This window comes from Malania oleifera, chromosome 2 (genome assembly GCF_029873635.1).
Source record: "Malania oleifera isolate guangnan ecotype guangnan chromosome 2, ASM2987363v1, whole genome shotgun sequence".
NCBI classification, from domain to species: domain Eukaryota; kingdom Viridiplantae; phylum Streptophyta; class Magnoliopsida; order Santalales; family Ximeniaceae; genus Malania; species Malania oleifera.
The window spans coordinates 117,927,759-117,999,847 of record NC_080418.1 but is presented as its reverse complement, the minus strand read 5'-3'; the positions used below and the strand labels follow the sequence as shown (position 1 = coordinate 117,999,847).

Sequence of the window (72,089 nt, the reverse complement as noted above, 5' to 3'; positions counted from 1 at the left end):
AGCTAATGATCCAAATAATCCTTGGAATGTCAAAGAATTATAAGAAATACAAGATAAGATCTGCGTACAAATATACTCTTTCAAAGAGCAAGTTAGTACAATTTCAGCACTATATACTTTGAATGTAAAATATCAATATGAAATACAATGAAGCTCAAGTGTAGAATTCACCAATATCCTTCTTAGAAGAGGATTAATAGTAGGAATTCAGAGGAGGAAGGATTAACACTTCAGAATATCTCAGCAAAAGAATTTTTCAATGAGTGACCAAGAGAACTTAGGAAGAACAAGAGTACTTTCAGCTTTTCAAAACAGATTTTTCAATTCTTGGATGTATTTTGATTTGCAAAACCATGTATTTATAGGCTTTTAAACTTTTTTCCATGTTGCAAAAGTTTTCTTTGAGAGTTTACCAAAATTTTAGAAAGTTTAGAGCTCAAACGGCTATATTTTAAAATATTAGAATTTAAAAAAATTTGCCCGTTGAACAGTGTTCAGACGTCTGAAGTCGCGAGTTCAGACGTCTGAACTGCTATTACCTTCTTTATATTTTTTCTAGAAAATATTCAGAAGTTTGAACTTAATCTTCAGACATCTGAGGTCGTTTGTTCAGTCATCTGAAGTCCCTCCTGTGAACAGTGTTCAGATGTCTGATAGTAGTGACCCCATTTTAGTGTTTTGACCATAACTTTTTATGTATAACTCCAAATTAGGTGTTCTTAGTGTAAAAATAAATATAAGATAAAATCCTACAACTTTCATGTTGAACACATTTTAAAATAATGAGATCTTGATAAAGAAATATTCACCTCAATGCGGCTGTATAAAAACTGACAGCATTTGGAAGAACTCTTTTTTCTTTTTTTGCTTTTCATTCCAAAAATGATTCTAACCCTTTTAAAATAATTTTTGACCTTATAAAAATATTTTCCAAGTATTTTAAAAGGTATCTAGGTCCAAGAAGTTAACCTAAGAGTTTCAAAATATTTCAAACGATATTTTAAACATTAAAGTACTTACAAGAAAACTTCTAAGACTTTAACATTTTAGATTCTTGAGTCTTCATGCTTTGTCCTTGAATTGAGTTCATATTTTCTTCAAGCTTTCATATTCTTTGAGCTTCCTCACTTTGCTTTTCTTTGGCTCTTTTGACTTTTACATTCCTTGGCTTTCAACAAATCATTCATGTCCTCATATTCTTCAAGTTTTAATATATCATCTTTAAATCCATGCTTTGACTCTTTTAAGCTTCATTTGATCCTTGTGAGCACTTTGACCTTGCTTTCATCATATTTGATCCTTGTGGGCACTTTAATCTTGCTTTCTCATATATGAGCCCTGAAACAACATTACTCACACAAATATGTTAAATTCCACTTGTTAAGCCTTGTAAGGCCAACATTATATATGTTCTTCTGGGCATATTTCAATATGTAAGAGAGAAAGAGAGGGTGAGAGAAGAAGAGAAGATCATTGTATTGTGAGACTTTGATTTTCATAGTGAATCTCTTGTCAGTTACTTCCGTGGATGTAGGCTTTGCCGAACCACATAATTCCTGGTGTCGTTGCACTTATCTTTACTTTCTTTATATTGTTATGGTTGTGGAATGTTTCTGTTTATCACCATTTTTTTTTTTGCAAGTATATATGAGTGATCCTTTATATAATGTTCATTCTGCAGCGCATTGTTAGGAGAGGCCGCCCTTATTTTTCACGACAATTATATGTACGAAAAAATTATCTAATTTAATTAAATGTATACAGATGGCAAAATCAAATTACAGTGTATACACTCGATGTATCTAATAATTTCTCAAGTCATATATATCTTATCTCTAGCTTTATTTCCATGTACAACATCATATCATATATACATGGGGATCGATGGTTCGTAAATCTTGCAAAACTAACAACTTTGAATTACATACTTGTCCTTTGGAAAAGGGCAAATGAAGCTGACGAAAGATGCATTTGTTGATTTAAGTGATGCATCTGCTATGTGTGTCAATTTCTCCATGCTTCTAGTTCTACATTAGGCTTGCATCTTGATTACGCACTTAAATTGCATAATTAGGTGTTTTAATTCATGCATTACGAATTATATTTTTAATTAAATGCCAAATTAATATCAACAAATTAACATTGTGTCCTATTTATAACATTTGGATTTTATTGAATAATTTATGAATTTTTAGTGTTTTTTTATCGCAGGGCAATTATTGGAAGCAAAAATCCAGACTACTTTGTATTCTAGGCGTAACATTCTCGTTTGTACTCCGATCAAGATGATTCAAAATTTTGGGGAAAGCTAAGAAAATTATCTACGACTTTTGTGTTTTAAGTTTTGAGAGATATGAGCTTTAATATGGTCGAAATCGGGCTTGTTTGCTGGGGAGACAGAAACTTAAAATGAAGCAAACAAAACAAGAAATTGAAGAAATAAAAAGATGTGGGCCGGGTCCATTGATGTGACCCGGCCATGCAACTTAAGGGCACATTGGGTGCATAAGGCAAGGGGCAGAGGGCTGGAAAGGAAAAAGAAAAGGGAGAAAAGTAAAAAAGGGAGGGCTAGTTAGTAGGGTTTTTTAGCTAGGGTTCTTAAAAAAATAGAAAAGGGGTTTTCTCTTGGGTTTGTGCGGCGGCAAGGAGTAGAACACAGCAGCTAGCTGCTATGTGGGGAGCTCACAACCTCTCTCTCTCTCTCTCTCTTCTTGTTTATATAAATAGTATTGTTGAGTTATTATTTATTTTTCTTTGTCATCTTCCATTGAATATTTATTGCATTGAATATTTATCTTCCAATGAGTGTTGGGTTTCTTTCTCTCCCTTATTTTAGCTCTTTACTTTAATATTATTTAAATCCATTGTTTGGGTAGTTAATGTTGGGCTTAAATATCAATTTTTACTTTATTATTTAAGTGGTCTATTTGATTAATTAATTTCTTGTCTTTAGGTTTGTTATGTTGAATGCTTCAAGGTTACTTTAACTTGTTGTTTAACTTAGTATACATTTAGTCTAATGTTTGGAATGATTATAGGGTGGATTGATTAGTTTTCTTTTAGTTTTAGTAGACATCTAATTTATTGTTCTTTTGAGTTCTTGTCTTTTATTTTATTATTGCAAAGATTTATTGTGGAAGTAATTTGACCCGAAAATTTTGGATTGCAAGCATGTGGGGCTAAGTTTCATAACTTGGGTTGTGGGTTAATGTCAGTTATTTTCCATGATTTAAAAATTTCCCTTTGGGATCTATTGTTAGGTTTATTTTAATTTATTTAGTTGAGCCTTATTTATTGTCTAGCTTAGTCTATGTTCATTTAGTTGAGTCATAGTATCGTTTGGTTTATGTCTAGATATCATAGGATCTATCTATCTTGTCTAAGTCACTATTGTGTAGAGTCAATTCATTATCTTTAAGTCATTGTTGTAGTTTGATTTTAGATATCCTTGTTTTGTTATTTAAATGTTTAATTGGTGAGTCGTTGGTTGGTTTTATGCATGTTAGGTTCATCGTTTAAGTCTTTCGTCATTTTAATTCCATCACAAATTCTCTAAAAAAAACCCAAGATTTCGAATCTAAACTATGTTCAGTGCATTGTTTCTTATTTTCTTTTCCTTTTTCGCACTAGTTTAGAACAAATCTACATTCCCCGTGAAGACGATCTGACCTATTTGGGCAAATTATTACATGACGTAACTCCTATACTTAAGATAGCCCAAGTGCTACTCATTTTTAGAAGTGAGCCAAGTTTTTGGCGTCCTTGCCGGGGAGTGCCAGAATTAGTTTCAATCTAGTGTTTCTCCATTTATTTTGATTTTTCTCATAATTTAAAAACAAAAAAAAAATATATATATATATATATATATATATATATAATATTTTCAAAAAAAACAAAAAATAAAAAAAACAAGGAAAAAATTTGTGATCATACTTCTCTGCTATTATGTTGGTGACTGTCTGCTGTTTGGGTTGATGTTTAATGTCTTGGGTTAAAGACATTTCACATAGGTTATACAAACTGTCACCTAATACAGGTAGTAGGTTCCTGTTTCTATTGTAAGTGAGGACATTGAAATTGATTTTTGTGATCTTTTTGAAGATAATTTTGAGGAAACTATGGTTAAACATCCACCTGAACCTCCACCTGTACCACGCACTTTGAAAGACTTTTTGCAGCCTACACGCACCACTACACCATCCTGTATTGCTTTGCCAAATAATGTACTGCATTTCACCAATAAGCATGGTATGTTGTCAGTAATACCTTAGTTCCACGGGATGGATTCTGAGAGTCCTTATCAGCATCTGACCAATTTTGAATTGGCATGTACTACCTTCATTACTAAAGCAGGAACTAATGAATATATTAAGCTTCGTTTATTTCCTTTTTCCTTGAAGGATAAAGTGAAGATCTGGTTTAATTCTCTAATACCTAACTCTATTTCTGATTGGAATGACATGCAACATGAGTTCTTACGTAATTTTTTTCCTTTTTAGAGAACCCAGTTCCTACAGGAGCAAATCAGTCAGTTTATGTAGAGAGGCGATGAGACTTTCCAGGCTTGTTGGGAAAGGTTCAAAGAGCTAATAAATATATGTCTGCATCAAAGTCTTGGAGGTTGGTAAATTATTTCTACACTGCCCTCACTCCTAATTGTAAGCAGTTTGTTTAGACTATGTGTAATGGAGAGTTCTTCAACAAGGAACCAAATGAGGCACTAGCATTCTTTGATTACTTAGCTGAAAGTGCACAACAATGGAATACACGATCTAATAGGGCACCAATGCCAGTGCAACCTCTCAGGACAATTGGTGGTGGAGGTAAATATGAGGTAAAGGAGGAAACTGATATCTGGGTTCGTATTGCTGCATTAGCTAGGAGGGTAGAGGTTATGGAGTTAGAGAAGGTGAAAGCGGAAAAATCAGTTGAGGTGTGCTCTCTACGCACCGACTCTAGCCATAAGGCCTAGGATTGTCCGATCATGACAAGTAGTATAGAAGAGTAGGTCTGATCAGATTCAGTCAGCAAATTGGGTTAACAGAGCTTCCAATCAGCCCTTCTCAAACACTTACAATCTGAGATGGAGGAATCACCCAAATTTTTCATGGAGGAATGAAAATGCTAGTCAATCTTCTTCACAGTTTCAGCAGCCTCCCCAGTCTTTTGCACCACAGTTTCAGCACTCGTATCAACCACATCTGATTTCTCAGCACTACTCACCTCCAAGGTTTCCATTTAATGTTGTACCCGTTCCATAGAAAACATCTCTTAAGGATACTCTTTAGAAGTTCATGCAAATGCAAGCCACAACTAACAATAAACTGTGAGGCACCATTAATAAGATCAGTACACAGTTGAGTACCTTAGAGAAAGGGAAATTTATAGCGCAACCTCAGCCTAATCCTCAGGTATATCGACAGCAACGGCAACCAGTGCATAATGTCTTAGGGGATTCTATTAAAACGGCAAAGGCCGTCATTACTCTGAGAAGTGGGAAAGAAGTTACCAACCTGAGATTTCTAATGAGAGACAAACAGTTGCCCCGACACCTGAAGTTGCAGTTGAGGCAAATGAGGCCCAAGAAAAATTAGAGGAAGTAAGCCTACAATTGAAGAAGTCAGTCGACGTGGAGGCCAAGACTAGTGAGGAGTACTGACCTGTGGTACCCTATCCTCAGAGGTTGAAAACTGGTCAGAAGAACAAATACCATACTGAGATTCAAGAGATCTTCAAGCAGGTGAAGATCAATATCACGCTTCTGGATACCATTCAGCAGGTTCCTTCGTATACAAAATTTTTAAAGGACTTATGTGTTGACCCTATAGGTCATATCCCTATTTTGATTATGACAAATACTCAGGTATTTAATGTTTGTCGAGTTGATGTGCAGGTTTATCTTGACGGTATCATATGATGGCACTCGGAAACTGTTGGAGGAAAATGAAGACCTTGAAGACCCTATACATGTTGTACTCTATTTCATTATCATCTAAAGGGTCTGTAATACTAAATAGGGTTTTGATTGTAATAATTGCATGCATCACCTGCATGGCTTAATACGTAAGCTCAAAATGAAAATAACCTTAGACAGACCTTAGGGAACACCCTTCGGTTGACCGACACCGGATTTTTTCGGTGTCTTCAAAAGGACCCATAAATGACCCTAGGACACTCACCATTGCACCTATGAATGTTAGGCACTTGATTAGGGTTTGTATGACTCAAAACAGGACCGAAATGCACACATTGTGCACTTTCGATCAATCGACCTTGGCAGTTCATTCTACCCTAGTCGACCGAAATAGGCCTGGGTCAATAGTTGACCAAGGCCCTGGTCGACCGAACTAGGAAGTTCAAAAAGCCCCGGTCGACCAAAACCTCCCTGAGTCAACTATTTGACCATCTGGTCGATCGAGCCATTTTTGTACTCCAACTACCTGGTCGACCGAGGGTCCTCGGGAAAAATCTTAACGGTCTGGTCGACCAAACCAGCAAGTTCAAAATGGCCCGGTCGACCGAACCTCGGAGAAATGGGAAATCGCCCACTTTCGATCGACTGAGCCTTCAGTTCAAAAACCTCCTGGTCAACCGAACCATATAAGATCTGGTCAACCGAAACTGTTCTAATCGACCGGACCTCTCGGGTTGCCCTAATTTTTACCGCGGTTAAACATTTTTAAACAGGGTTAATTAGGGTTAAAATGATCTTAAACAATATTAATAATACCCTACATATCCTAACGGCTATAATTCTTCCAATGTCCATATATAGCCCATCATTTGCTCAGATTAGCAAGAGATTAGCATATTTGATTAGGGAGAATTCTTTGAAAATCCAAAAGCCTATAATACTCAGTTTTGAGCCTCCTACACTCATACTTACCTTCTCATACTGATTAAACCCTTTGTAAGTTGGATTTGAGTGTTTGTCTTAATAGGTTTGCTCTCCTATCTTTGGATTGATTTATTTATTTTTATTGAGAGCTAAACCTTAAGGATTCTTAGGGGACTTTGTTAATAAGTCTATCCTAAGAAGACTTTGATAGATCTTCTAAGATTGCACCTTCATTGCAACATCTTGAGAAGATTGTTTTCTTTTTTGGTTGCAAAATATTTTCAAAATACTTTCAAATATTTAGTGTGCATTGTCTTGATAAATCTTTAAAGAGATATTTGTTTGTGTGAGAAAAATCTTTGTTGCAATATTCATTGATTTATATCTCTAGTTGAATACAAAGATTAAACTCATTTAGCAAACCAAACTTATACATTGCTAGGGCTTCATATACATACATACATACATACATACATACATACATATATATATATATATATATATATATATTGTTTGGTAAATATCTTTGTTTGAGCACTTAGATTGAAAACATCTTGTGATACAAAGATTGTTGTGATTGCACTCTCACGCACCAAATACACCGATAGTAAATCTATTTGAGAGTATACATTTTAATACCACATTGAGCTTACATATTAATTCATATTGGGGTGTATGTAATTGCGTGTATTTGGGTACATATCTGCTTTACACAAAAGCATAATCACTGTACCAATTGATTGTAATACGCATCTGTTGTATTTTCCAGGCACGGGCCTGAAGAGGGAGATTAGCCCTGGAATAGTTCCGGATTGGCTTAGACCCGGTTAGGAAAGTTTGGTGCGTCATCCTGTTAAGGCATGTAGGTTGAGGTCAGCCCCGCTAATTGACCTAGTTAAGGTTGAGGTAAGCCCTGTGCTAATTGACCTAGTTGTAATCAGTGCCACTCCACCCATAAGTAAGCTATTAGTGGAATCCTCTGGCATGTGAGCTAGAGGCGGGGACGTAGGCACAGTTGGCCGAACCCCGATAACATATCATGTGCCTTGTTTATATTTCCGAACTTTATATTTATCGCACATGTATGTTATGGTGTGAATGATGCGTTTGATTTAATTTCCATATCATTTTTATCTACGCATTCGGAAATTGCACAAACAAACCCTAGGTCGTGTATATATCACCATTGGATAGATTTACCTAGGCGAAAGAGTTTAAATTTCCAATTCACCCTCCCTCTTGGGAATAAACCAATTCTAACAATTGGTATTAGAGCCTCGTGGCATTGACTTAAACGTTTTTGCTAAAAGATCGAGATGACTCAATTTGGTGCATTCCCATTCAATGAGGGATAGTCACCTTCCAGTCCTCCGTTATTTTGCGGTGTTGATTACACCACTTGGAAAATTAGAATGAGTGTTTTCATAAAATCAATGAATTGGATGGCCTGGCGGGTGATTGTTAATGGAATTTGTATGCTAGTAGAAAATGATATTAATTTTATGCATGCAAATTCATATGCCATGGATCTACTGTACTGTGCTTTAAATACTAATATTCTTCATGAGATTATGGCTTGTGGTAGTGCACAAGAGATCTGGGTTGAGCTGGAAAACAAATATGGAGAATCCCAGGAGGTGGAGATTGTAACTCCTTCGAATGCTCCAAGCTCAAATGATCAGGAGGAGGTAAATCATGAGTTAGAAATGAACGAGGAGGTATATGATTCTCACTCTAGCTCGTTTGATAATTTTTATGATGAATGTTGTGATATTTCAAATGCTAAATCATCTATTGGATTTTATGATAATTCTGTAAATAATTCATATGATGATTCTTATACTGAAGCTTTTGAAATATCATGTGTTGAATCATTTATTGAATATTGTGATAATCTTGTTATTGATGCACGTGATGATTCTTGTGAAAAATATTGCAGTATATTGTATGATGAATCATCTGGTATTCCTTGTAAAAATACTGTTGTTGTTGCATGCAATGATTCATGTGAAAATTATTGTGTTAATTCTTTTGATGAATCATGTGCTGAATTGATAAATGAAAGCATGCCTTCGTGTGAAAAACTGGAAAATGCTTTATTGAAAATGGATAAGTTTCTAGTTTGGGTGAACAAGAAGAAGGTATCTTTCAAAAATGAAAATGAAAGGATAGCTCAACAATTAGATAAATTGAAGGAATATCATACTATCCTTGAGAAGAAAAAGATTAAAAAGGTCTTGAAAATCATCTGCTTAGAAAGAAAAATTGACAATCATTCTAAAATGATTTTCAAATCTAAGAAGTACAATTCAAATAAACCCTTAGGAGCTGAAAGAAATAAATCTTTTGAAAAGAGTTCATATTATAAATCCCACAATCATGATTCTTTGTGCAAACATAAAATCAGAAAGCATACTCTATCACGCACATACGTAACTCGCTTACACTGCAAAAGAAATGGGCACACTAAACATAATTATTCATTTGGAGATGTCGGTGGCTTGGATAAGAAAATTATATGGTTTATCATGAAAGCAAACCCTGTAGGACTTGAGGAAAAATGTAGTCATTTTTTTCCTTAGTAAGTTTAGGGGGTCGTGATGACTGCAGGCTTAGGAAGTGGTTGTTGCTTAAAATGAAAATCTTAGTATACACACTCACTAAACACTATCCTATTATGCTAAGAACCTTTATCCACTTCCAAATGGACATGGCATGATTGTCTGGTAATTAATCCCAAAAGCTTAACCCATGCTTAAATATAATACTTTAAGTTGAGCCACTGTTGTCCATTGCACAAGATTGAGTGTTAGGGATCCATCTATATCATATATCACTATACCCTAAACTCACTTTTGAATATGAAATGCCTAAATCAAAATCAAGTCATCACTGTAGGCTTAAAGCACCATTCATCACAAATGACTAATATATATTAAGTGCTTCTCATAGCTATAACCAAATTAGAGGCATCCACTAGGGGATTGGTCCCTTTGAGTTTAAATTGAAAATCCTCTAATTTTGGTTCACCGTCCCATCCATAGGAAATCCTTATCAAACCACATTCATATTCGGTAAGGTCCCTTCTACTCACTAGCTGTATCCTTGCTTCATAATTATAATTATATCTAAAGGATACATACCACTATTCAAAGAGCTGTTTTCAAAATTCATACTCTCCTAGATGCTCTTTGCGCATACTTGGACATCATTACTAAGGACGAAAACATTTTTGAAAATGTCCACTCATATTAAATACTACTCTAAACTAAATGATAATTTGATCGTCAAGAGTATTTACTCATTTTCACTTCACAAGCTCTCAAATTATTAGGTCATATCCTTTAGAGCTTTATATACTTAGAGATGAGTTGAATGGCTATGTTGGTTGCAGCAGGTCTCAATCTAGATGAGTGCACAAAATTCATGTAAACCTATGCACATGCAGTTTGAATTGAAAAGCCATTTGAACTTGTGCCTCTCACACATATATCGAAATTCATATCAATAGAGGCAATACTGGCTTAGCTCACTTAAAGAAATATCTATTATGACTGTTTGGTCCTTTAAGCCTATTCATCCAAAGCCAAGCATATATCATCAAAAATCTTAAAACACTTGGCTAAAGAACTAGAAAATGAAAAAGGCATAAATTGAATAAGTGCATAACTCAGGGGGAGCATTACTCTTCATGAATATATATATACGTTAAATGCTCTCATGAATTTTTTTCCTTCATGCCCATATGCCTTCATATGAAAAGCACTGAATTCCTACTATTCATTATGCGTTAAATGAGTATATCTTATAATGGATAGTTTATCTTTTGTATCATCTGTTGATTATACTACTAGATTGCATGCCTGTGTTGAAAGCCTTTTGCATGGCGGATGTAGTTGATGAGAATTGCATGCTGGTAGTGGATTATAGGTTCTCGCATGCTCAAAATACTATTTTGAATTAATTGCTTGAATCTATCAAGTTTTGGTGCATGAAAATTTGGGAAATGTCCGATTTACAGACGGCATGCCGTCGAAATTTCAACAGGATTTTTCCCAAATCAAAACCTTGTGTTAAAGATGATTGTGATGAAATTAACTTTAAAATATTTTGGAAATGATAAGTGAAAACCCAAGTAGATAATTAATCTTCATCCTAACATAATCATCAATTGTTTAGAAAGGCTCAGATCCATCCCTATAGGAAGCGCATAAATGATCCATATGCATCACTTTCATTTATTGAATATCGAGGCTCTTGAGAATACCCAAAACATTATATCTAGTGCTTAAAGGCTTATGTTTTGATACGAAACGTTCTTGGGTCATGAACATTATTGCATGCCTTAATATATATCTTCTGATGCATCCATGGTCTATAGGGACAACTATACTAATCAAATGATAATCTGTAATTGACAAATATTCAGTATAGTTGATTTTAAAGATGTGGATTGATGGCTTATACTATTGAGCATAATGAAACTAATCTTTGGTTTGTATAAGTAGCTGAAGAATCAAAGCACGAACTCAAATTGATAGGGGGAGCATCTAAACATAATCTTGTTTTGCTCATAAATATGTTTAGCTTAGATCTGCTATTGAATCAAGTGTGGCATGTGTTTAAATGAAATGCTTGTTTCATAAATTTGAAATATGCTGTTGTTGCCACAGCTACTTGATTTGCCATATGATATTGCATGTGAATTTTAAATTTTTAAGATCATTATGGTTGTGGTTTTTCTGGTTATAATTTAGTATGTGCATAATTGAAAAACCAGAAAAATGTTGCTTGCTTGTTTTAAAATTAAAGTTTTCTTTTTCAGCAAGCAACCCCCCTAGTACCTTTTGCAAATATCAAAGGGGGATATATATTTATTATATACATGTGTATATCTATATATATGCTTATATATATATATATCCATTTATGAAAGCAAGAACTGAACTCATATAGAATATATTTTATGTCTTGCTTGTGTGCTTAAATGCCTTCATAACTTGTGCTTTCTCTGCATTAAAATTTTATGTCATGAAATCTCTTAAGGGTGTTGCATTACATAATTGGTTCATTGATAATATATGAAAATGCATATGAACTAGTTAGACTATATTTATGCTCAAACCATCTTTTTGGTATCATATGTCATGTGTCTTTAACTCAAATCTTCCACGGGTCTTATGATATAATCCATTTGCAATGGTTTGTATATATTTTTGGTTTAACTACGTTTTTCATGTCACTTGAATATTTTAATGACCAGTTATACAATTTGTGTGCGTAGTTGCTGAAGTTTTCTTTGTCATTCATTTTGCAATGTATTATTATTATATTTCTTGAATGACTAAAAGTTATACTTCTATTTTATGTGTTGAGAATACTGGACTGCTTGAGTAGGTAGTTATGGATATATTGAAAATATTTTACTCAATCAAGTCACTTGTATACAGGTATTTTTGGGAAAAATGTTTTGTTTTCAAACAGCGTGCTGCCGAATTTTCTAAAACCATTTTCCCACACATATCTTGTATTCAGATGATTATTTGCCTATATGCTTAAATATTTATTTGAGCCCTTTTTGCTGTTGCCAAAAGGGGGAGAAGTAGATAGGTATTTGTCATCATCAAAAAGGGGGAGATTGTTGACCCTATAGGTCATATCTCTGTTTTGATTATGACAAATACTTAGGTATTTAATGTCTGCCGAGTTGATGTGCAGATTTATCTTGGCGGTATCATATGATGGCACTCGGAGACCCTTGGAGGAAAATGAAGACCTTGAAGACCCTATACATGTTGTACTCTATTTCATTATCATCTAAAGGGTCTATAATACTAAATAGGGCTTTGATTGTAATAATTGCATGCATCACCTGCATGGCTTAATACGTAAGTTCAAAATGAAAATGACCTTAGATAGACCTTATGGAACATCCTTTTGTCGACCGACACCGAATTTTTTCGGTGTCTTCAAAAGGACCCATAAATGACCCTAGGACACTCACCATTGCACCTATGTATGTTAGACACTTGATTAGGATTTGTGTGACTCAAAACAGGACTGAAATGTACACATTGTGCACTTTTGTACGACCAACCTTGGCAGTTCATTTTGCCCCAGCCGACCGAAACATGCTTGGGTCAATAGTAGACCAAGGCTCTCATCGACCGAACTAGGAAGTTCAAAAAGCCTCGGTCGACCGAAACCTCCCTGAGTCAACTATTTGACTATCTAGTCGACCGAGCCATTTTTGTACTCTAACTACTTGGTCGACCGAGGGTTCTCAGGAAAAATCCAAATGGTCTGGTCGACCGAACCAGCTAGTTCAAAATGGCCCGGTTGACTAAACCTCAAAGAAATGGGAAATCGCCCACTTTCGATCGACCGACCCTTCAATTCAAAAACCTCCTGGTCGACCGAACCATATGAGATCTGGTCGACCGAAACTGTTCTGGTCGACCGGACCTCTCGGGTTGCCCTGATTTTTACCGCGGTTAAACATTTTTAAATAGGGTTAATTAGGGTTAAAATGATCTTAAACAATATTAATAATACCTTACATATCCTAACGGCTATAATTCTTCCAATGTCTATATATAGCCCATCATTTGCTCAGATTAGCAAGAGATTAGCATATTTGATTAGGGAGAATTCTTTGAAAATCCAAAAACCTATAATACTCAGTTTGAGCCTCTTACACTCATACTTACCTTCTCATACTGATTAAACCCTCTGTAAGTTGGATTTGAGTGTTTGTCTTGATAGGTTTGCTCTCTTATCTTTGGATTGATTGATTTATTTTTACTGAGAGCTAAACCTTAAGGATTCTTAGGGGACTTTGTTAATAAGTCTATCCTAAGAAGACTTTGATAGATCTTCTAAGATTGCACCTTCATTGTAACATCTTGAAAAGATTGTATTCGGTTTTGGTTGCAAAATATTTTCAAATACTTTCAAATATCTAGTGTGCATTATCTTGATAAATCTTTAAAGAGATATTTGTTTGTGTGAGAAAAATCTTTGTTGCAATATTCATTGATTTATATCTCTAGTTGAATACAAAGATTAAACTCGTTTAGCAAACCAAACTTATACATTGCTAGGGCTTCATATACATACATACATATATATATATATATATATATATATTGTTTGGTAAATATCTTTGTTTGAGCACTTAGATTGAATACATCTTGTGATACAAAGATTGTTGTGATTGCACTCTCACGCACCAAATACACCGATAGTAAATCTATTTGAGAGTCTACATTTTAATACCACATTGATCTTACATATTAATTCATATTGTGGTGTATGTAATTGCGCGTATTTGGGTACATATCTGCTTTACACGAAAATATAATCACTGTACCAATTGATTGTAATACACATCTGTTGTATTTTCCAGGCACGGGCCTGAAGAGGGAGACTAGCCCTGGAATAGTCCCAGATTAGCTTAGACCCGGTTAGGAAAGTTAGGTGCGCCATCCTGTTAAGGCGTGTAGGTTGAGGTCAGTACCACTAATTGACTTGGTTAAGGTTGAGGTAAGCCCTGTGCTAATTGGCCTGGTTGTAATCGGTGCCGCCCCACCCTTAAGTGAGCTATTAGTGGAATCCTCTAGCTTGCGAGTTAAAGGCAGGGATGTAGCACAATTGGCCGAACCCCGATAACATATCATGTGCCTTGTTTATATTTCCGCACTTTATATTTACCGCACATGTATGTTATGGTGTGAACGATGCGTTTGATTTAATTTCCATATCATTTTTATCTACGCATTCAAAAATTGCACAGAAAAACCCTAGGTCGTGTATATATTACCATTGGATAGATTTACCTAAGAGAAAAAGTTTAAATTTCCAATTCACCCCCCCTTCCTCTTGGGAATACACCAATTCTAACAATATGCAGAGTGAAGAGGAAATTGAATGTAAAGAAGAAGGCTTTCTTGACAAAGTAGGTTAGTGCATTGATATTGAGTGAAACTCCTCAAAAACTTAGAGATCCTGGTTCTCCCACCATCTCCGTTATAATCAATGAATCTCGCATTGGGAGAGCTTTACTTGGTTTGGGGAGTAGTGTGAACTTGCTACCATTCTCGATATATGAGCAGTTAGGGTTAGGTGAATTGAAAAAGACCTCTATCGCGCTACAATTGGCTGACAGATCAGTGAAGGTACCACGGGGTGTTATTGAGGATGTATTGGTTCAAGTCGACAAATTCTACTACCCGATGGACTTTGTGGTTTTGGATATGCAACAACCTATCTCTACCATTTCCCAGACACCTGTCATACTTAGATGCCCATTCCTTGCTACCTCCAATGCGTTGATCAATTTCCGAAGTGGAGTGCTGAAGCTCACATTCGGGAATATGACATTAGAGATAAACGTGTTCAATGCTTGCAAGATGCCTAGTGGTTGTGATGACTCCGAGGTACGTGCAGTTGATGTGATAGATGATTTTGATATTTCAGAGTTGTTATTAGTGTTTGATTCTAACAGTGCATTTGAGAATGACTCTCCCGAGCAGTCTGATATTTTTTATGGGACAGTTCCTTTGTCTAGAGAGTTGACAAAATTTAAGGGGCAATGCAAGGAGATAGATGGCTCCCCTCAATTGTTAGATGCAGGTTATATGAGTAGTTGGCGTAAGACAACTTTTGAAGTTCTTGACTTACCAGAAGTCATGAAGTCATCAGAAGAAAATGTCCCTACACTTAAGTTGAAGCCACTACTTGAGAACTTGAAATATGTTTTTTTGGGCCCAGATGAGGGCACATTCCCTGTGATAATTTCTTCTCATCTTACTTTGAAGCAGGAAATTGAGTTGTTGCAGGTATTAAGGCAGCATCGAGGAGTAATAAGCTGGACTATTGCAGACATCTAGGGGATTGATCCTACAATTTGTACTCATAACATCTTTCTAGAAGGAGATACAAGGCCAGTTCGTGATGCGCAACGGAGATTGAATCCAACCATGAAAGAGGTGGTAAAGAAAGAAGTGCTGAAACTATTAGCCACTGACATCATCTATCCTATCTCCGACAACAAGTGGGTAAGCCCGACACAAGTAGTACCAAAAAAAATCTGATTTGACCGTCATTGAGAATTCTAGTGGAAAGTTGATCCTATCTAGGAAAGTAACGGGTTGGAGAATGTGCATTGATTATCGTAAATTAAATTCGGTTATCCAAAAAGATCACTTCTCGTTACCCTTCCTAGATTAGATTCTCGAAAAAGTAGCTGGTAATGCTTTCTATTATTTTCTGGATGGTTTTTATGGTTATTATCAAATTTCCATAGCACTAGAGGATGAAGAGAAGACCACCTTCACTTGCCCCTTTGGTACTTACGCCTTTCGCAGGATACCATTCGAATTATGCAATGCACCCGCTACTTTCCAGCACTGCATGACGAGTATTTTCTCTAACATGTTAGATGAGATGTGTGAAATTTTTATGGATGATTTTTTTGTGTTTGGTAAGTCTTTTGATACCTGTTTTAAAAACTTGACTGCTATCCTAAAAAGATGTGAAGAAAAGAACTTGTTGTTGAATTGGGAAAAGTGTCAGTTTATGGTAAGTAGTGGTTTGGTACTTGGCCATTTCATTTCTAAGTGTGGTCTAGAAGCCGACAAAGTCAAGGTAGAGTTGATTTCCCAATTACCTGTCCCTAAGACAGTGAGGAATATTCATTCTTTCCTTGGCCATGTCGGCTTCTATAGGCGTTTCATTCAAAATTTCAGTAATATTGCTAAACCACTGTGTTCTTTACTGCAAACAGAGACTGAATTTTTATGGACGGATGCATGCCAACAGGCTTTTGAGACACTAAAAAAATATTTGACCATGGCACCCATTATGCAACCCCCTTGATGGGACTTGCCATTTGAGATTATGACGGATGCTAGTGATTTCGCTCTTGGGGCCGTTCTTGGTCAAAGAGTTGATAATAAGCCTTCTGTCATCTATTATGCAAGTCGTACCTTGAATGATGCTCATAAAAATTATACCACCACTGAGAAGGAGTTGTTGGCTGTTGTGTTTGCCTTAGAAAAATTTCGCTCTTATGTCATTGGATCTCCTATTATTATTTTTACTGATCATTCTGCGTTGAAATATTTGTTGGAAAAAAAAAGATGCTAAGCCTAGGTTGATCAAATGGATTCTACTTCTTTAGGAGTTTGACATCACCATTCGAGATAAAAAGGGAGAACAAAATGTTGTAGCTGACCATCTTTCTCGTTTGCAGCTACCTCATATATATGTATCTCTTTCTTCCTTAAACGATGATTTTCCTAATGAGCGTCTTTTTGCAGTGTCGCGCGCTCCTTGGTTTGCTGATATTGTGAACTACCTTGTCACCGACCGAATGTCAGACCATTGGTTAACTCAGGATAAGCGTAAGTTCCTTACAGAGGTATGACACAACTATTTTGACAATCTATATCTGTTTAAATATTGTTCTGATTAATTGGTTCGCAGATATGTGTCCGATGATGAATTTACTTCGGTGATGCATTTTTGTCATAGTGGAGCATGTGGAGACCACTTTGCTGCAAAGAAAACTATTTCAAAAATTTTGTAAAGTGGACTCTACTGGCCTACTATGTTCAAAGATGTTGAGAATTTTTGTAAAACCTGTGAGGCTTGTCAAAAATTAGGGAAAATCACAGTAAAGAACGAAATGCCTATGTCTCCCATTTTGATTCTTGAAATTTTTTACAATTGGGGAATTGACTTTATGGGACCATTCCCAAACTCTTTTGGGCATTCTTACATTCTAGTTACTATGGACTATATTTCAAAATGGGTGGAAGCTATACCTTGTAGGACAAATGACCACAGGGTTGTCATCTGTTTTCTCAAGGAGTTATTTGCACGTTTTGGCATGCCCAAAGCGATCATTAGTGATGGAAGGTTGTACTTTTGTAACAAACCTTTTGAAAAACTCATGCAAAAGTATGGGGTGGCCCATAAGGTCTCTGCTCCATACCACCCTCAGACTAATGGTCAAGCTAAATTGGCCAATAGAGAGATCAAAGTCATACTTGAGAAAATGGTGCGTCCAATCAAAAAGACTGGTCAGAAAAACTTGTTGATGCACTTTAGGCCTACCGAGTTGCATTTAAGATGAATATAGCATGTCTCCCTACAGGTTAGTCTACGGTAAAACATGTCATTTACTTGTTGAGATTCAGCATCGCGCTTCATGGGCTATAAAACAGATTAACTTTTCACTTGATGATACCAACGGTTTAAGGAAATTGCAGGTATGTGAGCTTGAAGATCCAGGAGGGAAGCTGACGACAATGCCCACTTAGCAAAGGAGCTGATGAAGTTGCTGCATGATAAGAAAATCAAATACAAATAACTTTTCCCTACTCTGCAAGTGCTTCTCTATGACTCCAAATTGCATCTGTTTCCTAGGAAACTGAAGTCCCGATAGGATGGCCCGTACATCGTTGAAAAAGTTCATTCCCATGGCGTGGTAGAAATTGTAGATCCAAAGAGTGGCAACAGTTTTACTACCAATGGACAGCGTCTAAATCCCTTCATGACTCCATTCGATCCACATAAGGAGGTCTTGCTTCTACAAGACACCAGTGGAGTCCTCTGATCTTTCTCTCTTACTGTTTTTTCTTTTTCTTTTCGTTTTATTTGTTCTTATTTGCATCTTTCTTTTCTTTTTCTACTGTGTTTGTTGGTTGTGACTATCTATTGTTCTGTTTTTTTCTTTTGTTGGTTTGTTTCCCCCATGCATATCTTTTCCATCTCCCCTATGCTTTTACATTAAGGACAATGTTTCATTTTAGTTGGGGGGAGAGAATTTGCATGTGCAATTGTGTGCTTCCATGTGATAGAATTTCAATGTGAAAATTGCATGTTAGTTACGTCCACCTTTTGGGAAATACTGTTATTGAGCTCAGAGCAAGCTAAATTTCTCATTTGTGAACGTTACATGCCTTCTTTTTTTTTTTTTTTTAGGATATACAATTGTAGGATGTAGTGCAATCAAAGTTGAATCAAAAGAGAGCTTTATCCATTTCATTTAGTTGTAACCAAGAGAAGGATGTTGAAAGTCTTGCTACACACACTACACAGGTTAGAAGACTTAGAAAGACTATCTTAGACCATTTCTGGTTGATATACACTTCAGTTGTTTGGGACTCTAATGAATCATATCCTAATGGTTTAGAAAGAAAGAGAAAAAAAATAAAAAATTTGAAGCAAATGAAAATAAGAAATGAGTCAGGGATCAGTTGCAAAAAGAAAAAAAAATAAAAAAATAAAAATAAAAAGAGGGGAACATTTGTGTAGTGGAAAGGCTACCTATTACCAGGATCCTAACTAAACAAAAAAGTGGGTACCTTGTAGTAGCATGAACTACTACCAGGGTCCTAAGTAATCAAGAAAGTAAGTGTCTTTTAAAGTGTAAGAGTGTGAAAGCCACCAGTATAATGGTTTTGAATTAGAGTAAGACCGTGCGGTTGTCTCAGACTAATTGATTGTGTTTGAAACTGTTAGTGTTTGCTGGTAGTCAATCTTGGAATTCTGATCCTCTCTTGTACACGTGAGCTTTGTTACACTCCATTACCTTGGTTGTTTTACTAAATGGTGTATAAATCTTTCAGTTGAGACGTAACTTGGATTAATTTGTGTCATGTGTTCCTAAACTCATTAAGCATATTTCATGGCATGTAATTTTCATGAGTATTGAAATTTTAGTTGCTTCTCCCCTGGTTTGATTGCATTCACGTTATTTGTTAGTGACTAGCAAAACGTTTGTTAGGGGTGTGATTACGCGCTTAAATTGCATAATTAGATATTTTAATTCTTGCATTACGAATTATATTTTTAATTAAATGCCTAATTAATCTCAATAAATTAACATCATGTCATGTTTATAACATTTGGGTTTTATTGAGTAATTTATGAATATTTGGTATTTTTTATCGCAGGGCAATTATTGAAAGTAAAAATCGAGACTATTTCGTATTTTAGGCGTAACTTTCTCGTTTGAGCTCCGATCAAGATGATTCAAAATTCTTGAGAAAGCTGAGAAAATTATCTACAACTTTCATGTTTTAAGATTTGAGAGATATGAGCTTTAAGGTAGTTGAAATCGAACTTGTTTTCTGGGGGGATAGAAACTTAAAATGGAGCAAACAAAACAAGAAATTGAAGAAATAAAAATATGTGGGCCGGGTCCATTGATGTGACCTAGCCATGCAACTTAAGGGCACATTGGGCGCACAAGGCAAGGGGCAGAGGACTGTAAAGGAAAAAGAAAAAAAGAAAAAGAAAAGGGAGAAAAGTAAAAAAAGGGAGGGCTAGTTAGTAGGGTTTTTTAGCTAAGGTTCTTAAAAAAAATAGAAAAGGGGTTTTCTTTTGGGTTTGTGCGGCGGCAAGGAGCAGAACACAGCAGCTAGCTGCTGTATGGGGAGCTCACGACCTCTCTCTCTCTCTCTCTCTCTCTCTCTCTCTCTCTCTTCTTGTTCATTTAAATAGTATTGTTGAGTTATTATTTATTTTTCTTTGTCATCTTCCATAAAATATTTATTGCATTGAATATTCATCTTCCAATGAGTGTTGGGTTTCTTTCTCTCCCTTATTTTAGCCCTTTACTTTAATGTTATTTAAATCCATTGTTTGGGTAGTTAATGTTGGGTTTAAATATCAATTTTTACTTTATTATTTAAGTGGTCTATTTGATTAATTAATTTCTTGTCTTTAGGTTTGTTATGTTGAATGCTTCAAGGTTACTTTAACTTGTTGTTTAACTTGGTATACATTTAGTCTAATGTTTGGAATGATTATAGGGTGGATTGATTAGTTTTCTTTTAGTTTTAGTAGACATCTAGTTTATTGTTCTTTTGAATTGTTGTCTTTTATTTTATTATTGTAAAGATTTATTGTGGAAGTAATTGGACCCGGAAATTTTGGATTGTAAGCATGTGGGGCTAAGTTTCATAACTTAGGTTGTGGGTTAATGTCGATTATTTTCCATGATTTATTAATTTCCCTTTGGGATCTATTGTTAGGTTTATTTTAATTTATTTAGTTGAGCTTTATTTATTGTCTAGCTTAGTCTATGTTCATTTAGTTGAGTCATTGTTAGGTTCGGTTTATGTCTAGATAACGTAGGATCTATCTATCTGGTCTAAGTCATTATTGTGTAGAGTCGATTCATTATCCTTAAGTCATTGTTGTAGTTTGATTTTAGTTATCCTTGTTTTGTTATTTGAATGTTTAATTGGTGAGTCGTTGGTTGGTTTTATGCGTGTTAGGTTCATCGTTTAAATCTTGCGTCATTTTAATTCCATCACAAATTCTCCGAAAAAAATCCAAGATTTCGAATTTGAACTATGTTCAGTGCATTGTTTCTTATTTTCTTTTCCTGTTTTGCGCTAATTTAGAACTAATCTGCATTCCCCATGGAGACGATCTAGCCTATTTGGGCTACTTATTACACAGCGTAACTCTTATACTTGGGATAGCCCTAGTGCTACTCATTTTTAGAAATGAGTCACATCTTGTTTAACTTGTTTGATACGTGAAGAATATTCTATGTTTTCTTAATTTTTTCTATTGTGTTTGTGCATTTTATAAGTTACTTGAATTTAAAAATATTGAAACATGTTTTATTTGTTTTTATGATGTGTTTAGTCATATATTTTTTTATGAAAATTGCAACTAACAAATGTTTTCTAATATTATAACTACTAGATATTTTTATGATTTGTTAATAAGTTTCATTTTTTTTTCATATATTAATTGATCTAAAGTGATTAGACCAAAAGACCTTTCAGAATCAATTAGATTTTCGAGTCACTAAGTTAGTTTTCAAGACGTTATGTTGACCAAATTTTTTATTTAATTTATTAAACAAGTCTCATTTTAAAACATCATTTTATTATGACATACTAAAATTAATTTTTTTCACATATTCATAACAATTGACTAATAATCAACTAATAGAAGGTTCGTTTTATAAATAAAATTAAACCTCAGAGTTCTTTTGCAATTTTTGGAAATACAAGGGGTGGAGTGTCATTTTTAGAAAATTTGGAGAGTGTTGCTAGATTTTATCCTTTTGATTATTATTTATTTTTATATATGATTTTTGTTGATTTTATTGCGTCTAAAATAGATAGACTAATCTATACATATTTTTCCACATATACTAGTAAAAAAATTGTAAATTCTTTGAAAGAAAGAGAGAGAAGTAAAGCACTTTAGCTAGAAATCACAAAAGTGCATAACCTTAAGACTACTACAAAAGCAAATTCTCAATATGTTTTATTGTTAGAGAATGATGAGCACAAATAGTTAATTGATCAACTTCTACAATTGAAAATCTATCATTCTAATGGTTAAATGAAAGGGATTAAACTAGGAAAAGAATTTGAAAATAATTCTTTAGGTTATTTGGTATTATTGTCAAACATTATAAAATTAAGATTAAAAATAAGAACTAAAAACTAGCAAACCATTTTATTATACAATCAGAAGTAAAACAAATTAAATTTTGATTAGACGTTATGTAATTACCCGACGAATAATGGTATTTAAATAAAGAGAGAAATAGTAACAAAAGGAGGCAGCCAACTTCGTCGACGATGTTGCACTTTAGGAAGCAATGACCCAAGAAAATTTATCAGGTCCTCATCGACAAAGACAAGTTTTGTTGACGAGAAGATACCGAGAGAAGATTTTTGGAAGTCTGAAATTCATCGACGAGGGTGCAGGTTCGACAACGAACTTTCTATAGGACTTGTCGACGAGGTGACGTGTCTCATCGATGAATCCTGCTCTATAAATAGCCTAAAACTCAGATTTAATCGCAAAAAAAATCAGGAAATCACACACCCTCTCTCTCCCTACGATTTCTCTCTCCTCTCTCTTTGATTTCAGCTCCGTCATTCACTGGATCTACGATTTGAGGCCACCACAACACTCTTGGGGAAGATCTCTCTAAATCTACCGAAGCGAATAGTTGGTGGAAGCGAGTTGAAATTCATTCCTGAGTTGAGGTAAGACTTTTTATGTCAATTTTGGTATTACTGTAGTTATAGGAAATGATATTCACGTGAAAATACCAAAGTTTAGTTCTGCGAGTTGTTGAATTCAGGGTGTTGAACGATGAACCTGCGGGTGCAAGATGAGCGTTTTTAGGGGGATTTTCTCAGTGTTAAATAAGGGAATAAACTAAAGCAGTTATTTTCAATGTAATTTATTATTATTTATCAATAAATTAATTTTTAGGAAAACATGTATTATATTAGTATATTATGGTAAAAATACATATTTGGGAAAATACTGCTGTTATACGGAAAATGTGATTTTAGAATGAAATGTACGAATTTACTCAGCTTTCTGTGGCATGAATATTATTTCATGAAAAGTATTATGATATGGCAATTTTATGAATAAGTATGTTTTCAGGAATTATGAAATAATGCAGTATATGAAATTTTGAAGTACATGGTAAATGACTTATTTACTCAGAATGGTATGTTATATGTTTTCGGCACAAGGCCATGTTTATGAAATGTTCGGCACGAGGCCGTATTTATGAAATATTCAGCGCGAGGCCGTATTTACGAAATGTTCGACGCGAGGCCATATTTATGAAAGTATAGAAATGCTATCAATCCATTTATGTTAAATGCTATAATATCATGTACTATATGCTATTAGAACCCGAATGATAGTTTAGTTCAGTTCAGGAGCACGGTACTGTAACTATATAGATCAGATATCTATGTTCAGATTGGTGCTAACCACCCCACGAGGGGGTGGGAGATGGATAGTCTATGTTGCTTTCAGTGTAGAGTTGTAGATGTCCATCTAGCATCCCGGACCAGGGTGTAGCGGGCCCTTCATATTTACAAACATTTTTTACTCAGCAGTGGTCGGTCAGCCATTGTCGGGTCCCGCCTTCGGGTTGCACAACCCGTCATGGGGGTAATACATGACATCAACTAGCTATTCATCCTGGGTATGTTTTCAGTATTATTAGCTATACCAGACAGTTATGATAAGTAGGATTTATAGAAAATATGAAAGTATATGATTATTCACTAAGTTATAATGTATGTTTTCAGGTATATGAAATGTACTGAATATGTATAACTACATTAAATATTCATGTTGCCACACAACAATATTTAATTTATTTTCCCTTACTGAGAAGTGTCTCACCCCCGAACATTAAATGATTTTCAGAAAATCCAGAAAGACTGGCGGGTTGTGGCCGCCGTTGAGTCAGTCGTGCTATCCTGCTAGAAAGGTAAGTTTGGACTAGGATCAAGAGAATTTGATGTGGGATCCTAGGGATGTTTTGTATTTTTGGGAGATTGTATATAAACATGATACTTTGGGATATACTTGACTCTGGTATTATGTATTTTGTGGTTATGGGTTTGTGATTTACATTTACTGCTGCCTAGGTTCCGTTGTGTATGACAGGTGTCCCCTTTACCCACGGGTTCGAGTTGACTGTTTTATGTATCTTGCTTTTATTATATGAGTATATAAGCAGGTAGTTACACATTATGTTTATTTTTATTCTTAATACAACCTAAAAGAAACCTTAACATTAAACTTGGCATTAACTTATGTAAGAACAAAAAATAAAGGGATTAATGGAAAAATGCTAATACCTGTTAATTAAAGTAGGGGGTTAATGTATCAATATTTACTCTCTAGTAACATATCTAAAACATAACTTTTGTTATCCATTAGTAGGGAAATCAATAGGGAGGTATTTCGAATGCTTATAAAATTGACCCTCTAAAGGAAAGTAAGACATCTCATCTCATTTTCACTCATTCCTTTATTGTTACGGTCATATAATCCTTTTAAATTCCTTGACTTAAGCATCAAAATGATCCCCCGAAGTAGACCTCAAGTCCTTCAAGCCATTTTCTCTCATTTTTGGTAGGTGATTGAAGTTGTGATTGATCTAAATTCTGCTAAATAAATTTTGGCTGCAATAGTTGGCGTCATCTGTGATAAAATTAAAAAGGCTTTCTTTCTCTTAATCATGATTGCATCATGGAATTCCAAGTTCGAACCTGTCGTAGGGATCAATTGCCCTAATCGGCTCACTCCCCATTACTGGATATTTCGTTGTAAATTGTACCTTTGGACCAATTTCATTTCTAGCCTTCCAAAGAAGGGTCCTTGTTTAACATGATCTTGCAAAAAAAAAAAAAAAAATCCTATGGAGCATGGCTTAGGGCCGTTCAAACAGAAACGACACCTGAGAGTTGAACAACCCTTGAGGGTAAGATGATGGTACCATAGGAAGCTATCTTGAAGATTTCAAATCCAACAAAGAAAGTAGAAAGAGTCAATAGTTTGGGTATTAACGAACAATGGTCATAAGAATTAGAAGAAAAACTCAAGAAAATTGATCAACTAGAAAAGCTAGTAAAAGAAGTTTCGCAATCAAACAAGAAATCAAACTCAATAAAAAATTAATATTAAATGCAAAGTTGTTGTAAAGACCCGAATTTTAAATGAAATTTAAATAATAAAGAAAAGGAAATTGGAAAAAAGGAATAGAAGGAAGCTGCCAAGCTTCGTCGACAAACACAGGGTTTTGTCGACGAAGGCTTTAAGAATTTCGTCGACGAACACAGGGCTTCGTCAACGAAGAAATACCAAGAGGGGTTTTGGTGCCAACTAAATTTCGTCGACGAAGACTGAATTTCATCGACGAAATTAATAAGAATTCGTCGACGAAGGATGTGACTCGTCAACGAAATCCCCCGTCTATAAATATGAAAAATCCAATTTTTCTTCACTTTTAAGCTTCCTCTCCACTCTCTCTCTCTCTCCTCTTCGGCCCTCTCACTCTCTCTCTTCGATTTTGGGCTAGTTTTACATCGGATCGAAGATCTGAGGCTACCACGACGCTTCGAGCGAAGTTCTCTACAAGTTTGCCGGAACGGATCATTGGGGAAACGAAGTTGGAAATCATCCCTAAGTTGAGGTAAGGCTTTTTAAGCCAAATTAGACTTTATGGTAGTTATAGAAATTGATGTACGCATGAAAATACGGATGTTTAATACTGGGAGTTTTGAATTTTAGGGTATTGATCAGGAAATCATACAGGGGTTAGCCTAGGATATTTTGGAGACTTTCTCAGTAGCCAGGTAAGGGAATAAACTAAAGTAGTTATTTTCCATGCAAGTTAAGATTAATTATGAGCGCATTTATTTTCAAAAAAATCTATGCTATATTTGTTTATCACATATGAAACGTATATTTGGAAAATACTGTTATTATGATTAAAATGTATATGTATGTATGAGATGTCAGAAATGATGATTTTAGAATATGAAGCATGACTTTAAACGGCATATGTGTGGCATGAACATTATTTTTATGTGAAGTGAATCATGATATGAATGATTTTACGAGTAAAGCATATTTTCAGGTATTTTGAAAAGATGAGTTATGCTATATTGAGTTTGATGAATATATGATAAATGAGTTATTTTCAGAACATAAATACCTGAAACGATTTTGGCGCGAGGCCACATATTTATGTTATCGGCACGAGGCCGTATTTATGTTATCGGCGCGAGGCCATATTTACTATGATTTCGGCACGAGGCCGTATTTGTTATCAGCGCGAGACCATATTTATGTTATCGGCATGAGGCCGTATTTACTATGATTTTGGCACGAGGCCGTATGTATGATTTTGGCGCAAGACCATATTTATAAAATGTTCAGAACGAGGCCGTATTTACAAAATTATGTACTATATGTTATCAGAACCCGGATGTTAGTTTAGTTCAGTTCAGTTCAGGGCTCGGTACCGTAGCTATATGTGTAGATCAGATATCTACTTCAGTTTAGTGCTAACCATCCCACGAGGGGATGGAAGATGGATAGTCGATGTGGCTTTCTGTAGAGTGTGGACGTCCACCTGGAAGTCCAAACCAGGGTGTGGTGGGTCCATCGTACTTATAGACATATTTGATTCGGCAATGGTTGGCCAGCCATTTTCGGGTCCCGCCTTCTGGCTGCACAACTTGTCATGGGAGGTAATACATGACACCAGCTAGCTATTTATCCTGGGTGTATTTTCTGTGCTATTGTTATAGCAGATGTTTTATGTACGTTATGAGTTATTAACAAATATGAAAAATGTATGATTATTCAGTATGATATGATGAACGTTTTTTCGATTTACGAAATGTACTGTATATGTATAAATGCATTAAATGTTCATGTTTCCACACAGCTGTATTTACTTTATTTTTCCTTACTGAGAAGTGTCTCACCCCCAACATTAAATGATTTTCAGGAAACCCAGAGAGACCGGCAGGTCAGGGCCGCCGTTAAGTGATTGGTGCTTCCCTAATAGAAGGGTAAGCTATATACTAGAATCAGTAGATTTTTGTTATATGGTCCTAGTGTCATTTTGATATTTTGAGGGTTGTATATATGTACAGTATTGGGAGATGTAGTAAACTCTGGTATTATGTTTCTAGTATTATGCTTTATGGATGGATGTTTGGATTTTATGTTTATTGCCGCGTAGAATTCCGTTGTGTTTGACAGGTATCCCCGTTACCCATGGGTTCGGGTTGACCATTTTATCTGTTATGTGACATTTTATATTTAGAAATTAAGGGACGTTACAGTTGTCCTTTCTTTTTTTGTGTGTTGTAATTACTAAAAGATATTAACATGATTTTCTTTTTTATTTCTACCTCTCCTCAACTCAATAGAGATGCAATAATGACTTTCAAAAAAACTATTTGTTCTTATCAACTCAATATAGATGTAATTATGATGTTCAGTTGTCCTATAAATGTTACTACTTAATTTTAAGGGCATTCTCTTTGTTTCTCCCCTCTATTTCCACTCCATTCTTTCAAAGAAAAAATATTAAAAATTTTACTTTCATAAGAAAACCTTCTTTTTCTTCAAATTTCAAAAAGGTAAATTCAACTTGTTGATAACTATTTAATTGAGCAAGTGACACAAATATTTAACAATTTAATTACTTAAACTACACACAAACAAACTCTCAAACCATTCATCAAGTTCACTAACTATTTTCCTTTAAAAATTTTTATTTCCATTTTTCATAAGAGTGGCAATACTATTTCTCATTGTCTTACCCTTGCATTTATAGAATGCTCGCACTTCACTATCTTCTGTTGACCTTATGGGTCACGCCCGGTTTTGATTATGACAAATACTCATTGTATCTAATAAGTGTTTGAGGTTTTGTGCAGGAACTAAGGGTGATAAGATCAAGATGTGCACAAAGCAAGAAAAGCTTGAAGACCAATTTATAATTCGGCATTGTAATATATTTATATTGGTCTGTAATAGTAAGTAGGTATTTGGTTTGTAATAAGCTCACACACATCACATGTATGATTTACTACGTAAGCTCAAACAAACCATGAATGAGAAAATGACCTTAGAAAGACCTTAGGATTTTCCCTTCGATCGACCGATACCGGACTTTTTCGATGTCTTCAAATTGGACCCCAAGTGCCCCTAGGACACTCACACTTTCACATATATTTGTTAGGTACTTGAATAGGGCTTGTTTTCTTCAATACGGGACCGAAATGCACACACGATGCACTTTCGGTCGACCAGTCAAACCAGTTCATTTTGGCCTGGTCGACCGAGACACCCTGGATCAAAGTTTGACCATCCGGTCGACCAGAAAAGGTAGTTCAAAAGGCCCTGGTCGACCGAAACTCCCTGGGGTCAAAAGTTTGACCAACTAGTCGACCGAAACTGGTAGTTCAAAAGGCCCTGGTCGACCGAAACCCTCCTGGGTCAACAGTTGACTATTTGGTCAACCGAGAACATTTGTTCTCCAACTACCTGGTCGACCGAAGGGTCCTCAGGAGAATTCCCAGTGGTCTGGTTGACCGAATCAGGCAATTCAAAATGCCCTAGTCAACCGAAACTCGAAAAATTGGGAAATCGCCCTCTCTTGGTCGACCAAAACCTCAGTTCAATATTCCCCTGGTCGACCAGACCATTTGAAACTTGGTCGACCGAAACATTTCTGGTCGACCGGACCTCTCGGGTCTGATTTTTTACCGCAGTTAACATTTTTTAAACAGGGTTAAAATACTTTAAACATCATTAAACTTTTCTAATAATACCCAATAGGTCCCCAACGGTCATATTTTCTCCCATGCCTATATATATGAGTTCATTTGAGAAAATTAGAAGTGATTAGCCACCTTGATTAGGGAAGAATTCTCTGAAAACTAAAAACCCTATACTACTCATTTTTCTTACTAAAATCACTCATACTTGCCTTCTATCATTGCCTACATCATTTGTAAGTGGATTGAGTGTGTTTGAATAGGTTTGCTCTCCTTGTTCTATTTGCTTGGCACGATTTTATTAGAGAACAAAACCTAAAGATTCTTAGGGGACTTTGTTGATAAGTCTATCCTAAGAAGACCTTATTAGATCTTCTAAGCTTTCACCTTCATTGCAATATCCTGAGAAGATCGTATAGTATTTTGTTTGCAAAAGCTTTTCAAAATCATCTTCAAATATCTAGTGTGCTTTATATTGATAAATATATTTGAAGAGATATTTGTTTATGAGATAGTGGTCTTTGTTGCAATATTCTTTCACTCATATATTATTTGCTGAATACAAAGATTACGCATCTTTTGCAAACCAAGCTTATACTACATTTAATACTCACATGCTTGAGATATCTTGCTGATTGAAATACTGGAGACATGACATCTTTTTGTGAATTTATTTGTTGAATAGCTTGTGATACAAAGATTGTTTGTTTGACACTCTCACGTACGCATTGCACTGATAGAAAATGCTTTGAGAGTTGAACCATCTAGACCACATTGAGCTTACATATTATTTCATATTGTGGTGTATGTTATTGCGCGCATTTGGGATACATATCTGCTTTACAAGAAAGCTTATTCATTGTACCATATGATTGTATTTTAAATACTATTGTATTTCCAGGCACGGGCCTGAAGAGGGAGACTAGCCCTAGAATAGTCCCGGATTGGCTTAGACCCGGTTAAGAAAGCTAGGTACGTCGTCCTATTAAGGCGTGCAGGTTGAGGTCAGCCCCGCTAATTGACCTAGTTAAGGTTGAGGTCAGCCCTGTGTTAATTTGACCTGGTTGTAAACGGTGCCGCTCCACCCTTAAGTGAGCTATTAGTGGAATCCTCCGGCTTGCGAGCTAGAGGCGGGGACGTAGGCACAGTTAGCCAAACCTCGATAACATATCGTGTGTTCATTTACATTTCCGCACTTTATATTTACCGCACATGTATGTTATGGGTGAATGATGCGTATGACTTAATTTCCACATTATATTTATCTACGCATTTGGAAATTGAATAGATTGACCATAGGTTGTGTATCTATTGTTGGATAGATTAACCTAGGAGAAAAAGTTTTAAATTCCAATTCACCCCCCCCCCCCTCCCTCTTGGGAATACATCAATTCTAACATCTTACATCACACATGATGCTACAAAACCATTATCTAAAGCAAAAAATATAGCCTCACACTCTTCTCTCTTTTTAGAAAATGTTAATGATTGAATTTTTTTTTTTTTTTAGATTCTTTTGTGTTCAATCGATTTTTTTGAATTAACTTGAAAATATGTATAAGTCAAACCAAACAAGAAATCATTTTCTATTTTAATTTTTTAAAAATAACAAAAACAAAATTAGTTAACTTTATATTTTTACAACATTTGTATAGGATATATGAACAACATTAAAAAATTTTGACATTACTTGCTTTTGAAAATAGTTTTATTTTATTTCTAATTTTTCAAATAATTAGAAAAATGTCACCTTGTTCTCCAATTTTATAAATTTATATAAAAAGTTAGAAAAACATTTTTTTTTATTATCATTTTGTAGATTTCTAACTCTTAATTTACGTACAAGAGTGTATAATTTAGATCTTGGACTTCAATTTTGTTGGCCTCACAAGGCTTAGAATCTTATTTTGATGATAACAAAGTAAAAAAACTTAACATATTTGGTTATGTGATGATTCAGGACTCAAGTGTTCAAGAACAAGTACTTGACAAAGTCTTTTAAAAGCACGAACCTAATGTTACAAGATCTTATGAAGTTAAAGATTATTAAAACTTAAAGTCAAGTCAAAAATGAAGGAAGTCAAAGCAAATACATGAAGATACTGAGAGCAAAGCAAATACATGAAGACTTAGCACTTAGAAAGTTATAGTCTTTTAAGAAGTCTCATGTAAGTACTTCAAACGATTTAAATATGGATCCTTGAAGCTCTTAGGTTAAATTACTTAGACCTAGATACCTTTTAAAATACTTGGAAAGTATTTTTATAATGTCAAAATTTATTTAGAAAGGGTTCAAATTATTTTTGGAATGAAAAACACCAAAACAGGATTCTCCAAATTCATTTCTTTTTTTTCTATATCTGCATTGATGTGCAATTTTATCTATCAATGGTTTCATATCTTCAAAAATGGTCGACATTAAAGTTGTAGAATTTTTTCTTAGCTTTATTTTGATACTAAGATCGTCTTATTTGGAGTTTTATAGTGAAAGTTATACCCAAAATACCGAAAAGTGGTTGAAGCTCACACCATCAGGCGATGGACCAAAATAGATCAGTCAACTTATATTTTTATGCTAAATTAACTAAGCAAATAGAATAGACCCAGTTGACTCACCCTCTGAGATCAGGCAACTAAACCCACTATGAGTTTGAATTTTTGCTGAAACAGAATAAGTTCAGGCAACTGACCCCGATAGATCAAGCGACTAACCTTCGTAAAATTCAAAATAAAACAGCGAGAGAATATTTCCAAAATAGATTGCTTGGCCCCCAAAACTTTATGCACAGTGGAATTAACAACAACAATTAAATGTAAATAACACACACAACCAGAACAAGATCAATAGAAAGATTTACGTGGTTCGGCAAAACCTACATCCACAGAAGCAATGACACACAAATTTCACAAAGGAAATCAAAATGTACACAATACACTTCTCTAATGATCACTCGCTCTCAAAATATTCCCAAATGACATATATAGAGGTTCCTCAAAGGTTTCCCCCCATTTGCCCAACCACTCAACGTTCAAAAATTTAAAATTCAGAAAAACTACAGCAGCCCAGGCACCTCTTGTCGATGAACACAGAGGCTTCTTCGATGAGACCAAGAAAAACCTTCGTTAAAAAATATAGGGCTCTCGTCAACAAAGCCAGAAGGCTAAAATTTTTTTCTCTCGGTAATTATTCATTGACGAGCTTCAAAACCTTCGTCGACGAACCTCTATTGTTCCCTCGTCGACGAGCATAGCCCCTTCGTCGACGAGTCCTATCGTGCTGCCCTTTTCATGTTTTCCTCCTTCCTTCTTTGCTTATCAAAACAGAAGTATAAGAACCACAAATAACAATCTCCACCTTGACGATTATACGCCCTTTAGGAGAATCTCAAAAACATGAACTGTGTCACTTTGAACTTAAAAACGCTTGGTATGTCTCCCTTCTATCACTTGGAGACATGGAGTAAGTCCAAGTAATGCTTGAACTTCTCTGAAGTAACTGATTTCATCAAAATATCCACTGCATTTTCAGATGTGTGAACTTTCTCCAACACAAGTTCACCCGAAGCAATCAATTCCCGAACCCTGTGGAACTTCACATCAATATGATTGGTCCTAGCATGGTATACTTGATTCTTCGCCAAGTAAATGACACTCTGACTATCACAATGCAGCACCACACCATCTTACTATAACCCAAGCTCTCTAACTAAACCAGTAAGTCATAAGTCTTCCTTTGCAGCTTCGGCAACTACCATATATTCCGCCTCAGTCATGGACAATGCAACCAGAGACTATACCATGGATCTCCAACATACTAGTCCTCCTACAAAGGTAAACACATATCTCGTTGTAGACCTTTTGTCATCCATATCTCCAGCATAATCTGCATCAACAAACCCTATAGTTGAAGGACGACCCTATTGCTTGCTGAACATGATGTCATATCCCGATGTACCTTGCAAGTATCTAAGTATCCATTTGACGGCTTCCCAATGTTGTCTTCTTGGATTAGAAAGGAACTTGCTCACCACGCTTACCGCATGTGCCAAACCTGGCCTCGTACATACCCTGACATACATTAGACTCCCCACAGCACTAGCATAGGGGATCTTTGACATGTCCCAGATTTCCTCATCCGAACTTGGGCAATTTGCAGTAGACAATTTGAAATGATTCGCTAGAGGTGTACACACCAATCTTGCATGAGCCGTGCTAAACCTCTCCAACAGCTTCTGCACATAACCGCCCTAAGATAGCCATAATCTCCCTACAGTCCTGTCTTGGCGAATCTCCATCCCAAGTATTTTATTGGCTGAACCAAGATCCTTTATGTTAAATTCCTTATACAATAGGTCCTTTAACTAATTCACCTCAGTTAAATCTCTTGCAGCTGTCAACATATCATTGACATACAATAACAAGAAAATAAGTGAGTCATCATCAAGTTTATTCACATATACGCAGCAGTCATACTCACATCGTTTGTAGCCAATCTTCATCATATAGGAATCAAACCATTTATACCATTTCCTTGGAGACTGTTTCAGCCCATAAAGAGATTTCTTCAACCTGCAAACAAATTTTCTTTTTTTGGTTCAATGAATCCCTCTGGCTGTACCATGTAGATTTGTTCCTTCAAGTCACCGTGAAGAAACTTCATCTTCACATCCATTTGTTCCCAATGAAGATCGTAATAAGCTACCAATCCCAACACAATTCTGATAAAAGTATGTCAGACCACTAGAGAAAATATCTCATCATAATCTATCCCTTTCTTTTGTGAGTATCCTTTTGCCACCAATCATGCCTTGAACTTCTCACCTTCCTTTTCTACCTGTACACCCGTTTGCGCCCAGGCGGTTTCTTCCCATCTGGAAGCTCCACCAACTCCCAAGTTTTATTCTAATGCAGTGATTCCATTTCCTCAATCATTGCTCCCATCCACCTATCTTTCTCCTAGCTGTGCACTGCCTATTGAAAAGAAATTGGATCGTTGCAACAAGTAAGGAAAGCATAAGATACTAACACATCAAAATCATACCTTGATGGAGGCCTGATAGTGCGTCCGGATTTCTGTATAGGAATATCATCGACTTGCTGGTTTCCCGAGCTAAAGCTCCCTATAACCATAGGACCATGATCATTTCTATTGCCCTGAGCTTCCAACTCCACCTACACAACATGTTCATCACTGCTCCAGCTTTTTGGCTCCTCTTTATGTTCATCAAACTCTTGAGTACGTTTCACCATAGCCTTTTCATCAAAGACTACATCTCTACCGATCATCACTTTGTTTGCCACTGGGTCCCATAGCTTATACCCCTTCACACCCTCTAGATATCCTAAGAAGATGCAACGATGAGACTTCGGATCAAGCTTAGACCTCTCCTCACTAGACACGTGAACATAGGCTAGACACCCGAATACCTTCAATTCGGAGTAGTCTACTGCATTTCCCTTCCAAACCTCTTCTGCCACTTTACCTGCTAGTGATGTCCTTGGTGATCGATTAACCAGAAATTAATTCATACTAATTGCCTTGGCCTAGAAGTTCTTTGGTAGTCCTGCATTCAATCTGAGACACCGAGCCCTATCAGCAAGAGTCCTATTCATCCGTTCTGCCACACCATTTTGTTGAGGTGTCCGATGAACTGTAAAATGTCTTTTGATGCCTTGCTCTGCACAAAACTCCATAAATCGAGAATCAGCGTACTCGGTCCCATTATCCAACCTTAAGTATTTGATTCTCCTCCCTGTTAGGTTTTCCACTTCAGCCTTCCAAATCTTAAACTTGGCAAACGTACTAGATTTGTGACACATGAAGTAAATCCAAACCTTCTGTGAGTAATAATCAATAAAACTCGTATTTTACACATGTCCACCCTTTAATACAACCCTAACTGGGTCCCAAACGTATGAATGTACATAGTCAAGAATTCCTTTCATCTTGTGCGTAGCTGAACTGAATTTTGCCCTGTTTTGTTTTCCAAGAACAAAAAATTTGCAGAATTCCAATCCTTTCAACAATTTTCTCTTATGTAGTTATTTCATGCCATGTTCTCCCATATGTCTAAGGTGCATATGCCCCAAGACGATCTCATCTGATTCAGCATCCATGGTTGCAACTCCACCTACAACAGTAGTTCCCAGCAACGTGTAAATATTCCCATCCAGTTTCTGCCCTTTCATCACTGTCAGATTACCTTTCCATACCGTCAAAACTCCACCTTTGGACTTGTAATTGTAGCCATTACAATCTAAAATGCCAAGAGATATTAAACTCTTTCTCAACTCAAGTATATGTCTTACATTACACAATGTTCTTACAGCACCATCAAACATTTTTATCTTTACATTTCCTATGCCAACGATCTTACAAGAAGTATCATTACCTATAAGAGCTATTCCAGAATTTACTAACTTGTAAGTGCTGAACCACTCCTTGTTTGGAGTCATGTGATAAGAACATACCAAGTCAAGTATCCAAGAGTCCATTAGATTATTCGACTTCGCTGAAACTGATAGAACATCACCATCCATTGAATCCACTTCTTGAACAACATTCATAGATTTAGAAATCCCCTCATGCTTATTAGCATTTCCCTTCTTCCAATTCGGACACTCTAGTTTCACATGCCCCTTTTTACCGCATGTATAACACTAGATTTCCTTCTTTTTCTTGGATTGATTCTGGGATTTCTGATTAGACCCATTTTTAAACTTTCTTTTGCCTCCCTCATTACAACCCTTTACCACAAGTCCTTCCCCTTCATCACATAGTTCAACCTTTGATGAAAATTTAACAAAGCACTTGTTACCTCTTCCAAATCAAGTGTTTCTTTTACCCACGTAAGAGTGGTCATAAGATTTTCGTAGGTATGAGTTTAGGGCAAAGAATTTAATAGCATCAAAGCCTTATCATCCTCATCAAACTTCACATCAACTCTCATAAGGTCACTTATGATTTGATTAATGGCATTGATGTGTTGATCTAGACTAGATCCTTCTACCATCTTAAGCCAATATAAATGCTACTTAAGAAAAAGTTTGTTATCGAGGAATTTAGACATGTACCGACTTTCTAACTTTCGCTAGATAGTCGCTGGAGAATCCTCCTCCATCACCCGATAGAGAACTTCATCGGGCAAACACAAGCGTATTGTCAACGCTGTCTTTGCTTTTAAATCCAACCACGTTGCCTCATCCATTCCTTCCGGTTGAGTATCAATCAGAGTCTTAGCCATTCCTTGTTGCAAAAGAATATCTTTCACTCTCCTCTTCCATAAACCAAAGTTTTTGGTTCCATCGAATTTGACAATGTCAAATCTTGTAGAATATGATCCTGGTGCCATAACAACAATCGCGTTGATACCAATTTGTTGTGATATGGATCATATAATGAAGATGCACAGCGAAATAAACAACAACAAGTGAATGTAAATAACACACACAACCAGAACAAAATCAACACAAAGACTTACATGGTTTGGCAAAGCCTACATCCACAAAAACAATGACAAACAAATTTCACTAAGGAAATCAAAATGTACACAATACACTTCTCTAATGATCACTCACACTCTCAAAATATTCCCAAATGACATATATAGAGGTTCCTAAAAGGTTCCCCCCCGTTTTCCCAACCACTCAACGTTCAAAAATTCAAAATTCAGAAAAACTGCCGCAGCCCAGGCGCCTTTCATTGACAAACACAGGGGCTTCGTCAACGAAACCAAGAAGAACCTTCATTGATGAATACAAGGCTCTCGTCGACGAAGCCAAAAGTCTAAAATTTTCTACTCTTGGTAATTATTCGTTGACGAGCTTCAGAACCTTCATCGACAAACCTCTGTTGTTCCCTCGTCGATGAGCATAGGCCCTTCGTCGATGAGTCTTGTTGTGCTGCCCTCTTCATGTTTTTTCTCCTTCCTTCTTTGCTTATCAAAATAAAAGTATAAGAACCAAAAATAACAAAATATGATAATTAAACTTTTTCCATCTAGAAATACATGTTAAATCAAAAGATTAAAACCACCAATACCTACAATCAGCATTCAAGCTTAATATTTTCTACTCTTCAATTGCTATCTTGATAAAACTCTTGTTGAAGTTTCTATTGAGAATTTTCTGATTAAAGCCTATGGTTCATTGCGTTTTTACTGAGTTTCTCAATCTAAGAAAGAACTCTGGTAATAAATTCTTGAGCTTCATATTTCTATATTGTAATTTGATTGAAGTATATTGGTTTTAACTTGTACTAATCTACTCTTGCTAAGAGTTCTTTTTGTACACAAGAATTGTTTTTGTTCTTTTGTTGTTTTTTATGGTTTAGGATTGTTGAATCGTTGGACTACCGAGCGTGAGGTATCTCTTGGAAAGGAGGGCTCCATCCTACTTGAAGGAGTGTGTAAACAGTTTGCTCCGCCCAATTAAGGGAGTGGTATAGTGAAATCCTTGGGTGATTTACCTAAGGTGAGGATGTAGGAGGGTATAGTCGAATCTCGTAAAATCTCAGTGTCTTTCTCTTCCCTAAATCCCTTTAATTTTTTGTATATATTGTTGGAATTGGTGTATTCCCAAGAGGGGGGTGAATTGGAATTTTAAAACTTTCCTAGGTTTAATTCAAGTCCACAAGCAATGTATTGCAACCTAGGGTCTTTCTAAATAGATTCCAGTACCCACAATATTCAAAGCAGGTATGAAGAATGATCAAAACAATAAATAATTAAACATACATGTGCATGATATCGAGGTTCGGCCAACACTGCCTATGTCCCTGCCTTAAGCTCACAAGATGGAGGATTCGCTACCTTTGCTCACTTATGGGTGGAGCAACATCGTTTACAATACCCTCTCCTCACTAGGCAAGGGAAACTCTAGGTCAAATTCACAGGGCTGACTCCAACGTTTACAACCTGATCCTTACGAGTTAGATCAACACCCCATCGGGCCTCGCCTGGAATACAATAAGATAATATAAAATTTGTGTACAATCGATATGCTTCTTACACTAAGCAGATACATACCACAATAAGCACAATGTAACCAATGCACTCAAATATGATAAGAGTTAATGCTCAAGTGAGTTTATTAAATATATCTCTCAATCAAATAAATTATATGATAATGTGAGAGATGCTACTATGAAGTTATATGTCAACTCTCAAGGATGTGTGTATGTATATATGTGTGTGTGTGTGTGTGTGTGTGTGAGAGAGAGAGAGAGAGAGAGAGAGAGAGAGAGAGAGAGAGAGAGAGAGAGAATGAGACCTTTGATTCAATATAGTATATTCAATAAATAATAATCAGATGTGCTTTAAAAACACTAAGCAAATATCTCAAAATATTTTATCAAATATCAAGCACAATAGATATTAGGGTTTAAGCTTGCAAGAAATATTTTTATCAAGAACACAAAGTAAGCTTTTGAATCTTGCAAAAAGGATGCAAGTTCTCAAGCTATAAATAGTTTTTCCCAATAGATATTTATGAATGAAAATACAATGGGAGAAACTTTAGCTTACTCTCAAAAAGCAATATCAACCAATACAAGTATGAGAGAGTTTAAGCTTCAAAGAAATGTATACATCCCCACAAGATATGAGTGTTCACTCAATCCTCAAGTTGCAATAAGTTTGCAAATGAATATGAGGAACACAATGCACTCATTCTAAAATATGTAATCAATAGAGTATGAGAAAGAGTTTTAACAATGAGCTTATAAAAATGTGGGAGTATGAAAGATTTTAGCACAATAAAAATTTCAGGGGATTTTTAGCTAATCACTTTGCTAATCTCTACTAATTAGGACAAATGAGGGAGTATATATAGGATTCCCACAAAATATGACCGTTAGGGACATCAAGGGTATTTTAAAAATTGGTTAATTATGTTTAATGAAAATTAACTTTGTTTAACTGCGGTAAAATTTTAGCCAACCCGAGAGGTTCGGTCGACCATATTCAAGGTTCGGTCAACCACTTTAACAAGTTCGGTCGACTATGGCAATTTTGAACTGTAGGTTTGGTAGATCGTCTCAGGGCAATCTCAAACCCTTCGTAGGTTTGGTCGACCATGGCAAGAGGCTAGCTAACCATTCATGAGGTTCGGTCGACCATGGTGTTTTTGAACTATGAGTTCGGTCAACCAACTAATTAGAAAAGTAAATCAGGTCGGTCCACCAAGGCAAGTCAAACTGTTGACTTTTCAAGGTTCGGTCGACCAAGGCATTTAACATGCCAAGTGGTTAGTCGACCAAGCTATGGTCAACATTTTGACTCTAAGGCAAACAATGTTTCAGTCCACCATCAGATTATAGCATATGAATGGTCGATCGACCGAGGGCGTTAAAATTCCAATTTTGCCCCAAAAATCAAACATCGGTCGACCGAATGTAAGCCCTGTTTTTGTCCTTGAACTTATTCAACCATATGTGAATAAGTTCTAACATTTAGGTCCTAATGGTCAGCCTATGGTTTTGAGCATTAAATACTTATCATGCATGAGATGCAGTTATTACAGACCCAAAATATAAAATCCAAATGCATTTACAATTAAAATTGAATGTCTTTAATCTTCTTACTTATATGTCTTCATGGAGCGTGTCAGATACATATGATCGTGAATTTTATTTTGGCTTCCAAGTCCCTTGATCTTATGTGTGCTAAAATTTAGACCTATTCACATACTTAAACACACATCCGACACTGGTGCTTTGTCAGCATCAAAACAGATATCGGACTCAAAAAGTCAACATATATAAATTGCGTGGATGTTTACTTAATTGCTGGAAATTAAATAGTTATTGGGAATTGCGGAAACCTTGATTAAAGGAATTATGTTGATTGCGAAAACCATGATTAAAGGGAGTACATTGATAATTATCAAAGTTCATTAATATACTTAAACTCAAGTAACTTATTTGATATCAAAACCTGATTTTTGGAAGCTTGTTAAAATTTCTATTTTATTGTGAAATCAAGCTTACCTTATTGATTGGATTGATATATTGAAAAGTTGAATTCTAAATATTGAAATTTTGACCTTTATCATCATTCACTAATTAATACTAAATCTTGGATTGAGTGTTGGTCATTGCAAATCAACTATACTTGTGAAGTTGCTGATAAATGTAATTGTGTTGTTAATTAGAGAGTCTAATTGTAATTAATTTAATCTAAAAAGTGTTATACTAGATTAAAGTTTTCAATGAAATTTTAAAAACCCAATTCACCCCCCTCTTGGGAGTACACCTTACATCTCAATTGGTATCAAAGTCAGCTTGTAGTAAATCTTAAACTAGAAGCTATATAAAGATCCCTATGGCACACCTAGGTGTATCTCCCTTTGCTGAGGATCAATCCTCACCTAGACTACCTATTTTCTGCGGTGTAAACTATACCTTTTGGAAACTAAGAATGAGAATCTATTTACAAACTATGAATTGGAAAACATGAAAAGTTCTCACACATGGTGACCTTATCCCTACTAAAATAGTGGATGGTAAATAAATACCTAAAGAAGAAAAAGAGATGAGAGATAATGATTTAAAGATGTTGCAAACAAACTCAAGTGCAATGAATGCACTATATTGTACTCTTGATGTAAATGAATTCAATAGGGTCATGGCATGTAAATCAACTAAAGAAATCTGGGATAAACTTGAAGTAACCTATAAAGGAACGGTTGATGTTAGAGATAATAGAATCGATATGCTTACTAACGAGTATGAAGCATTTAGGATGAACCCTGATGAGTCCATTACTTGTATGTATACTAGGTTCACCCACATAATAAACTCCCTCAATGCCTTAGGGAAAAACTACTCTTATAACACCCTAACCTGGGTCTGCCAGGGAGCACTACATCTCTCCTCCTCCACCTAGACCAGACAACAAGGGGGCCTTATCGAACTAATGACTGGCCCCACAGACCAATACGTGTCCTTTTCTATGTGTTTTGTCCTCACTCACACACTTCCTGAGAAAACTTCCCAGAAGGTCACCCATCCCAAGATTACTCCAAGTCAAGCACACTTAATCGTGGAGTTCTTATGGAAAGACTCCTAAAAAGAAATGTGCACCTTATTGATATGTGTAGTAACATCTAATCCTTTTTAAGTCTTTCTTCCACGGGGTATCACATTCTCCCCCACTTACAGAACGCAATGTCCTCATTGCAAACCCACATTTCCAAACCCAGGCGATGTGAATCTCATCACACTTTCGGCTAGGTAATTGCTCTGATGTCATTTTGTAACGCCCCAACTTGGGTCTTCCAGGGAGCACTGCGTCTCTCCTTCTCCACCTGGACCAGACAATATGGGGTGGGCCTTATTAGACTAATGACTAGCCCCACAGACCAACACATGTCCTTTTTCAGTGTGTTTTGTCTTCACTCACACAGTTCTTGAGAAAACTTCCTAGAAGGTCACCCATCCCAAGATTACTCCAAGCCAAGCACGCTTAACCGTGGAGTTCTTATGGAAAGGCTCCCGAAAAGAAAGGTGCACCTTATTTATATGGGTAATAACATCTAATCCTTTTTAAGTCTTTCTTCCACAGGGTATCACAACTCTACATATGAGATGATCCGAAAAATCCTTAAAGGACTTCTGCCAATTTGGGAACCTAAGACCACTACAATAACTGAAGGAAGAAATTTGAAAAACATCTCCCTAGATGAATTAATAGGATCCCTACTCACATATGAGATGACAATAAATGAAAGAACTAAAGGAAAATCTAAAACCAAGGAATTCATTGCCTTCAAAACCTCAAGTGAAAGCTTTAGTGATGAAGATGAAGAAGTGATGGATGTAAATGATTAGCCTTCATAACCAAGAAACTTGCAAAAATCCTTAGAAAGAAGAATAAATTTACTAGAAAATTTCGAGACTCAAAATCAGATGAAGACAAAACCAATAAAAAGGAAACAAGAAATGAACCTCCTACATGCTATAATTGTAAGAAAATTGAACACATAAAACCAGATTGTCCACAACTTAAGAAGGATTCCAAGAAGAAAAAGAAAAAGGAAATGAAGGCCACTACATAGGACAATATAAGTTCCAGTAGTTCAGAGAGTGAATCAAGTGATCAAGAGGTTGAAAATGGTTGTATTATGTCATGGAATGATAATGAAGAACAAAGTTCCTCATCTAAATCATTTAGTGAATTATATTCATCTGATGAATCCAATGATGTGAGTATGCCATCTCATGAAGAATTACAAAGTAAACTATTCAAGGTTCATAAGATTCTAGTTAATATGACTAAACGATACACTTCATTGAAAAATAAGAATAAAACTGTAATAAAAAAAATTAGAATCTAAAAATCTTGTTGAAAGAGAAAAGGATTTAAAAATCAAGAGACTAGAAAGCAAGAATGAAAAGGTGGTGAAAGAATTGGAAGATCTAAGATCTCAATCTTCTATGGAACATAAGAAAGATCTGTATATATCTAAACTAGAAAGAAAAATAAATAAAATGTTTCAAGATCCAGTAATGCTGCAAGTAAAGGGTAAAAAGATACAAAATTTAGAAATCTGCAATCTTAAGAGTAAAATTTAGAATCAAGCCAAAATCATCTACAATTTTACTGGAGGAAAAGAAAACCTTGATAAAATGGTTGGAATACAAAGAATGTTTTTGGATAAAGAAGGCATAGGATTCAATGAAGTTGAAAATATAAGGAAAAAGAACCTCTACATGGGGTACTTTGCAAAAGCCTCCAAAGATTATGCTAGCACCTCTTCAAATGCTTATACACACACACCACATGCTTCCTATGTAAGAAGAAGGGACATATAAAGTTTGAATGTCCATTAAAGAGAGAGTGTTAAAACTAAACAAGTTTGGAAAGTAAAATAAACATCTCTTGTTAAACCATTAAGATCCAAGAAAGTATGGGTACCAAGATGAAAGCCTAGTTCACAACCCAAGGACTCCATAGAATATTCATTCCCTTTTTAGGAATTAAGAAAGTTAAATCTATACTGAAATGAAAAGGGTTGCCTCCATAGCCTACAAGATTTAAGGTAGTCAATTCAAAGAGCTTTTTTGATAACTATAAGTGTGCTTTGATAATAGACAATGTTTAACTATTAAAATATTAATAGATATGTCTACTATATTGGAAACCTTGAAGATCTAATACATAAACTGAAAGTCTATATTGACTATGCATATCATGGTAAATAATTCATCATATTAGCTTTAGCTAAAAAGATTTTTTTTTTTTTATAAATAAGGGCAGCACCTCCATTTATTTATTGATAACCCCTCACTTTTGGCGGAGGAATACCGCGGTTACAAAACAATCAATGGGAGATAACAAAAGACAACACGTTAAAAACCTCCCAAAGAACAACACCAACATCCAGCCAAAAATCGGGTTACAAGTCCAAAAAAAACAAAACAAAATAGGACCTACAAAACAAACCTCATACAACAAAACAAAACACAAGATAAACAACATAAAACATAAGCTAAAACCAAAAGGAAATCATCTAAACATACCTCATATAAGCCGTACCCATCTTCTCCAATTTATACAAACCATTGCTAACTCCCAAACCATTGCTAACTCTGGGGAGTTAACTCTAAAGAGATGAAATATCATAACCTTAGTTGAATTGTTAAAGAAAGGCTATAAATACTTAAGGTTAAAATTAGCACGACATATATTGCTATTTGCACATACTTGAGATTTAGAAGATCAAATTAAAAGAGACCTAATTGACTAATCAATCACTAAAATCAGTTCAAAGTAAGAATCTGAAATTCAGCTGGTTAAGTAATAAATAAATCCACATGTTACTCTTTGTTAGAACAAGTACAATAAGATTATTCTTGAAATATTAACAGCATATGGTTAAGTCAAGAAGAAAAATACACATAAGTAATCTTTCTAAGATTATATAAATTAGTAATAGCTTAATAGCTTTAACTCAATGATCATATCAGAAGCAACTACTAAAAATTCAGGAAGTTCACAAAGTCAATTAATACAAGAGTGTTGACAAAGATTGATATGAGGTATGATAAACTTAAAGAAGAGTTTCTGAGCTTATTTATGGCTATTTTATTGAAACAAATGAATACAAGAATGGTATTGTTGGCCACAAATCAAGAAAGCCTAGATTGTATAAGGCTTAACTTAGAAAGTATTGAGATTTGGAAAGCCATATGAATTTTGGGTATTCATATGCAAAAGAATTATCTGAAATCAAAAGAAAGAAAATATGAAGCAAATTAAGCTTATTGCATAAGAATTTTGAATGAGGAATAAATATAAGTGTTTGAAGAAAGTAGGTAAGTCAAAAACACTGATGTATAGTTGACTGACGTTTTAAATTCAATCAACTGATTGCTCTCTAATTTACTAATCTTTTCAGGATCAGGCTCATCGGTCAACTAACCCCTAGAAGCCTAATCAACTGACTCACTACTGTTTGTAAAATTTAAATGTGCTAAAGAGGTCAGACAATTGACCCCCTCGATCTTAGTCGACTAACTGACAGTAGTTTATATACTAAACTGTGCACTTGATATTTTCTGCTCGTTTGATGTTTCTTATGCTATTTTGGATTCTTGATTATCGTCTTTAGCATGATGAATAGTCATTTTATCTGTTTTACGCTGATTGTATATGATTATTGATGATTTTCTCCTTTTGATTGATGTAATGTAAAAAGGGGGAGATGTATTGGGCAAAAACATAAAAACTGAGCATGAATTTTTAAGTCAGACCATCTGACATATGACTATGAGCATGAATCTTTAAAATATGACTAGAGCATGCAAACATGAGCATGAGCATACAAATCTAATCGAACTGCAAATGCATGAATATTTTCATGAACCCAACATTAATCTGGGCTGTAATATTTGACTATGCTATTCCGTGTTGTCTAGCTCAGTTATTTCTCTTGCCATCTTAGTTCACATGCTTATTTTGGATTATGTTCTATATATGTTGCATGCTAAATAATGGATGACCATGTTTTGATTGAAATATATGTTGGCTTATAGACCTTGTTATTGTGATCTAAATGCGAATTTTTTTTTTTTTTTGTCCTTAGTACTTTTGCATAATATTTCTTTCGGTTTATCCTTTTGTTGATATAAAAAAGGGGAGAAATTTTAGCAAACTAAGCATGAGCTTGGCATGATAAGTTTAAAAGCATAACTGATAATGATGATAGCTTCACATGATATTTACACTCATATTATACATGGATTCATAGTTTGCACTTCAAGAATGAAATTTTGAATCTACTGAATATGAAATACATTTCATTTAGGGGGAGTTAGACTTGTTATGTAATGATATCATGATTTATGTTCAAAACTGGAAATTATTGAAAATTTTGATATACAATCTTTTGTATTTTTTAATGCTACTTTGAGACTTATTGTCTATCTTTTTATGCATAATGAATGCAAATGTTCTATTTTGTGCTTTCACTGGATATATACTTTTACTTATGGTTGTTCATTGCCTTGATATTTATATATATATATATATATATATATATATATATATATATATATATATTTTGTACTCTTTTTGATTGATGCCAAAAGGGGGAAAATTTTTGGGCAAAAATTGAGCATGACACTGCATACCTAAGCATGTATATTGACTCAACTATGAAATGAGATATATGAGTATGATATTGAAATTGATCGTGAATTTTGATTTGTTTATTGAAAATGATTGTGATATTGCAAATATTGTTAAGTTATCAGCTTATTGTAAGGGGGAGCATTATTAAGGCTTACTCATTTTTGGTCCTTGTTTGTTATCATCAAAAAAGGGGAGATTGTTGGTCTCACAAGGTTTAAAATCTTGTTTTTATGATAACAAAGTAAAGGAACTTAACATATTTGGTTAAGTGATGATTCATGACTTAAGCGTTTAAGATCAAGTACTTGACAAAGTCTTTTAAAAGCTCGAACTTAATGCTACAAGATCTTATGAAGTTAAGGACTATTGAAGCTTAAAGTCAATTCAAACATGAAGGAAGTCAAAGCAAATACATGAAGATACTGAGAGCAAAGCAAATACATGAAGACTTAGCGCTTAGAAAGTTCTAGTCTTTAAAGAAGTCTTATGTAAATGCTTCAAACGATTTCAATATGGATGCATGAAACTCTTAGGTTAAATTACTTGGACCTAGATACCATTTAAAATACTTGAAAACTATTTTTATAATGTCAAAATTTATTTAAAAAGGGTTCAAATTATTTTTGGAATGAAAAGCACCAAAACAGGATTCTCCAAATTCACTTCTTTTTTATATATCTGCATTGATGTGCAATTTTATCTATCAATGTTTTCTTATCTTAAAATATGGTCAACATGAAAGTTATAGGAGTTTTCCTTAGCTTTCTTTTGATACCAAGATCATCTTATTTGGAGTTTTATAGTGAAAGTTATACTCAAAATACTAAAGGGTGGTTGAAGTTGACAGTATCGAGTGATTGACCAAAATAGATCAGTCAACTTATATTTTTATGCTAAATTAACTAAGCAAACAGAATAGGCCTAGTCGACTGACCCTCTGAGATCAGGCGACTGACCCCACTTTGAGTTTGAATTTTTTTCTGAAACTAAATAAGCTCAGGCGACTGGCCTTCGTAAAATTCAAAATAAAACAGTGAGTGAATATTTCCAAAATAGATTGCTTGGCCCCCAAACTTTATGAAAACTTGGGAACCACTCAAAGTAACTTGGGGAATACAAAAATTAAATTTTTTCCATCTATAAATACATGTTAAATCAAAAGATTAAAACCACCAATACCTAAAATTAGCATTTAAGCTTAATATTTTCTACTCTTCAAAAGTTATCTTACTAAAACTCTTGCTGAAGTTTCCACTGAGAATTTGCTGATTAAAGCCTGCGGTTCTTTGCGTTTTTACTAAGTTTCTCAATCTAAGAAAGAACCCCGGTGATAAATTCTTGAGCTTCATATTTCTATATTGTTATTTGATTGAAGTATATTGGTTTTAACTTATACTAATCTGCTCTTTTTTATAGTGCTTTTTGTACATAAGAATTGTTCTTGTTCTTCTTGTTGTTTTTTACGGTTCAAGATTGTTGAATCGTTGGACTACCGAGCATGAGATATCGCTTGGAGAGGAGGGTTCCATCCTACTTGAAGGAGTGTGTAAACGGTTTGCTCCGCCCGACTAAGGGAGCAGTATAGTGAAATCATTAGGTGGTTTGTCTAAGGCGAGGACATAAGTGTATAGTCGAACCTCATAAAATCTCGGTGTCTTTCTCTTCCCTAAATCTCTTTAATTTTCTGTATATTTAAATTGCGTGGATGTTTACTTAATTGCTGGAAATTAAATAGTTATAGGGAGTTTCGGAAACCTTGATTAAAAGAAGTACGTTGATTGCGGAAACCTTGATTAAAGGGGGTTCGTTGATAAACATCAAAATTCATTAACATACTTAAACTCAAGTAACTTATTTGATATCAAAACCTGAATTTTGGAAGCTTGCTGAAATTTCAATTTTATTGTGAAATCAAGCTTATTGATTGGATTGATATATTGAAAAGTTGAATTCTAAATATTAAAATTTTGACCTTTATTATCATTCATTAATTAATACTAAATCTTGGATTGAGTGTTGGTCATTGCAAATCAACTGTACTTGTGAAGTTGCTGATAAATTTAATTGTGTTGTTATTTGGAGAGTGTGATTGTAATTAATTTAATCTGAAAAGGGTTATACTAGATTAAAGTTTTTTAAAAAATTTTAAAAACCTAATTCACTCCCCTTCTGATAGTACACCTTATTTCTTAAATTTCTTTCAAATTCGCACAAATAAGAATTCAAACCCCAAAAATCCATGATTTCAAATATTACCTTATATAATTTTAAAATTAAAATAAACAAGTTATCTTTTTGGCAATTAGAAATAAAAAAAGTAGAAAATATTTTACACATTTAAAAAATTATTTATTTTCTTCCTTTATAATACAAATCTCAAAAAACTGAAAAACAAGTTGATTTTTTTAAAAAAATTTAAAAATAAAAAATATTTTCCATAACTAAAAGTATCCTTAGGATCTATTTAATTGTGGGAATAATTTTTACTTTTTAAATTTTTATTTTTTATAAAATTACAAAAAAAGTCCCCTGTCCCATAGTTTTTTTGACATTTATATACAAAAATTAGAAAAAAAAACTTTAAATATAAATATTAGAAAATTAAAATATAGCATAGCATTTTGATAATTTTATTAAAATAAAAAAATAGAAAAAATATTTTCACAACTAAGCAAGCCCTTATGAAGAACATGCATTGACTTTATGCCCCCAAAAAATACTATTTTGTACAACAAACTCTCTCACTTAAATGAATCTTAAATAGAGGCCGTCCACAATCATTATCATCAAATTTAATAACAATAATTAACTATTAATCCTATTATTTTAATAATAATAATAATAATTTATCCAAAATATTTAGTTAGCAAATTTGAAACTTTCCCAATTAGAGACCATCCTTGGAGTCATAGAGACTATAATTGAAATTAAATTTAATGTTTAAATTGAGTAGTATAAAAGGATTAATCTATATAAAGACTATTAAGACTACATCATATAATAATAATAATAATAATAATAATAATAATAATAATTTATCCAAACAACTCCTTTAATTTTCTACCCACCCAACACCATTAACTACAACTACAACAACAACTGAGTTCAACCATGGCAATCGATTAATTACACATTTAATTTTATCACGCACATTCAAAACACAAGGCAATCCACCCCAAAGCTTTTCCCGACCCCTACGGCTTTTTGCTTCTTCAACGCTCTCGAAAACCCCAAACCCAGTCAGAGAAAGCATTCGTTCTCCGTCTCACTTAATGATTCTCACGTCCCACAACTCCTAAAATCCTCCCACCATCCATTGAATTTCAACTCCACCCTCTTCCATTTCCCCACATCTCTCTGTCATTTCCCAAGCATTGCTTCCTTCTCTGGTTCAATGCAATAAAGAATTCCCAGGTTCTGACTCTTGTTTGTTTTTTCCAAGAAATCCCTCTCATTGACAGCCATGACTGAGGTCCTCCACTCTCCGACTTCGTCCTCCTTATCCTGCGGGCCCTCTCCTAAGCCCGCGCCCCCCAGTGGTTCCTTCTTTGAGGCGCAGACCGAGTCCTCGCTCCGGATCGATGGTTCTTGCTCGTCTTCTTCTTCGGCGACGGACGACGAGGACCTGGAGGTGAAGGAGAGGGATAAAGATTCGGATCAGCTGTCTCTGTTGGCCCTTTTGGTGACTCTGTTCAGGAAGTCTTTGATTGCTTGTAAGAGCGACAGGAAGGAGCTTTGCGCCATGGAGATCGGGTGGCCGACTAATGTGCGCCATGTGGCGCACGTCACGTTTGATCGCTTTAATGGGTTCTTGGGTTTGCCTGTGGAGTTCGAACCAGAAGTACCCAGAAGGGCTCCCAGCGCTAGGTACGTTGGATCTTGATGTTTCCTCAAATACATTCCCAATTTGTATGCGGGTATTTGCTTTCCAATTTAATATTAGTTCATGCAATTCTTGAAATTGTGGAGAAGGGTTCTGTTTGAATGATGGAATTTATTTATCAGTTGTTTTGTCAGTTATCCAATGCATTAGGAATTTTGCCTTCCATTTTCATTTCTTGTTTCCTCCCCCACTCCCTAAATTAGCAGTTTTTTCAATTGGTGTAGTTAAAAAACTTCAGTAATAGATTACTAAATTTAACTTAAGCTAGAGTCGTTGAGTGAATTTGCAAACTCGATGTAAATGTGCAAATTGATTGCCTTATTTATCTATTTGTTCATTTAAAAAAAATTTTATTTTCTGTTGAGGAAGGCCATAATTCATGGCAATAATCTTGGCTAACATCACGGCAAGTATCAAGCAAATTGGGGACTGATATTATGTGAACTTCCTATTTAAGAGAAGTCGGCAAATCATCTAAATATGGACATGAGCGTGTAGATTAATTACATTCAATTTTATGTTCCCCATTTATATGTGTAAATAGGGGTTGTATAGAACTTGTAAAAATACATTAATAGCAATTCATTCTTTGCTCTCTTTTTTTGTTCTTTATTTTCCTCTCATTTCTTTATGCTCTAGTTTATCATGGTATCAAGCAAATCGATCCTTGAGAGGCAAAACTTTTGTTTGAGGATAATTCTCCTCGGTTTTGCTCCTCTATTTTATGTTTTTTTTTTAATACCATAAAACAGAGGTTGTATTTCTCATATCTTCTCACATCAACATTACTGTTAAATGTTGAGTGCGGGTTTTGTTTTTCAAAATTCCACTACTCTTGATTGTGGGATTATTCTGATGCTCTCTAATTTTCACTTGGTTTGATCAATCAGTTAAATTTGATTTTTGTGTTTATTGAGCATTTTGTCGAACAGTTGGGGTGCACAACCTTCATATTGCTTTTATGTTCAAAGTTGAAGAAGGTGGGTTTTGGGCTGTTTTTCGTAGGCTAAAGCCTAGTCCATGCACACAGTCACTCCATTCCATTTCTCTTTGGGCTGCACATTTTATTTTAGCCTACAAACTCTGATTTGAGTCGAGCTCGTGCCACATAACAGACCTGCGCCCCAGGTCTGACCTAATCCTTTTTTTTTTTTTTTTTGAAAGATTCACTTCTCATGGTTGAAAAGGCAACCAAGGTTGAAAAATATGATGATCCTAATCATCAGTCTCCAACAATTGGATCACCCTAGACTGATTTTGGTTTCTCCATCGCTCACGAAGGACAATTATTCCACATAAAGTCGTGCAATGATTCTCGCACTCCAAGCGAAACACAAAATCTGCTTCATTGATGGCACGCTACCTTCACCATCTTCCGAATCCTCGGAACACTCACAATGGAGACGATGCAATGTTATGGTAATTTATTGGCTTCTCAATTCCACTTCGAAAGAGATTTCTACTAGTGTGATCTATTGTAAAACTGCCCACACCATATAGGACGATCTGAAAGATCGATACTCCCAAGTCAATGGCCCCCACTTATACAAGCTTCAACAAGATATTAATAATCTTGTTCAAGGATCTTTATTAATCAGTGCATACTTTGCCAAATTGAAGAATTTGTGGGACGTGTTACGTGCAGTTCAAGGGACGTCTACCTGCACCTGCAATGCACACAAGGAGACTCTCACACAGCAAGAACTAGATCGTGTTTTGAAGTTTTTTTATGGGGCTCAATTATTCTTACACTGCGATCTGTGAGTAGATACTTCTGATTGATCCACATCCCACTTTCAACCGCCCCTATGCCCTCGTGCTTCAAGAAGAACGCCATCGCAGCATTCTGTCGCCACCATTTGTTGATGGTATTGCTCTATTCGCCACCAACTATCAGCCACGAAAGGAAGGATGCTCCAGTCCACTTAGGAAGTCTCTCAAATGTACTCATTGTGGCAAAGACGGTCATACTGTGGATCGATGCTACCGCATCCATGACTTCCCTCCAGTACCTCATAATTCTAAGCCCAATTAGGGTTCGTAGCATAGTGCTCATCAAGCTTCTTCCAATCCATCTACCAATAGTCTTCCTTTCACCCCTGAACAATGCCAACAACTTCTGGCCATTCTCAACAACTTTGTTTTCCCTCAATCCATGGCACACCAAGTAGATAGTGTAGAATCTTCATTGTCAGGTAAGTCTAATAATGATCTTTTATCGATTCTTGACAATGGCGCAACTGATCATATGGTTTGCTCACCCATTACTCTAACCCAATCTTTCCCAGTACATGGTCATATTGTTCAATTATCGGATGACTCACATGCCACCATTACTCATATTGGATTAGTTCACTTTTCTTCCAATCTTATTTTAGACAATGTCCTTTGCATCCTAACTTTTCATTTCAACTTAATTTTTGTCCGTAAATTGTGCAAAACCCTCCGTTGTCTCATTATTTTTTTTTTCTGGTTTTTGTTTCATTTAGGATCTACTCTTGATGAAGATGATTGTGATGAGAACTGAGCAGGACAACTTATATCACTTCACCAACACCAGGAGTGCTTGTTGTTAGGTGGCTACATCCACATCCACTTCCCAACTTTGGCACCGTCGTTTGGGTCATCTATCAAATAAAAATTTGTCTTTTCTTTCTAATATATTCCCAGAAATTTGTAGTTTCAATTCAGAATCATGTTTAATTTATCCATTGGCTAAATAGACTCATGCACATTTTCCACCTAGTTCCAATTCTTCTCTTAAACCTTTTGACCTATTGCATGTTGATATTTGGGGGGAGACATCATGTCCCTTCCACTATTGGTGCACACTATTTTCTCACCGTTGTTGATGATTATACCCGCTGTACCTGAGTTTACTTAATGTGCCATAAATCTGACACCCATTCTCTTTTGCAATCCTTCATTCACCTTGTTGAAAACCAATTCTCCACCACCATAAAAATCATCTGAAGTGATAATGGGTTTGAGTTTGACATGCCCTCATTCTATGCCCCCAAAGGCATCGTACGTCAAACCAGTTGCGTCAACACTCTCCAACAAAATGGAGTAGTTGAACGCGAACACCGTCACCTTCTTAATGTTGCTCATGCATTAATTTTTCAAACCCATATGCCTAAACACTTTTGGGGGGATGCCATTCTTATCACAACTTATCTCATTAATTGAACCCCTTCTCCTGTTTTAGGTGGTTTGTCTTCTTATGAGAGATTGCATAATGTCAAATTTGCGTACAGTCACTCGCGAGTTTTTGGATGCTTATGCTTTGCTTCTACTCACTCGCAAAACCCAACTAAGTTCGATCCAAGAGCAACTCAATGTGCTTTTCTTAGTTATCCATATGGTCAAAAGGGATACCGAATTTATAACCTTGCAACAAATAAAATCTTTGTCTCAAGATGTTCTCTTTGATGAAGATTTCTTCCCTTTTACATCATCTACTCCTAAGCACATGGAACCCGTCCTACCTTCTATTCCCTCTCTTGACCACATCATAGAAATTCCATCTTCGTCACCATTTTTTCCTCACCGCCTACCTCTCCTTCATCCCTATCCACTTCTTTACCCTCTCCTTCACCACCCCGACGATCTAGTCGTCATACTCATCCACCGACGTACTTGCAAGATTTTCATGTGGAACAGGCTTTGCCGTCTCAGCCTGCTCAATCATCTGACTCTGCAATGGTTTGTTCGTCAAGTACTCTTTATTCTATCACTGATTTTCTATCTTATTCTCGCTTATCTCCTTCTTACCTTGCTTTCACCATAGCCATCTCTCTTGCCAAAGAACCCTAGTCATTTTTTCAGGCCATGACAGATCCCAACTGGCGTACTGCCATGCGTGCTGAAATTGATGCCCTCGCGTTCAACAAAACCTGGCATCTTACTTCTTTTCCTCCTTGCAAGAAACCCATTGGCTGCAAATGGGTCTACAAGATCAAATACAACCCTGATGAATCCATCGAAAGGTACAAGGCTCGCCTAGTTGCCAAGGGCTACAATCAACAAGAAGACATTGACTACATCGATACATTTGCTCTGGTTGCTAAAATGACCATTGTTTGTACCATTTTGGCTCTTGCTTCCACTCATAACTGGCACCTCCATCAACTCGATGTCAACAATGCTTTTCTTTATGGCGATCTTGATGAAGTCTATATGCAGCTTCCTCCAGGGTTCAGACGAAAGGGGGAGACTAGAGTTTGCAAGCTCGTTAAGTCTTTGTATGATCTCAAACAAGCTTTGAGGCAATGGTATGCCAAACTTTTATCTACTCTCATTGATGCAGGATATAAACAATCGCAGGGCAGATTATTCACTCTTCATCCGATCCCATGTGGGTAATTTCACTGCCATTTTAGTCTATGTGGATGATATTATTGTTATAGGAAACAATTTGGGACAAGTCAATGAGGTCAAGAAATACCTAGGCGATTGTTTCAAACTCGAAGATCTAGGAATCCTCAAGTACTTTCTGGGGGATCGAAGTGGCTCATTCAGCCAAAAGAATATTTTTATCTCAAAGGAAGTGTTCACTCAAGATATTAGAAGATACAAGCTTCCTTGAAGCTAAGCCTGGAAGCTTTCCCATGGATCAAAATCTTGCACTCAACGAAAGTGAAGGTGCACTCATTTCAAATCCTTCATCATATAGGCGACTTGTTGGAAGACTAATTTATTTGGCCATTACAAGACTAGACTTAGCCTATTCAGCACATGTACTAAGTCAGTTTATGGACAAGCCACGAATAGCACACTTGGATGTAGCACACAGGGTTCTACGGTACCTTAAGAAATCTCCAAGTGAAGGGATTTTCTTATCTGCTTCTAGTGAAATCCAGCTCCATGCATATTGTGATGTGGATTGGGCATGCTACAGGAATACCAGACGATCAGTCATTGGGTATTACATCCTACTCGGAAAATCACCCATTTCCTGGAAGACCAAGAAACAAACAATAGTTTCACGCTCCTCAGCCGAAGCAAAATATAGGTCTATGGCCTCTACATGTTGTGAGGTTACTTAGCTAAAAGCTTTACTCCCAAATCTTGAAGTAATGCTTTCTCAACCAGTCAGATTGTACTGTGATAACAAGGTCGTTATACACATAGCCTCAAATCCAGTGCTTCATGAACGAACCAAGCATATTGACATAGTTTGTCATGTGGTTCGAGAAAAACTCCAAAATGACATCATTCAAACAGTCTGCATGCATTCAAGCCAGCAACCCGCTGATATTTTTACCAAAGCTCTTGGATTCGCACAATTTAATTACTTACTCAGCAAATTGGGTGTTATAAATATCCATGCCAACTTGAGGGGGGAGTGTTGAGGAAGGCAGTAATTCATGGCAACAATTTTTCCTAACATCATGGCAAGTATCAAGCATAGGGTTATAGTTATAAGTTATTACTATTATTTTTAATTTTTAAGCATTTTGGATGGTTTATATGGTTGTTTCAACTTTTTAGATTTTTATTTTTTTTTCCCAACATGGAAAATTGTCCAGTTTTCTCTATGTGCTTGACATGATCCACAGTAAATATCATTTTTCTTTTCCTTTGATGTTGAAGAAATTACCAAAAAAAAAAGCATCAAATGCATAAAAAATATTTATAGACTTTAAAGATTTTAAAGACATCATCTAAAAGTTCTACTTCAATCCTATGTGCCTTTGGGGGAATTGTTGCTTAATCAAGATTAAAATCGTTGTTATTAAACCTGTTGTGTTTTTCTATGCCAAGTCTCTGTCTAATTCTTTTATGCATATAAAAAATATTATATCATTCAATATAAGGTACAAACCCACATGGTCAATACTGTTTGCTGATACTGAGATGCAACAACCCATTTAAACCAATTTTAGCCAACATAGATTTATATTTATACATTGAAACACTGATGAAGTGAAGGGCAACGAATTAAGCTAGTTGTCTCTGGCACCAATAAACTGTTGATGTATTGCCTTGTGCTCCCTTTGTTAATACATATGACCAATTAATAGCTGGTGCGTAATGTGAAATAATAATAGTTATAATCCCAAATTTATTGAACTCAGATGACAACATGATTTTGTTTCTGTTGAAAACTCAACCTATTTCTTCATTTCTCTATCAAAACTAATTTGAGATCAAGTACGCAATATACTTTTCATCATGGATGCATACCTTTAAGTAAATCTTGTGTCACACTTCAATGCAGAGTCTTGTATGCCATTTTCTTGTCTTATTTAACCTAATAAAAAGCTACTCCTTGTTTTGTGACATTGCACTTTGATTAGACAATAGCTTACTCGCCGCGCTTATGAATGGTTCTGAAATGACACGCTATTCCGTCTCATCCCCCCATTGTACTTTCCCTGCTTTCTTCTTGTCGTGGATTAGTACTACCTCTAGCTCATTATGCATTCAATCATTTTTTAATCTCCTGTGTTTTTTGTTTATTTTTTTAAAGTGGAGCACTGTAGGGTTTGGTTGGTGCTGCCTCATGAGAGAGTGGAAGCCCAATTGATTTACTTCGACTTTTTCTTGTTATTCTTTTTGTTTTCATATGACCTTTATTTGGTCAAATTACTCTATTAATCTTTTAATATATATTGTTTTAAAATTCTCATATATGCAAAAGTTTTCCAAAATCCCAAAGGGGGATAAAAAGTCCAATCAATTCCACTAGAGGATTCCACAGCTTGCATTTCCTTGTAAAGTTTCTCTTCAGTGATGCTCCTGTTTCTATTTCGTCTCATCTTTTTCCTAGATTACTGAATAAGTTGGTTGGGTGATTTCAACATATAGAATGTCATTATTTTGGTGGGTGTGTGTTTTGGGTATCTTTGTTGTGTTGCTAATTTATGATTAGTTATCCTGTATGAGTGACTTCAATTCTTTCCATATTTTGCTGTCATTAGTATATTTTGGATTTGATCATGTCATCTCACTTATCTCTCTTATAAATCTGATAGTTGAAGATTGTAGTCTTGGGTTGTTGTTATTACTAATTGGGCTAATGTTCTCCCATGCAATTCTAATTAGATGAAACTTAAATTGCATTTGGCAATTACTTAGTATTCTGATCATATTTTGTAAACCTATGAGTTCATCCCCATGGCTACAGGCAGGAGCAATTAAAATATGATTTGGTTCTTGATGCTTGCTAATTATTTTGCATTTTGTCTCAGTATCCTGCTTCATGGTGACATTGTGCTGTTTGAAGTGGCTCTACACCATTGCAGTATCTCAATTGCTGTCTCTTTATGTTTATCGTTTGACATATTGTTCCATCTCTACCTTGTAGTGCAAATGTTTTTGGGGTTTCCACAGAATCCATGCAATTGTCATATGACCCACGAGGGAATAGTGTGCCAACAATACTTCTAATGATGCAAGGGTATTTGTATGCTCAAGGAGGCTTGCAGGTTTGTTGCGCCTGTTACAACACTCACCCACCCACCTCCCTGCAGGGCCCAAGCTGTCTCTTTGTTCTTTACCTCTCCCTAAGTATAGAGATATGATTTGTTCAGCCAAACTCTAAATTTTTAAAATCAAGGCTTTGTTCTTTTGAGTCTTCGTGTTAGCGTGATGGGAGCCTTTTTTTTCTATGCATTAGTAGTGCACACTGTTATGTGGTCATTGGTCTTCAGGGTTTATCATTTTGTTAAAATTACACATGCAGGCAGAGCAAGGGTATTTGTATGCTCAAGGAGGCTTGCAGGTTTGTTGCACCTGTTTCAACACTCACCCACCCACCTCCCTGCAGGGCCCAAGCTGTCTCTTTGTTCTTTATACCTCTCCCTAAGTATAGAGATATGATTTGCTCAGCCTTTTTTGTCTATGCATTAGTAGTGCACACTGTTATGTGGTTGAGGTCATTGGTCTTCAGGGTTTATCAATTTGTTAAAATTACACATGCGGGCAGAGCAAGGGTATTTGTATGCTCAAGGAGGCTTGCAGGTTTGTTGCACCTGTTTCAACACTCACCCACCCACCCACCTCCCTGCAGGGCCCAAGCTGTCTCTTTGTTCTTTACCTCTCCCTAAGTATAGAGATATGATTTGCTCAGCCAAACTCTAAATTGTTAAAATTAAGGCTTTTTGCTTTTGAGTCTTCCGTGTTAGCATGATGGGAGCGTTTTTTGTCTATGTATTAGTGGTGCACACTGTTATGTGGTTGAGGTCTTTGGTCTTCAGGGTTTCAAATTGTTAAAAATTACACATGCAGGCAGAAGGAATATTCAGAATAAATGCAGAAAACAGCCAGGAGGAGTATGTGAGAGACCAATTAAATAGAGGAATCGTGCCAGAAGGCATTGATGTGCACTGTTTAGCAGGTCTTATCAAGGTATAGCTCTGCAAGTGATTTGTCTGTCAAATATATATTACTGGCATGCTTTTTATTTGTTGAAAATTTATCAATAATGCACCAAACTGCTAGCAGTTGTATGGGATTAGCTTGAGGGCATGTGATATATATTCGTTATCTCCAGCTATGAGAATGCAACCTATAAGATGTAATACCAAACTTGAAAGAGATTTAAGCCAAGAGAATAGGGAAATTGACCAGAACATCTTATACAATCAGAAACAACAAAATAATAAGAACAAGAAAAGAGGAGATTTATAGGCTTTAGTGGCATGGCAATGGCGATGAGATGAAACTGTGCAAACTATTAATTTTCTGACCCAATCCACTACCTCTCAAGTCTCATTGAATCCAATGGTATTTCTAGAAACCTTGAGGACTGCAGGGTTGCAGAGAAATGCTGGGACTGAAATTCATAATACAGATTATAGGCTAGTAGTATTGAAATGATGGAACACCCAAAAAGGAATTTATATGGATCCATGAATTTAGCTTTAGACCCTGGTAACTGGGGGCATTATTTTGGGCCAGGCGCTCCTTCTGTTTGATGGCCCAAGCATCTAACAATCTCGTGTTATTTTTTTTTGGAAGTAAAAAACTTGCATAAATGAAGCCAGTTTTTTGTATACTGTCGCTGAGTTTGGATAACTTAATATAGGGGGGCTAATTGATGCAGTGAATAATTCAATCATCCACTCAGGTGTTGGGTCTAAAGCCCTTATTTAGCTTTTACTTGATGTGGGTTAAAATATAGTCATGGTTGAATTAAATAATTTAAGGTAGGCCTTGACGTCACTAATTTATTATATATTACCCTTGGATTTCTAGCTTGATCAATTTAACAGAGCTTCATGAACCATTTCTTCATCTTGAAGCTGCTTCATTTTGAAGTCTCATGAGTCGGGACAAAAATGCATTATGACCATGATTCCTATAATGGTATGTGCTGCCAAATCCATATATAGGGCTTTCATACAATCCATGAAGCTTTTCCCATGTCTTTACTCATGCTAGATGAGTCATCCTAACTTCTGTTTACTCTATTCCAAGACACTACTCAATTGCCCATGGCAATCCTAATTGATTTTTGGATGGTCAATTCATATGGTGCAAATAAGGGAATGGGGCTCTTCTGGGGAAGTGGTTATGGAAGTTTGGCATCATGAGACAATTTGTGGAGGAGGGTAGTGGTGGCTATGTATCGGCTGGAGCAGGGCTTTGGATTTATCAACGGGGTAATCATGCTTATAATGTGGGGCTTTGGAAATTTATCTGGAAGAGCAGATCATTTACCCATCTTTTGCTGAGTTTATATTCTCTAGAGCGGGTGAAAAATTGAGAATTAGTTTTTGGAATGACTATTGGACTTGAGGACATCCAAATACCACTGATAATTTTGGTATTGCTTAGATGAGAGTTTTAGGATATTGGCAGGTGACAGGTTCTGGGTTATTGTGGGATGTTAGTTTTGTTAGAGCTTTATAGGATTGGGAGGTGGATCCTATAGATGCTCTTTCAATGCATTTCCATATGCTTTTTTTTTTTCTTGTGAATGGTATGATAAGCAGGAGGATAGTATGATATGGAGTTTGGATGTAATGTTGGTTTTTATTTTATAGATGCTTCCTGTACACATCTTTTTAGCAAAGTAATGCCCCTCTTATGTGCTCTCCTTTTGTCTAGACGGCAACCTTCGATCATATTTTTGACAGCTGACAATTTGAGGCATGTGGTGATGTAGTTTTGGGGAGATTGCTGATCACATTTTGGTTCAGTGCCACACTGCTCATGAGTGATGGAATTTGGAATTGCCCATTTTGGCACACTTGTGTCCATGTTTGGTAACAACCATTGCACACTGATTTTTCAAACTATTGTGTCAGTTGCTGCAGGAAGGGCCATTAAGTTGGTTAGGGTATGGGGTCGAAGGCCTTGGAATTAGAGACAGCATCAGTTGGAGAAACTGCTCTTACTTGTTTTGTATGGTGTGTTTGATTGGATAGAAATCCTAGGGTCTTCAAAGATCAGGAATATATTATGGATGTTCTGAAAAAAGTTCTCCTTTGTTGCTTTTCAGCTGGGCTTCTAGTTCTACCCGTCCTTGCTTTTCTTCTTCTTGTTGATTCTTTCATTTTTCAGACCGTCTACATTTCGTGATTGAGTTTAACATCTTTTCACATGATATCCTGTGTTGACCTTATGCATGTTTGATTCCATAGGCTTGGTTGAGAGAACTTCCAAATGGGGTTTTGGATACTTTAACACCAGAGCAGGTAATGCAATGCCAGTCAGAAGAAGACACTGCAGAGCTTGTGAGGGTTCTACCCCCAACAGAAGCTGCTTTACTGGATTGGGCCATCAACCTGATGGCTGATGTAGTCCAAGAGGAACACGTAAACAAGATGAATGCTCGCAACATTGCAATGGTCTTTGCTCCAAACATGACCAAGGTGCGTTAGAACAATTTTTCGTGATTGCTGTCCTTACCAGTTTGTACTTATATTATTATTATTTTTTATTTTTTGGTCAATTGAAAGGCTCATCTAGCTCAAATTACCCTATGGGGTAACCCATTCCTATTCCAAAACCTCTCCTCATGCTTTCTAAGGTTTGAACCTGAGACATCTAACATGTCTCATGCTCAAACTGTTGGGCTGTTCCCTACAAGACTACCTATATTAATTTCTGTAGGTAGAATATTTACTCAAAAAGCTTTTTGTACTCCCATTGAAATTTAGACAATTCTGACCAAGGATTATTCATTTTATTTTATTGATATTGTATATCTTTTTCACTGTTGCCTAATGCCAGGATGATAAATTTCTCTGGGACTAAATTCATGAATTAACTTCCCCTTCGGTTATGTGTGGTTTGTGAAATATCTTTTCGTCAGAAAAGAATGATCATGATACAAGGATTTAATAGCTTACACAAGAAAATTAGTTGTCATTGTGGAACAAATGACCATGCTAAAAATGTATATATACACTCACATATAATAGACAGAGAATGATCTTCCCTGACTTCACATTGGGAATCTCTATGCTATCCCATTTTCTATGGAAGAGCATGAACTTTTGCACAAGTGAATTTTTTTTTAATTATTCAATATTATATCTCAACACATTATTCCATCTTGATTCCTATGAAGCATCTTCTCCTGCTCTATCATGAAACTGTAACTTATTTATCTTCCTGGACCATGAGTTTCCTATTTCTAAATATTATTTCTTAAAATGAAACATGGTGAGGCATGCCAGATTATCCTTTTTCCCCTTTTGTGGGTTAAATTACCTAATTAGCTTATATGCTGTATGCATCATAAGCTTAAGGTCCACTATTTGTACCGTGAAATTCTATATATCTTCTTCATTATAATTAGACATGCCAGATCTGGCCTGTGGGTGGTTCAACAACAGCCATCTATAACCCATTTTAATTGCAGATGGCAGATCCTTTGACTGCATTAATGTATGCAGTTCAGGTGATGAACTTCCTTAAGACACTGATCTTAAAAACGTTACAAGAAAGAAAAGATTCCATCACAGAGCCAGCTCCAGCTTCCCAACTTGAACCTTCCAATGATAATGAACGGCAGAGTCCTTCACAGATGTGTTTGAAAGATGCTGTTGAGAAAAATGAAGGGAATGGAGAGATGGACAAGGCCTTCATTGCTGAAGAACCTGTCTTAGAAAGCTCCCCCAACCCTAATCAAGAGGATGACACAGTTAATGGAGAATCTCATCATTTTTCAAGTTCTGCAGAGGGTCTAAGCCCTGATGATGGTGATTCTTATGAGACTCCAATTCAAGTTGACATAATCATCAAGGAAACAAATGCTGGCATAGTAAATGGTTCAAATGCTGCGAGTGAAACTAACAAACACAAGTTCGACCAGTTGAGTGATTCAAATCTCAAGCGGGATGCCAAGAAATTGAGTGGGCAGCAGCTTGTAGTCGGTTTAGCAGGACCCATTGAGAAGACCATTGGAATCAGCAATCTGTGTCGCATTAATTCAGTTACAGAGCGGATCGAAGCCTGGCGGTAACCTGTAGGGTGATTGACCCTAATGATTATGTGACAGAAGGGTCATAATGTTTAAGTTGGGAGTGGCAGATAGTGAGTTGTCCTGTTTGTGTTCACCTTGTTGCTGAGTGATTTGGTTAACCTGTTGTGTTTTTTGCATGACATTTTCCATTTGTAATACAGACTCAAAATGTTCTCTAAAACTGTTAAGATGCATCGCATTTTATTTGTTGTGATTAGAATTCCAATCGTCCGTGTCTGAAAATGCAGATGGCTATTCTCTTACACTATGCTCTACTTAAATATCTGAAATTGGGAGAAAGTTAATCAACTCTCTATTTTTACAGAATTTATTTCTTTTTCTTTTTCCTTTCTTTTCTTTCGTAGGGAAAACTGAGGTGTGGCATATTTACCTTCTAGCGCTTGGGGACCATGATGTGGAGATTTGGGGGTGGTGCTGGTTTTGCCATAAAAACATGTACAGAGGGCATGGCTTGGGAAGTTGCGCAACTCAAGAACCCTGTGTGGTGGGAACAAGATGAACTTTCTTCATAGATGTTGAAAAATGAAGAATATCAACCTCTCATTTCCCAAAAATGTGCAGGCACCCAAAGAGATCAGATGGGTATATTCTCACATTGCTGGCAATGAAAGGTATGGCAACGAATGAGCAAATGGGCAGCTCGTCATCTTCCCTGTCTCATCATTTTTTTCCCAAATTTAGAGTGAAAGACACGTCGAAAGGATGGAGCTGCTGTGAAAATGGATTGGCCAATGTAAGCTCTGACATAATCTTTGCACCTGCTAGCTTATGACAAATGCTGATATGCCCTCATTTTTTCAATCCTATTTTGGCACACACATCAAGATGCTGTAGGCTCCACTGCTGCTCATGCAGCACTGATTTGAAAATGAATGGCTGCAGTTGTCATAATTATTGGCATCATGTTTAATGAAGACTAAAATTAGAAGATATTTTTGAATTTCTTGAATATGACAGCTTTTGAATTGACAGTTATAAAAAAAAAAATTCCTGAGATTATAATTTTACTGACAGGATTAATTGTATGTTCATCAATAATTGATTTCACGTTTAGCAGTTATTTACATGATTAATAAAACGATATTCAATTAACAAGATAAATAAATTTAGGTATAAGTTTAATGATGACTGCCCCAGTTGGTCTCACAGTAAAAGCCAATCGCAACTGTGGGAGATTCCCCTAGGTGTGGGAAACTCAACTCAGAACTGGAACGACAAGGAGAGCTCCACTGTTTGCATTAAAAACTTTAGCAGCAGTGAGTAATATTTTTTCAAAAAATAATAATAATATTTTAGTAAATAACGGTACATTGAATGGATGGTTTACTATTTTTTATAATATTTTATTAAGCAATAAATTGTGGCAGAGTAAAGGACAGGTCATTTTATGAGTAATTTTTTCTTTAAAATTTTAGTGAATACTTGTTGCACCTGGTGGTGAATAGAATATATATTTCTTGTTAATTGGATGAAAGTATAAAAATGCCATTTTATTATAATTTAAATTATTTTTTAAAACTAGAGTTGATTTTCAACTAGCTAAAGGTTATCTTTGAAATAAAATTATATTTTTAACAGATTTTTTATAATTATTAGAAACTTGGAAGGCGCGGTATAATGGTTAGGAAATTAAGCCATATCTTTAGATTTTAAACAATCAATTAAATTTTCAAATTATTGGCAGTTTAACTCATAAATATGAAGCCATTTGAGTTAAATTGTCTAATAATCACTTAAAATCTAAGTATTTAATTAGTTATTTAAAACATAATGTAATTAGACCATTAAACTTAATATTTTTTTTTTTAAAAAATCACATTTTATAATCACACCATTCACCTAAGAATGATCTAATTATTATGAAGTGAGATACGAAGTGCATATAAGTCGGCTGGAGCAAACTTTTAACTCGAATGATAAGGTTTAATTTCTCGCAAGAAGATGAGTTGCTACTCTATGTATCTCCAAAGTAGCCAATCAATTCACTGCGGACCCAAAAAATGGTATTTGAGACTTCCCATAATGCGGGATTTGTGTGAGCCATCCGAAAAAAAAAATTAAACTAAACTAAACCAGAGAGAGAGAGAGAGAGAGGGAATGTTATAACCACCAGTTCACACCAGGCTTCATGACCACCCATAGTACTCCAGATGAGAGATCCATAAAATTTGCATCCCAAATTAATAGCACCGCCCCTTGACCTTCCCTCCTTTCTCTCTCTCCAAAGTACGTTAAACAAATCATATCTGATATATCGTCTGACTCCTCTTTTCATCCTCTCAACCAAGCTAAGCTAAGCTAAGCTAAGAGAATTTGAAGTCATCAGAATGGCAGCCTGTGGAAGCTTTCACCAAATCTTCGACAACCCACTTCCAGAAAACCCCTCCTTCATCGAATCTCTCTCCTCCTCCTCCTCATGGACCCATCTTAGATCCATGAGACCCATTGATCACCACTCCTCCTTCACGGAGATCTTCGGCGAATTGCATTTCCAAGACAATTCCCAATCATCCACTACCGTCCATGATCACCCCAATCACACCCAGAAACCTAGCTGCGCCAATCCTGTTAGTACTACTGAAAATAAAACCCCAGCTGAGTTCAGCAATGATGAAGAAAACCAGAAGAGTACCACACCGTCGCTAGTCCACCCGGATTCTTCTCCAGGCTTTCGGTACAAGAACGGCGAGACCTTTTCGACGTTGTCATCGTCGATGAATCCCGAAAGCCTGCAACTGTGCACCGAGGGTTTGGGCTTCGAAAGCTTCGACGATATCGAGGGCTTGTCGAAGGAGACAACTGGCCGGGGCGACCGCAGGATACGGGAGGAGAAGGCCAGTGGGATGGAGCATTCGACGATGTCGTTGGAGTTGAGGAGGTCAAGGGGGGAGAGGGGAGGAGGGTTCCCACCACCCATATCTTGTATTGGGAAGACAGGGAAGCCTTGGGTTTCTTTCAAGTCGTACAGGCAGGATGGGAGGTTCGTCCTCAAGGAAATTAGGGTTCCCACCAGGGAATTCCTGCATGCATGTAGGGAAAATGGACGTCTGAGGCTGCACTTTGTTCACCCAGAAGAAGAAGAAGAAGAAGAAGAAGAAGAAGATGAAGAAGAAGAAGAAGATGGTGCCGAGTTGGAAGAAGGAAATGAAGATGAAGGTTGTGATGATGATCATGATGAGAAGGAAGAAGACAAGGATTAATGTCCGGGTTTAGGAAAATTCATCTGTGTCATTTATTAGGTTTGGTTGTAAACGTTATCAAGTTAATTTCTTGGTATTATTTAATTCTCCTTTTCATGATGATAGGAATTTTGGGAACAAAGCATGCAGGTGGGGAATAATAGGGATTTGATTTCTCTGGTGTATCTGGAATTAGTTTTCAGTTCTATTTTCCTGAGCAATCCCATCTTGAGGTTAATCCAAACAGGGTAACATCATCATTCTTGGTTCAAATTTGATTCTATTATATTGCGTAGTTAACTAAATAATAGGCTAGAATTCGGTTTTGATTTTAAATTTTATATATGTGTGTATATATATATATATATATATATATATATATATATATATATATATATATGTATGTATATGTATGTATGTATATTGTCTTTACTTTATATTTGAAAGGATTTAAAAGGTTTGGATTTGTGTAGATTTGGGCAAAATGCAGAATAAAATTGTATTGGGTTTCTCCTAATTAAATCCACCTAACTTTAAATCAAAGAATCTATACTTTCAAACACTGCTCAAACAATTACGAATTTCACTAGTTTTATTTCACATAACACTTTTCTATCTCTTAAAATTCATCTCAACATTCGATTTCAAAGACTCAAAAGAATAAATGCAAAATTCATGAAAGATTACGATACCCACCACGTAATAATGCACCTGCAGTCTTCATCGACATTATTTTTCTATCATCATAGATCAATCACGACTCCTTTACCATATATGTACAAATAGAATAATATATTTATACAAAATGATAAAGGTGATCTTTGTTGGCCAATTAGTTTTCAATTCTTCTTACAGACAGACACTTAATTTTACCAAACACTTAACTTTATCAAATTAAAATATTTTATTATTCTTAAATTAAGCAACCAAAAAATGAACTCCAAATCACTATATACTAACTTTTTGGTTAGTAGGAATGTACAGGTTACATATGTTGAACTTGAAGACAGGTATTCCACGATTTGCTGACGCGTGGCCTGTAAATGTGGGTGTAGAGGAGGGCATTATGGGAAAAATAGCATGCTAAGCAAGTGGGGTCATTATTCCCCCAATCATCTATCTATTACATATATTAAACTTGAACAAGTAGTTCTCCATTTGTTGACGCAGTGGCCTGTAAATTTGGGTGGGGAGGAGGGCATTATAAGAAAAATACTTACCAAGAATAGGCCGGGGGTAAAATTGGTTAGCGGGTCAGATTAAGCCGGATTGTAAAAGGGTAGGAATTAAACAAGTTTGAGTTGACCCGTTTACTCACGGATTACTAAATTATAAACTCAAATTCGTCTATTTAATAAACGGATCATAAGTGAATACCCATTAACTCATTTAAAAATATAATTTATCTATTTTTATTTTTTTAAAAACATTTCATATAAAGTGAAATTTTAAAAAAAATAAAAAACAGTACTCTTTTATTTTATTTATTAATATCTTAACAAAAAAATATAAAACGTAATATATATATAAACAAAAGGCACCATAAGAATGGTCTAGTTACCAAAAATAAACAATTCATCCTCTAATTACACAAAGGATATTAGTTCTCAAAATATATTTTTAACTCTTTTCAATACTTGAAATATGCCATCAAGAAAAATTTAATCATTAGACATGACATGTAAGAGCCAGCTATAACAATTAGACCATTAATATCTCAAATTTATGAGTGGACTCTAATTTTTCTAAACTTATGACTTGAAATCATAAGTACGTTTGTCACAATTCGAAGTAAATTGTAACTCCAAGTTTAACTTGTGAAGGGTATAAACATGTGAATAATTTTAATTGTAAAGGCTCCCCCAACAATTCAACCAAGTCCAATATGTCAATACAATAGGCCAATGTTCGAATAGACCCTAGTTCATGTAAGAATAAGATGAGGAAATATTGCAGAATAGAAATTTGTTTCAAGGCACGTTACAATGTCATTTTCCTTAAAATGTTATTTGCCTCCACTAGATTGGTGTGTATTGGATCAACAAATACGTTTCCAGGATACAATGAAGCCCAGAATATGATTTGATATCAGTTTGCTTTATATACAAACGAAAATTGATCACAAACACCCTTAGAGTAATATGAACAAATTTTCTAGAATTCTATTTCTGCAGATAATAGAATTCAGATTTGAAAAAGATATAATTTATGGAAGCTTTTGTAAGAAAGAGAATGAGAGAATGATGAATTTTCTGTATTAATTCGTGGATTTAATTATGTCTATTTATAGATAGAATTATGCATTTTCTAAAAGGTTGCATTTGTTCAAATCATGAAGCAAATTCGACATGGTCGTGCCCTGGTCAAAACTCTCGGGATTTCATGTTCAGTTGATGGTATTGTCAACCGCGTCGCACCTGGTCACACCACTTAATTTTAAAAAATATAAGATTAATTTTTAACCATCCGATTATAATCAACGGTCACAATCTAACAACGACGCAAGCGTGCTAAGTGCTAAGTGCTTGTGCGCCAACTAAATGCACCACTAACGCCCTATAGCCCACGCCACGTGTGCATATGCATGTGCAGATGGTGCTTCGCACCGTCCTAGGGTGCACTAGAGTACACACTAGTACTATTTCTTAATCAATTTTAAGATATTATTCCACCTTATCATTTATTAATGACCTTTCCTGTTCTACTTTTTTCAATGTGGGACAAACTCACATAACATTAAATACTTTAAATTCATCAAAAGAAGATTTTCAAAAACCCATAAAATTATATATTTTAGAAAATATTTCAACATTCTCCTATCATTTTCAAAATATAGATGAAAAACAATTTATTCATATAAGAGATCATTTATGCATAAATGAAGGTGTTCTTAGAACTTGAACTTTCACTTAGTGAATACATATCAAAGTTAATCAGGATTACATAATAAAAGAACTTTGAACTAGAAATCATCTTTTGATTAATCGGATTCATATCACACAAATTATCAAATTTTTGGGGGTTACCAAAAGCCAATGCATGGATTGGCCTTGGGTTTATATCCCAATTTGATGAGTGTTCTAGAGATAAATCCATTTCTCATAGGAAGCGGCACCACTTCTGACACTCATATAGGTAGATTTATCAAAAAGTACCCCTATAATTAAAGTACCTCATAGAACCTGTTATAAACTTACTAAGAGCTGAAGCTCAACCTTCAACTTTTCATATTACAGGTACAAAATACTATTTTCCTTGGGATGGATTGTGTGACACATATACATTTTAATGCTTTCAGTCACTACATATGATGTACTTTGCTCATTGAACTCAAAAGCTTGAAAATTTCAAGTGTTGAATCGAGTTTCCATCATTGGTGACTATGGGTTATGGATTTAAGTTCCATCCCCTTTAATGTTTTCCAGACCATGTCTCTTGCAAGTCCTTTTGTTAATGGGTCAGCCAAATTTTGGCTTTATTTCACAAAATCTATGGTAATTACACCATCAGTAATTAACTGGCTCACATAGCTATGTCTTAGGCCAATATGTCTGGATTTACCATTATATATTACTATATGCCCGTGACAAAGTTGCCTCACTGTCACAATACAAAGATATAGGTGGCATAGGCTTTGGCCAAATTGGAATTTTTAATAGCAAATTCCTAACTCATTCTACCTCTTTGCTACAAGAAGTTAAAGCCACAAATTCAGATGCCATAGTGGAATCTGTTATAAGGCTTTGCTTCTTTGAATCCTAAGAGATAGCTCCTCCACCGAGGGTGAATATCCACCCACTGGTTGATGTATGATCATTACGATCAGTGATCCAACTGGCATCTATGAATACTTCTAAAACAATAGGATATCCTTCATAATGTATGTCATAATCCATTGTATTTTTCAAATACTTTAACACTATTTATAGCATGCCAATGAATATCACTAGGATTACTAGTATATCTACTAAGTTTACCTACAGCAAATGCCATATCAGGTCTAGTATAAGTCATAGCATACATCAAGCTACCAATCACTCTAGCTTATTCTAACTGATTTACTACTCTACCAGCGTTAGGATATAATTTAAATTTGCATCAAAAGGTCTGCTAACAGGTTTGCAATCATAGTGATTAAACTTTTTCAGTATCTTTTCAATATAGTGTGATTGAGTGAGAATCAATTTATCATTGTTTATAATTATTCTAATACCCATAATCACATCTGCATAACCCATATATTTCATATCAAAATTAGATGATAATAGTTTCTTAACACTTTCAATACTTTCAATATCAGTACCAAAAATTAACATATCATCAACATATAAGCAAATAATTACACCTTTATTTCTATTGAACTTACTATATACACATTTATCAAACTCATGTATTCTAAAGCCATTAGAAAGAATAACTTGGTCAAATTTTTCATGCCACTATTTTGGGGGCTTGTTTAAGTCCATAAAGAGACTTAACCAATTTACATACTTTAAATTCATTTCCTGGCATAATAAAGCCTTCAAGTTGTTCAATGTAAATTTCTTCATCCAATTCTCCATTCAAGAATGCAGTTTTTACATCCATTTGATGGATTTCGAACTTGTAGATGGAAGCTAAGGCAAACAAGACTCTTATAGTTGCAATTCTAGAAACTGGAGCATAAGTATCAAAGTAGTCTATGTCTTCCTTTTATGTAAAGCCTTTAGCTAATAACCTTACTTTGAATTTGTCAATTGTTCCATCTACCTTCCTTTTCTTTTTGAAGATCCATTTTCAACCTATTGGTTTTGAACTAGGAGGTAACTCAGCCAATTTCCAGGTTTTATTACCCAAGATAGAATCCATTTCATCATGTTGTGATTTGAATCGAGTATAGGATACACACACACGCGGCAGAAGATATAAACTTGCAACAAATCACCAAGTCTCAACAACACACAACCAATATGGATAAGAAACAACAATTTATCACATAAGAATAAAACAAATGGCACTCAATATTCACTATAATGTGAAGAACAACAATACACAAGTCTTACAAAGTTCTCTATAAACAAAATACATTCATAAATACATAAATAGAAGTTTCTCGAAGGTTTCCCTCCAAATACCCAACAACCATAACATCCAAATTCAAATTTTAAATTTCTCTTCGCGGCCCAGGCGGCACTCGTCGACGAGTACAAGGCTTCGTCGACAATATGAAGAAGACCACTCATCGATGTGTCCATACTCTCGTCGACTAGTCTTCAATTCTGAGAAATTCAGTCTCAGTATCTACTCGTCGACGAGCTCAGGACACTCGTCGACGAGTGCTTGTTGTGCAACCCCTTCATGTTCTTCTTCCTTCCCTTGTTTATGAAACTCCAAGTATAAGAGTCACACCATAAACAACAATCTCCACCTTGGCGATTATACGCCCCCGTAGGAGAATACTGAAAAACATATGAACTGCTCCACCTTGAACTTGAATCTTCTTGTTGGGTTACGTCTCCCTTCTAACACTTGGAGACAAATACCAAGTCCAAACAATACCGCTTGAACTTACTGATGGCAGCTTCAGCTTCTACCATCAACTCCGATGCAGTTATAGATTCATCACCCGAAGACTTCACCCTAGGCTTCCAACAAAGCCTTCCAATAATAGTAAACAAATGTTGCTACAAGCCTTATATCACCAAAGCCCCTTGCATAGTCTTCAACAAATCTCACAATTGACGATCCACTTTGTTGTTTGTTGAAACACCCCATTTGCACAATCATGGAAGAGCTTTAACATATCCTGGACATCACAGCCCATACTTGGGTACCAAGCGGTAGACATTTCACAATGATTCTCCACAAAACCCCCTTGAGACGGCAAATGAAGACTCCTTACGGTTCCGTCCACAAAGTCACCATAAGATAATACCAATCTCCCTGCAGCTTTTTCTATGTAAATCAACAAACCAAGACCCATCTTGGTCATACCCAACACATTCATGTCAAAACCTTTCAATAGAGTTTCCAAATGATTAAAGTCTCAGTTAAAGCATTTCTAGCCAATAACATGTCATTCATACACAACAAACATATCACTCCACTGCATCTTATATATCACCCTCTTCCATATTGGAAGCCTCACCACCTCACACACCTAAGTGGTGGTCTAATAGTGCACACGAGCTTACCATGATTCTGCGGGTCTCCCGAGCTGAAACTCCCTACAATATGACCAATGCCATCTCTGCTCTGCATATGTTGCTCCACTTGCATCACAAGCTCATTTACTCTGTGATATTGTTAACCTGAGTTAGAACTCCCTGCATTTCTGCCTTGAGTCCCTAACTCCATTAGAATAACATGATTTCTGCTGCCACATTTTTCTGGCATTTCTGTTTCTCTTCCTTTACCTAAGTACGCTGCCCCATGACTTTATCAACAAAAATTCATGTCCTCGATCATCCCTTTGTTTGCACCCTCCTTTCTTAGTGAATAAAGAAAGAGGTACTGTCCGGAAAAAACACCAAACCTAGATCTTTTATCACTAGAATAGTGCACCAGTGGACATCCACTCACAACCGAGTAGTCTACAACAAAAACATGCCTACAATTCACTTGTAACTTCCATCTAGCGATACCTTTGACGATCGATTACTAGAGAAACGCGTCATACTCACTGACTTCACCAAGAAGTACCCTGCAAGCCCTGCATATAACATGCCCTGCTCACAAAACTTCTTGAACGAAACCAGCGTACTGAGTACCCTATGTCTAACATAAGGATTTCTCTCTTGGTCTGGTTCTCCACCTTAGCCACTACATGAAGTACATCAAGACCCTTTGTGATAAATTCACAAAATACACGTCTCTCCTTTGATGCTATCATTATCGGTTCCCAAACATCTGAATATATGTAGTCACCCATATGCTTCAACTACATCTCCACCTACAACCGTAACACCTTGTAAGTACATAAATATTTCCCTCTATCTTTTCTCCTTTCATCA

At 35.7% G+C, this 72,089-nt stretch overlaps 2 protein-coding genes and 1 long non-coding RNA gene across 4 annotated transcripts; all 3 read left to right on the top strand.

The window, feature by feature from the left end:
• Positions 1-48,705: 48,705 nt before the first annotated feature.
• On the top strand, positions 48,706-62,117 carry LOC131149417 (rho GTPase-activating protein 5). Of its 2 annotated transcripts, XM_058099843.1 has the most exons (5): positions 48,706-49,457; positions 56,786-56,906; positions 57,709-57,828; positions 60,069-60,299; positions 61,295-62,117. In XM_058099843.1, exons 1-5 carry the CDS (start codon positions 49,054-49,056, stop codon positions 61,895-61,897), a joined length of 1,479 nt encoding a protein of 492 aa, XP_057955826.1. In that variant the 5' UTR covers positions 48,706-49,053; the 3' UTR covers positions 61,898-62,117. The 2 variants fall into 2 exon arrangements, with proteins under 2 accessions (XP_057955826.1, XP_057955827.1); XM_058099844.1 differs by lacking the exon at positions 60,069-60,299 and having other exon boundaries at positions 48,748-49,457.
• Positions 62,118-62,267: 150 nt separating this feature from the next.
• LOC131149420 (uncharacterized) lies at positions 62,268-62,864 on the top strand. The gene is made up of 2 exons (XR_009135214.1): positions 62,268-62,402; positions 62,480-62,864. It is a non-coding gene; the product is annotated as an uncharacterized LOC131149420 (long non-coding RNA).
• A 1,193-nt stretch (positions 62,865-64,057) lies between these two features.
• LOC131149418 (protein FANTASTIC FOUR 1) lies at positions 64,058-65,370 on the top strand. Its single transcript, XM_058099845.1, has one exon. It carries the CDS (start codon positions 64,246-64,248, stop codon positions 65,116-65,118), a length of 873 nt encoding a protein of 290 aa, XP_057955828.1. The 5' UTR covers positions 64,058-64,245; the 3' UTR covers positions 65,119-65,370.
• The last annotated feature ends 6,719 nt before the right edge of the window (positions 65,371-72,089 follow it).

Bases quoted from the DNA above. Each gene is read 5' to 3' on its own strand.
- LOC131149418 (XM_058099845.1), top strand. From the start codon at position 64,246: ATGGCAGCCTGTGGAAGCTTTCACCAAATCTTCGACAACCCACTTCCA.
- LOC131149417 (XM_058099843.1), top strand. From the start codon at position 49,054: ATGACTGAGGTCCTCCACTCTCCGACTTCGTCCTCCTTATCCTGCGGG. The intron at 49,458-56,785 runs GTACGTTGGATC...TCTACCTTGTAG, and splicing joins AGAAGGGCTCCCAGCGCTAG to TGCAAATGTTTTTGGGGTTT. The intron at 57,829-60,068 runs GTATAGCTCTGC...TTGATTCCATAG, and splicing joins GTTTAGCAGGTCTTATCAAG to GCTTGGTTGAGAGAACTTCC.